This window comes from Phaenicophaeus curvirostris, chromosome 14 (genome assembly GCF_032191515.1).
Source record: "Phaenicophaeus curvirostris isolate KB17595 chromosome 14, BPBGC_Pcur_1.0, whole genome shotgun sequence".
Taxonomy (NCBI): domain Eukaryota; kingdom Metazoa; phylum Chordata; class Aves; order Cuculiformes; family Cuculidae; genus Phaenicophaeus; species Phaenicophaeus curvirostris.
The window spans coordinates 14,127,675-14,199,763 of NC_091405.1; the positions used below are offsets into that span (position 1 = coordinate 14,127,675).

General features: G+C 38.3%; 2 protein-coding genes across 3 annotated transcripts; one reads left to right on the top strand and one right to left on the bottom strand.

Moving 5' to 3' along the window:
- Positions 1–11,988: 11,988 nt before the first annotated feature.
- On the bottom strand, positions 11,989–20,216 carry SNX20 (sorting nexin 20). The gene is made up of 4 exons (XM_069868597.1): positions 20,097–20,216; positions 17,927–18,104; positions 16,843–16,994; positions 11,989–14,300 (listed from the first exon to the last, which is right to left on the bottom strand). Exons 2-4 carry the CDS (start codon positions 18,090–18,092, stop codon positions 13,632–13,634), a joined length of 987 nt encoding a protein of 328 aa, XP_069724698.1. The 5' UTR covers positions 18,093–18,104; positions 20,097–20,216; the 3' UTR covers positions 11,989–13,631.
- Positions 20,217–25,947: 5,731 nt separating this feature from the next.
- Positions 25,948–51,737, top strand: CYLD (CYLD lysine 63 deubiquitinase). 2 transcript variants are annotated; one of them, XM_069868782.1, is made up of 17 exons: positions 25,948–26,025; positions 29,673–30,333; positions 31,372–31,674; positions 32,530–32,635; positions 33,708–33,806; positions 34,960–35,076; positions 36,718–37,097; positions 38,578–38,743; positions 39,562–39,703; positions 40,227–40,349; positions 41,101–41,192; positions 42,263–42,329; positions 42,759–42,891; positions 43,511–43,619; positions 44,649–44,767; positions 45,409–45,625; positions 46,990–51,737. In XM_069868782.1, exons 2-17 carry the CDS (start codon positions 29,827–29,829, stop codon positions 47,172–47,174), a joined length of 2,865 nt encoding a protein of 954 aa, XP_069724883.1. In that variant the 5' UTR covers positions 25,948–26,025; positions 29,673–29,826; the 3' UTR covers positions 47,175–51,737. The 2 variants fall into 2 exon arrangements, with proteins under 2 accessions (XP_069724883.1, XP_069724884.1); XM_069868783.1 differs by having other exon boundaries at positions 31,372–31,539.
- Positions 51,738–72,089: the final 20,352 nt, after the last annotated feature.

The following is a 72,089-nucleotide window of genomic DNA, read 5'->3' on the forward strand; positions in this document are numbered from 1 at the left end:
TCTATAACTACCCTCTTATTCTTAACTACCTTATTCTAACTTATTCTATAACTACCCTCTTATCTCACTTAATGAGATTTGTGAAAACAGGACAAAAACGTGTCCTAGGAAATGGACAGTTCATATGAAAAGGTTCATATTTGGGCATGGTTTAGTGTTTGGGCATGGTTTAGTGTTTGATAGGAATGGTTGGACTCGATGATCCGGTGGGTCTCTTCCAACCTGGTGCTTCTATGATTCTATGAAAACAAAAGAAAATGAAAAGATCTATAGTTTTGAATACAAGAGGCAGTGTTTCTTTGTAGGTGTTTTGGTTGAGGGGAACACTAAGGATAGCATTTGTGAGCTTTAAATAATGAGCACAGAATTCTATATCTTCCCCAGCCAATGAATATTCCAGTGAAAACGATCATGAAGGTAATTAGATTAAAACATCAGCTCATTTTCATGCGAATTAGTGCACTCTCTGACTTTCTCACAAGATAACAGTAATCCAGACAGAACCAAAATCAAAGGCAACTTGTATTTTAGTGGTTAACTTTGTAATTGTATTTAGGTTATGTACAATTGTGACTTTGGAGGTGTGGACTGAATTCAGGGCTGGTGTTAATTGGTGGTTCAACCCAGTGAAATTAATAACAATAGAAGCTCCCCCAGGGTGTCTGTTTAGGTAGTTCCACTCTCTCCTACGCTACTTCCCTGGTTTAATCCTTCCCCTATCCAGCCTAGAAATACTTTTTTTTTTTAATTATTTAAGATTCCATAGAACCTTCATATTTAATATTAGTATAAAAGGGAAACAGAGCCCCATGAGAAAGATCAGAGTTTCTGTTCTATTGAGGCATCAGCATCATTCTTCCCTTAATGAAGAGGAACAGCAGGATGGATAAAAATCAATGACTAAAAAAATAAATTGGATTTTTAAATTAAGTTTAAAAAAAAATCTTTCTTGAGTAAAATTATTTAAAATTAAGTTTTAAGCCTATATAAAGTCCAATGTATTCTGATGTATTAAATAATTCAAAGTTTAAATAAAAAATCCAAACCCATGTGCTGCTGGCAAGGTTTTCACATTGGGACAGTGAGTCACTACTCATTAGCAGTGAAGAGAAAGTAGTTCTCTAGGTTCCAGTTACTCAGTTTCATTCAGTGACTAAAGTCAACAGAAAGAAAGTAGAGATACTTGTTTTCACTGTTTACATGTCAGTTATTTTCCTAAAAACATTATGACATTACATTTTTTCCTTGGAAGTGAATACATATATTTTGCCAGATCTGGCACTCAGCACTGGGTCACTGAAAAAGCAAGATGCCTATTTTCCTCTCCCGTCTATGGTTAAAAATGAAGCATAAGATGAGACCTAGTAGTTTTTAAATCTTTAATGACATGACAGTCAGAAACAACTATTGCAAGTCACTGTAATAAGCCTTCCTTTGTTGATTAAAATAGTTACTTTAAAAAGCAAAATATATTTTGATAACTTTACATTTTTCCCTTGAGAACGTGTGCTTTGATTTGTATTTATATTGTAAATATTGATTTATAATTGAAATTTTGGTAGGTTATTACCTTCTATGCTTGCTTTAATAAATGTGTATAGTTAGACATCTATGTACGCGGACATAGCAAAATGGGTATACTCAGCCATAAATCAATATGTTTTAAAATTTACCAGCCCAAGATAAACAGTCTCTCTCTAGGAAAATGACTGAGAATTATCAATGAAAAACAAAGACAAAAATAAACCCAAGTTTTCTCCTTGCTAACTTGAAGCTCATGATTCTCCATCAGATTGTTCTAACACTTCAAATAACTTTCTAAAAAGCCCACAGGCTTGGCTGATCAGGGTTTAATATGTAATTGACCAAGCACATGTGATAGTGCAGGTTATTCACAGGAAAAATCCCAGTGCTTTCACCTTTTGGCATATCTGTGTCTGTCTTGAAAGCCAAGACCACATTCGCTAGATGTCTGTCCCAAAGGAGGTGTTGAAGGGGGTGTGTGTGCTCTTATTAGGAGGAAGCTATGCAGGAAACGAGGCAGCTGTTTCATTTGCACGTTGCTTTGGTTTTGCCATGTTGTTCAAAAAACAGAGACTGCCTGTCCTACCTTAGCAAGCTACCTATCTATTTGTATTTGACCGTTATCTAAGTTAGGGAAAACACATAAAAGCATCCCCTGCGGTTGAGATATTGCTCAGCAAATCTGCAGAAGCAAATTGGAAAGAGGAATTGGAAGAGGAATTTGCTCAGAAGGCTGAGTAGGTTTTCGCACCACAAATTAAAATCTTGCCACTTGTTTGGGACTGGTCTCAATGCGCATGCATGTCATCTGATCCATGGGTTTTATTCCAGTCATTTTCAGTGTGAGTAAATGGAAACGTATTCATGATTTTGGGGCCTGAGGATTTGCTAACTTCGGTCCTCATAGGAATGACGGCCTTTGCACTCAGGCAAAATTCACTTTGAAGCTGAAGAGGGTTTTGTTCTGGCAGTTCCTGAAAAAAGTAATGTAAACTGTCATTCAGCACTGAAGGGTGAAGGCCTAACCTGGATTCAGATTCTGATTTTTCAATGCTTCTGTGTCATAGGGCAAGGGGAAGTTATGTTACCTTTTCAGCACGTGCAATGTTTGGGAGGGAAGCAAATACTAGTGCACAAAGAAATGAAGCTCCACACTTGCATGGGCAGTAGTGTCAGGATTTACCCCAATACAGGTTGTTGTTTGGATTAATATTTCTACTTACTCATCAATATCCTGTTTTGTTTCTTTCATAAAAGCATTTTTCCACTTCTTCTCCCTCTCCCATCCCCCTGTTGTCTTTGTGCCTTGTATTTTTCCACACTTTATTTCCTAAAAGACTAGCAGGTTTGACGATGCATTGTGATTTCTTTTCTACAGGGCTTTATGAAGGAAGCTGGAGGCAGTTCTCATTAGTCTCACTGACATCTTTTATCACTTATCAGAGGAACAAGCAAACGGAGAGCAATTCCTTTGATCATGGCAAAAGTAGAAAGAGTATTAAAAACCCTATGAAGATTCACTAAGTAGAAAGTGAAAAAGACAGTCTGTGGCATGTTTCAAAGAAGGAACATGATTTAAAGTTGCTAGATTTGCTTGTATATATTAAAGAATTGTTAATGATGCTACATTTTACATGCATCCTTAGTTTTTTGTATTAAAAAAAAAAACACAAAAAACTCAAACAGGCAAAGAAGTTCCTAGGTAGAATGAATAGATTAGATCAATTGGAAAATATGTCTAAAAGGTGAGCTGTGCCAGAGAGGAATTCTGTGATTCAATGAAAATTCTTGAAAATAAAAATAAGGTTGTAACAGTGGCACAATGGATTGAAAAAGAAACCTGCCGTCATGGGAATACTAGGAAATCTTAAGAATTCCTTTTCTTTTGGAGGCATTCTGTGGTAAATCAATGCATGTTTGTGAACACTGTGTATAGGAATTGCAATGCTTGCAATTACCCGTGTATACCTGACAACCTAACTCTGACCTCAGAGTGCTACTTTGTGTTCATTCTATGGAAAAAATAAGATTTTTCGTGGTGGTTCTGAGTACAGATTCAGCTGACATGATGCCCTTGTCATATGCCTTGCATTATTGTCAACAGTACAGGCAGAAAAGAGAAGCAAAGAAACCCTTCTACCCACAGCTATAGAGCGTTATGCAGCTGAGATCCACTAGTGCTTTTCTGTATGTCTGCAGCTTGGTTATCCACTGCCTATAAATCCCTTCTCAATTTCTGCATGTGATCAGCCTGTTATCTCAAAGCATTAGATTCAAATGGCCCTTGAAGGCCCTTGTTTTAACCTGTGAAAATACAGAGATGGCAATTACTTAGGTGTTTTCTTGCAGCATAGACCCTGCGTCAGTCTTGTCCCTGCAGTATTTTTTACTACTATAGTTGATTTTTAACCATGTTGAATTTGATTTGATTATGATGCAATGTTGTGTGGTTCTATAGCACCTTTTATGCAAGTATCCCCAGAGCCCTTTCTGATCAAGCTAAAATTAGCTCTGAACTACATACAAATTCCTAAAAGATTAATTTAGAAAAAAAAATTATAAAGAGCAGGTACAACTGCATGCACTCAGTTCAAAGTTAAAACAGGCAAAGGGGCAAGTTCTTCTCTGTTAAACCAGAGTAACAGAGGACAAACAAACTCAGCACTGTTGCTTTATAACAGGCTTGGAGTGTGATTCTCCAAGTAGTGCAATGCACTGCTCTAACAGTACTGACCAGAATGAACCGCATGAATGCTGTAAATGACCTGGAGGTGGCAGGTGAAGCAATATATGTGTAGGTTATCAGATCGCATTTATGTACATATTGTTCTAACATATGCTGATTCTGATAAAAAACAGGAAAGTCACACAATTCTTTGACACATGGCCTCAGTCATGCACAATGACGACAGTGGGAGGCAAAACCAAATAGCTTTGAGGCATGTGAATCATGGATCCAAAATGATACAAATCTTTTTGCCAGAGCAAGGGGCTTTAAGATAAATCAAACTCTAGTTGCTTTTCTCGTGATTAAAACAAGAAGATTGTTGCCATAAGCTGTCAGGAGGGGCAGGCTAATAGAGTGACATGCTGAGATAGGAGGCTAGGAGTGAGATCTTCTGCATGATGAAAATTAGACTAGGATAAGATGATTTTCATGGTTTTAAGACTTTCTTTTGATCATTTTCCTTTAAATAAATAAAAGTTTTCTTTAAGGCAGTAGTTTGATCACCACTATTGCTCCTTCTTGGAAGGGATCTGTAGTGCCTCAAGATGAATCAAACCTGCTGAGAAAATTAGAAGAGAGATTGCTGACTGAGACAGGTGATGACTGTCTGAACTAGCAAGAAGATAACTGCACCTTTGCAGCCAATCACTTACACTGTGGTGAACCAATTGTTAAATGTGGCAACAACAGGTGAGAGATGGTCTCTCAGGTACGTTGTTTCCAATTTGGAGACCTTTCCATAGCTAGTAAATTGGTCCAAATGTAATTGCAGTGACTGAGGCAAGAGAATAGGATGGGAGGAAGGAGCAGAGAGAAAGTCTGCAGAGGAGCCACGTAATGATGTTGTGAAACAAATGCAAAACAGTAGCTATAGATGCAAGCAGTGGAGAGACTGAACCACTGGACTGACACAAATAAACTGTCCAGCTCTATCATATTCTTCCTCTGACAGTGATTATCTGCATAATTGTCTTGGTGTTCTAGTTTTTTAGTTTATTGTGTTTACTGCTCTCTCATCCTCTCTATTGTGAGCATCAGTGGAATGCTAACCTGTGGCAGAAATAGGGAAAACATGTTGAGATCAGACCAAGCATCTCCATGGCTTTGCCTTCATGTTCTGCCTCTTAACTTAGGTATTGAAGGGTTTTGGGGTGGCAACAGCACAGGCTGTTTCAGAGTGCTCTCCCTTCCCAATGGGAAATGAATTCCTTTCTTATACAAGAGACATATGACAAACTAGGTCAGTTATCATTAAGCTACTGCACAGCAGGACAAATCATAATTTTAAATACATTTAAAATGTAAGTACATTTAAAATACATTCTGATGTAGTACAAATCAAGCCTCTTACAGTTATGTGGAGCAGTCAGATGAACATGGAGCATAATAATCAAGGAACAAGTTAGTTTGGCTTACTGCTGCTTGTGAAGACTATATAATTTATACAATTATTTATGTTTACGTACAAACAAGTGTCCTCACTGCTGTCTCCTCAGGATAAGAAAAATATCAGTGCATAAACCAAAACTAGTTATTCCTGTCAGTCCTTCTGAGTTACTGTTTTTACCTTAAAAATCTGCATGACTCTTTATTCTTCAGAGGAGATTAAATGAATAGATACTTATACCCTTCCTTTCCCAACATCAGCCCTAAAAATGCAACCATCTGTTACACAACTGACTGGCGATTTGTTTGCTTCTTCCCAGATTTCTTTTTTCTCTTCACGATTCCCAAATAACAACCTTTTTTTTCTTGCTGGCTGTCTGGGGTTTTTTTGAGTTTCCTTTTTTTGACCGTCACAATTTAGTTTCATGGCAGACTTAATAATCTCACGGGCACCAGAGCTCTCTGCCAAGGTTTATGCAGATTTAAAGCCTGGATTAATCTGGCCCAGTATTTATAAAATGTTCTGAACATGTGAAGCGCTATAAAAGCACTGTATGTTATTACTGAGTCATGGAAGTTCCCCCCTGGTAACTCAGTCCACATTTAGAGTGCTGTTCCTGGAGGTGAGGTGCAGTGACAGAAGCAACCAAATCTACATCTCATCCTCTGTCTCTCTGTCTCTCTTTTTTTTTTTTTTTCCCTTTTCCTTCCAGAATTTCTGGAAGAAACTGAATAGGAAGGAGGGAGGCCCCCTTCAAAGATTTCACCTCCTGAGAGTATTCTTTCAAAGACTTTGGCATAGTCTTCCTGTTTTTTGCTGCTGCTGGACTGCCCAGTTCCCTCATGCTGTTTCCTAAGCACTTTTAAAAGCTGGCAGTCTCTGCAGAAACCTTTTGGAAAATAAAATCTTGATGCTGGGGGAGGCCTTTTTCAAACTCTGGTCTGCAGCTGGCACTCTGGGGGAGAAGCCAGTCTCCAAATCCAGGCCACCCCAGCAACTTGATAAAAATCACTAGCACAGCTTGGGGAACTGCAGGCCTCTGTGAGCCAGATCTGCTGTGGTTTTCGGGGGCTGCTTCCCAAAATCTTTTTATGTTTTTTTACTTAAAAGACAGACGGAGATGCCTGGCAACTATAGTCCAGGTTTAGTCATCATGTCTCCCCTTTCTTTGTTGTCAACAAGGGGATGAAGCTCAAAATCAAATGTGCATACATATAGTGTTTGGGGCATATTTATGTCTTTATATAATTAAATTAATGGAGCATTAAAATATTTCATAGTAGTCAGACTCAAAATAGAACTACCTCTAATTTTCCTACTTGGGAATGTGGCTATCTAAAATGGATTTAATAAACTTTCCCCAGTCGAGTTCAGAAGGCATTATGGGTCCATTTATTTTTACCTCCCTCCCCCCATTATTTGATAGTTCTTTTAAGAGTTGTGAGTTTTACTTGGTTCCTTTTGATCAGAAGGAAAAGGTACTGTAGGAACTGAGGCACTGCAGTGACTCTGGCTTTGAACTCACCAGGTCTAAAAGCCTGCAAGAACATTTTCTCTTTCAGCTTTCCAGCCAGCTCACAGAGCTGGCTGATAAAGGGGTATGTTAAATTGTCCTGAAGGACAGCTAGAAAGCTAAGAACTACAGTCTGAACTCACAATGGAATTGATATATATTTTTTTAGTTAAATCATATTAAAATTTAAATGTTATACTTTAGAGAAGATTTTTTAAAAAAATATATTCAAGTCATTAAATCCTTTTTGTTAAAAAAACCCATAGTTTATTTTCCATTCCCTTCAGCTGTGGGGGCCCTCAGCTCCTGCAAATGCTGCAGCTCCATCTAGTGGCACTGCAGCCAGTTGTCAGGGTAGAGGCAAATCTTAGAAATGCTGGTAAAGAACACAAATATTGGGATTTAATTTACATATTTTCAGTAAAATTCTTTAAGATTTCCTTTCGGCTGTCAGAATTAGAGTCTACTCTAGCACTGTCTGGAAGGAAACAATACTTAAACTGCACTACTTTAGAGAGATTAGTATATGAATGTCTATCCCATCTATTTCTCTTCAGTATTTTTCTTGCCTGAATAGCCAGTCTTACAGATGTATTCCTATTTCTAACAGAAGAAGGTAGTTTGTTTAAAAATATGTATGTATATATAACCATGTGGCACTTGTAAAAGTAGCCTTGATTTGAATTTCTTAAAGCACTTGGCAAATATTTATTAAGAACCAAAATGTTCAGATTTGTTTGCTCTATCCACTCGTCAGTCCACCTGTTCATTTACCCATCCATCATGTATAAAACTGTGCACATGTTTATATAGACAGTAGACCTTATTCTGCTCTCAGTTACATTATAAACTAATTTATTTCAGTGCAGTGACTTGCAACTCTCACTGGTCTGACATGAAAATTAGCCTATTGTGTATCTGTATATAAAGCAAATATATACTCACAAAGTGTGATGAACATATGTTGTAATGTGATCTTAATGTAAATAAGCTGATTCTTTGGGGTTCTCACCTCATCCAGATGGGAATTAACATTCAGTATTTTACACCATTACAACTGTGTTTAGTTTTTTCAACACATCTCGCTCCCGCCTTTGATCTAATCAGAAAACAAACATTCTTGATTTGATTTGCTCAGCTGCTGTCTGAGCCACAAGACCTAGATTTCGTCTTGTGTCCTGAACTCTACTCCCATGCTGCTTGTACAAATCTGTTGAATTCAATAGAAGTATTTAGCCTTATTAAGATTCAGGAAAGCAAATATTATCCTCCAGTGATGCAGCAGATAACAGGAGTTAATAACAAGTATGTGATAAAGATCACAGGATTCCCTGTAAACAAGATGCTGCATTGCACAGAGCGCATCTTGTCTGCATATGTTTCATAAGTAACTAGGCATCCTCATGGGCTTCTTTAGTTATTTTAGAAAGTTATGTAAACAGCATTATCTTCTTAATGCCCCAAATGATATAATAATTGATATGGAAATGGAGCAAAGCTCAATAGATCATAATACAACTCTCCACGGACTCTTGGAGATGATCTACCCAGATTTTATTTAAATTTTCTTCTTGCTTGTATGTATGCAGCCTGTGGAATTTTAGACATGCTACGCAGATGGCCATTGGACAATATTTTCTTTTTTTGACCTTTTTTTTCTCGAAAAAAACCCACGTGAATTTATACTTGGCTTGTTTTAGGTATTCTTCAGGGGTGTCAATGACAATGTGAAGAGTAAGATCATAATGCAAAGCTCTGATGCATTGTGTGCTCTTGTTGAGAAAAGTCTTTAACAACAGATTGCTAGCATTTATGATACTCTCCAGTGGTTATGTGATTCTTATTGTTTCAAGAGCAGTGGAAATAAGTACCAGAGTTCTAAGAAATGCTTACACTGGAAAAAGGTATTTGAAAATATTTTTCTGTTGCTTCTTGTGGAAAACTATATTGAACCATGGAGATTTTTTTAATATATTCCAAAGAGACTTCTTGTGTTATTGTTTGTATAAAGTAGTGGTCAAAATAAATTCCCTATTCATCCACTTATCAGTTCTTCAAATATATTAATTAGTCAGACTTACTCAGCTGTTTTCTCTTCCATAGACATCACATGCAAGTGTTTCAGGTAGATGATATGAGGCAAAAATTAAGCTGCATGGCAGTTGTCCATGCAAGATGAATTTAAGAACATGCATATCGCTTTTTTGCAAAGCTGTGATTCCAGTTGCACTTAACTGTTTCTCCAGACAGTTAGTGTGGTCTCTAGGCCGCTGTATTAGACTTTGGGAAAAATCAATTCCTTTATTTGTACCACAATTCCCCAAGCTGTAAAATGGGGAAAATCATACATTGGCATGTACTGTTAGAATATAAATAAAAGACAGCTTTATAGAAGAGGGCAAAGCAATATTGGTGTACAAAAGAAATCTGAGATTTGATTAGACTTGATCAAGGTCACTTGGTGAGCTTGTGATGTTGCCAAAAGCAGAGCTTGGGTCTCCAGACATTGTTGACACCGGCTGCCTTCCAGGTATGCAGAATGGCTGATGAATGCTAATAATGCAAACAGGACAAATGCCAGCAACTGCTCATTTCCATTTACTCTATTAAACAAAAGAATTTTTTTGTAAAAAGCATACATTGTATTGAGAGGCAGGAAATGGATGAAATGGATGTATTTATAAAACAGGCTTTTATCACTCAAATATTGTACCACAATCAAGAGTGGAAGTAAAATGGCTGGCTGGAAGCAGGAATGACCTTCTTGCTTAATTTATGTTCCATTCCTGCATATGTGGTAGTGCTAGAGTTTTCTTCTTTCAAAATAGCTTCACTGATGCTTCACAGATTCAATTCACGAATGGGGGCTCTGCAGCCACTGCTGTATCCCTGCAGTGGGCAACATTAACGGGGAAAGTGACTGATCTTCTCTGACTCCCTGCAGGAAGCCTGCCCTACCTGGTTACGTGTTTTAACTGCGCAAGATTAAGTTGTGTGCACAGGCAGAGGGAACCCAGTCCTTGCAGACTGTCATTCCAAGTGGAAGGTAGTAGGGTCAGTATGGGAGCCCAAAGGCTACTACCTTTTAGTTTAGTAACGTGTAACTGCTGAATACTCACTTTGCTGTAAAAATCAAGCAAAAAAGAATATGCAGAAGTTAGCCGTTGAAATGTGAGTAAATGAAAGCAGATTTTTTTTTGGCAGGTTCACCCAGTCTCTAAGAGTACACAGCTAAAAAATTAGAACTGGCCAATTGCCTATGGAGCTGATGAGCCAGCACAGTCTCACTACAGTCCAGTGCAATAAATGGATAATTTTGTAACTTCTCTAGTGTATAAGGAAAGTAATGCCTGATTCTAAAATACGACTGCATTAGTAAGAAACTATGCAATCAACAGTAAGCACACAGGTTTTGGCAACTTCCATTTCAAGGTATATTCAAGAAATGAAATAGGCTTGCATGAATCAAAATTGCTTCCACGTCAATGCACATTTCTAAGTCAAATGTTGGAGTCGACAGACTTGGTCAAGTTTCACAGCTTTTCTGTTCGGTGAGTCCTGAAAACCTGAATGAGGAAACATTACTGGGGAAGTACTGGGTGAGGAAATACAGGCACAGAGGTTAAGTTATTTGTGCAAACAAGTCTGTGGCAGAGCTCCAGGTGAAATACAGGCCCTGTCATTCCCCATTCATTGCCATCATCATACGTGCTTTCTCTTTCAAAGGATTTTCAGTATCTTCTCTGAAGAGATTAATAAATCTGAAGGTCACAGTCTCTGCATTTGTAGGAAGGGAATTCATAGATTATTTGTTTGGGGGAGGTTGAACTGTTGGGGGAGATTTTAATTTTGTCATATTCTAATAGTAATGAAATCACAAGCTGATTTTATGAACACTACACCTGACCCTTTGATAACATATCAAGCGGGTTCTGCGGATTCATACGTGAAGTGGCTTGACTGGAAGTCTCAATGCAGTAAACCCTGAAATTAGCCCTTGGAGCAAGGCAGATGATAGGTTCTTCCTGCGTAACTCTGGAGATGTTGTGGCTGACTGGTTGCCACAGATGCCCCAATGAAAAGGCTCTCCATTAAAGAAGCTTGGTGTAGAGGAATTATTCGACAGACACATTGTTCTTTCTTCACATCATCCCTGTATTTATTTAGTTAATTTCTCCCTTTAATAGTAGGAGACTGAAATCTTCCTTCTGGTGGATATGGACAAAGTGACCTATTCCAGGACCATTTTGCTGACAAAACTCTGCAAGTACGTTGTATGGAAAAGCATTCTCAGGAAAAATTTGTCTCACACCAACAAAACGTGTGGGGGATGTAGGTGGCACTGTTTATTTTAGTGCTTTTTGAATTATGTAAATTTTCCTCTTGGCCAAATACCACCTCCTAATATTCCTAATGTGCACTGCCATGCCATCAAAAAAATTGGTTAGCTTTGGATCAGTTAATCCTTCAGAGATGGAAAGATACAGCATTATGACAAGATCTCTCTGATGTGTCGCTTTACTGGTACTTGTCCTTGCTCAACAGCACGTTCTTACAGACCCTCTAATCCTGTGGTTGGCTGTAGGGCAAGGAGGTCTGTGGACACAATCGGCTACTCGCACACAGTCCCTTAGGAACTTGAGGAGAATCTAAGGCAGCTGTGCCTGCAATGCTGCATGTGGTGAGGGAGCAAAAGTGGGGAAATTAATTTTCCTGATTTGTCTGGTCTTTCACTATAAACTGCTGTGGAAGCAGAGCAGCGTGATGGTCGTGCTTCCTTTCTGCCTTAACCCTAAGCCACCTGACTGTGATGCAGACCCCAGACATGACTTCTTCCTTGCCACTTCATTACTGCTTCAGAGCATTCCCTAAGAAATTGTTACCTTTGATCCATTCCAACTGTCCTGTAATATGTAATGTTGTGGGAAGATTAATCCTTAATTCTCTTAATTAATTACTCTTAATTCTCTTACTTCTGGTATAATAGGAAAAATAACAATTGTCAAATAACAAATAATCCACGTATTTTGAGTTTAATGCCTAGCTGTTAATAGCTACTTAAAATATTAACTTTCCACCCTAGACACTCCTATTATTCTGTATTTTTAGCATGTCACCCTTCTTGTAACCACACAGAACAATATTTTTTAAGGTTCAGTGCACTTTTCAATTGCCTGTTTCTTTAATGTGCCTGGGAGGTAAGTTATTACAGTTATTCCTTTATAGACAGCCTCACTGTGGTGCATGGAGTACCTACACCTGGAGTACAGGGCTGAAAGTACTCAGTGGTCTATGTTCAGCAGAGAATAATGACCCATGCTAGCATATGTTAATTACAATATATATGATAATTAATTTACCAGACTACTAAAATAAGTGTATGGGAGAGAGAACAGAGTTGAGGGGAAGTTAGGGAAATAGGTAAATAGAGACACTTTCAGCTCTTTGGAAGCTTTCACAGGAGTGTTAGGGCCAAGATAAATTGAGTATTTGTATAGATGGATCCCTGAAAGAATTAGCTGTTACATTGCAGGGCCACCAAGGTGATATTTGCATGGTATACCAGGCTGTAAAACTAAAGCAACGCCCAATTTACATAAACCTCTGAAAGGCAACAGGGAAGCACATGCTTAACACAGACTGTCTGTTAACCATGTGTCTTGCAACTTGATAAGCAGAATTAAATGCTAGCATTATATTAGCCAGATGTTCTCCTCAACAGCATCCTTCTCTAGTTCCTTTCTGTTGTGTATATAGTGCATATGGTATGAATTTTCTGCCCCCATCAGAGCTGTACTTAAGCATCGCGTCAAACAAGAATGTGCCTTCAATACAATTTACAAAACTGTACCAGATACAAAAGGGAAATGAAGCATATTCCCTCTTATCTCATGGAATGATAATCACTTGTATTTTTTGCTTCTACAAAAGAAAACCTTCCCCTAAGGTGTCTCCACCCACAGCAGTTGACTTCAGTGGGAACAGCACCAATCCCATCATTCTCAGAAATGGCAAGTGTTGTTTGACCAACTGGAGTAAAAAACTACATACTGTGTCTGAAGATGCATACTTTGGATTGCATTGACTGAGAAGAATTTGTTTTCTTTAAAGGAAGTAGATTCTTCACGAGTAAGCAAGCCCTCTGATTCTGTAGATTATTAAGTGCTTTATTCATTGTATTTTCCTAATATGACTTTTCACACAAAACAGTCTGTGTTCATAATAAGCAAATCATATATTTTTTTATTTGTTGCAAATTTCTTTCCAAAAACCTTAGCCTCACATCTGTAGAGTAAATATAATATTTTCCAACATAAATGTTAATGTCCCTTTTGAACATGAAAGTTATTTATTTTTTTTTCTATTACTACAAAGATATGTTAGCCAAACAGGTAATTTCCAGTTAATACTCTTTCAAGAGTTTGTGTTTGGGAAAATAAGCTCACAGCTTTCCTCCTTAATGAATTTTTTTCTTGTGTTCATTGCACATACTCTCGAACTGCAAGCTCTTTCAGGGTAAAAATCCGGACGGGATCTTTTTTTCTCTTCCATTCTTCCAGTTTTTCTTGCAAAGACAGGAAATCCTTGCCAAGTTCATATGCTAAAGAGATCATTGTTTCTAACAATGGAATGTAATATCTGTGGCTGGTATACATATGAAGGCGTGCTAGAGCTTTTTCTCCGTATTCAAAGGCAGTTGCTGGGTTTTCCAGGTCCTTATAGCACACGATGATAGCACAGAGAGTAGGAACAACTGAGACAGGGTTGCCTCTCGTCAGCCTCTCCTGCAGACCGATGACTTCTAAAAAGATTTCCAGAGCTTTGGTGTACTGGCCACCCCGCAGGCAACCATATGCTTCCCGAAGCTCTGGCCTTGTTAAAAAGTCAATGAATTTTTTTGATCTTCGTATACATTTCATAGAATATAGAAGTCTTAGGTAGTCCTTAAAGGCCAACTTTCTCTCATTGATTATTTCTTCAGTGAAGTTCCCTGTTAGAGTTTTTTTGGGAAAGGTCACATCTTCCATTTCTTCACTAAACTCCTCCAGCAGATTTCTGTGCAGTTTCTCAAAATCTGAATAACGCCGTTCAATTACAGACTTATTGCTGTCAAAACTCTCTGTTTGCAAAATTATGATTTTATACATCTAAAAACAATAAAATGGAAAAATAAGCAAGAGGACAATTCTAGCCCCAGCACAGTCAGATTTTGTCTGTTATTGCTTTGAAAAGACTTTGTGCTTGCATGTTCCATGAGCCAAAACCTTCCTGCACCAATTTTGTGTCTAGTCTTGTATGCTCCTATGGCTTATAGCACTGCTACTAAATTAGTTGCTGCCCGAGATTACGGTGCGTGCTCAGTGCAGACCTGATCCTTGAAACCTGCAGCATCGAATTAATAATTCCCGGCTCCTGCTGGTTTGTACTTTTTATCACTAGACTTAGCCTTAGCATGTAAATAACTTGTAGATAAACAGTGCACTAACAGACCCTATCCTGCAAGGTGCTGGGAATGGTGAATTAGCAGCAGACTGAAGCACGTGAAATCACTTACAAAGCATTTCTGTAGCTGTACTTTGTTTGTAACAGCCATAGCTGCTGTAATCAATCATCTTCAGTGAACTGAATGGATTTCCCAGACTTAATATTGAATGTAAGCTATTTTACATTGGTCGTAATACTCAGAAATGTTTTTTGTATCAGACATTTCTATGGATTTGGGGTTGTTATTAATGTTGTGAAAGAAGAAGGAATATTTGGCAGTAATAGTCGATGTGAGCAAAAATAAGATGGAGCAACTCCAAAGCCTTTTTCTCCCTCTAAATCATTGTCCTGTTATTCAAACTTACTTGGCATATAAATAACACAAAAAATATGACATTTCTACAAAATTCTGTTTGCTATCCAAAATCCTTCACTAACAGCAACGCTATTCCACATTAACAGCACTCAAGAGTATGTGTTCCTCAGCTTTTCACTGGCCTCAAAATGACTACAATAAATTTGATACTAGAAAAATAACTGCAAAATACAGTTGTGTGTTATGTGTTGTAGAAATAGATTCTCTTCTGATCCTGTTCCAAGCACAATGATGATGAGGAAGGGCCAAATCCCTAATGTGCATAAATCAGTGAAATTCCACTGAGGTCAGCTTAACTGTCATGGTACACCAGCTAAGGATGCAGACTGTTGACCTTGTTGGTTTCTGGATGATGACCGTGTTCACATTGAACTTCACCCTGTTCCCAATGAATTACACAGGAACTAAAGCAGTTTTACTCATGCTAGTTGTTTTCTTTGCTGCTGTTGAAGAGTGCAAACTGCTACTAGCACTAATGTCTGTCTGATTCTCTTCCTTGTTTTTCCTTAAAGAGAAATTATCTTTTAATCTTCATAAATTATCTTTACAGGCCCTCATTGAAAGGTTTCTAAATTTGAGCTGACTTCTCTGATCTCTTTTTGTTGGTAAGTACCATGACATTTTCCTATACTTTGTCTTGCTGAAAAGTTTATATATGCCTGATGCATATCTAAAACAATAGTAAGAACATTTTTTTAAGGCATTGTTCTGTCAAGGGCAGCTAAGTGAATAATTTACAAGTACTTGTTTTTATTTGTGGAGTGTGCATGAAAAAGGGAAGAAATATCATTTGGTTAGACTGTCATTCAAATTGGCTCATTTTTCTCGTAAATCTTTTTGCTGAGGTGTATAACTTATGACTAAGTTTAACTACTTGCATGTACACTGAAGGATACTCTTGTTCTTGTGCAGTTATATTAAAGTAATTTTTAACTTTTCAACAAACTGGATACAACTGAGCATATGCAAGAATGACAGCATCTAAGTAGGTGTGTACAGCATGGAACAAGGTCTTAGGACAGTTTCCAGAGCATTTATCTGCCTCAAATTCTACCAGGTTGCATCACTCAGTATCAGTAACACTAGTATGATTTTTAGCATTTTTAATCTACAGATCTCAGATATTGCATACAAGGAAAACATTCCTATCTGAATTTCAAGGAGCACTAAAAGAGACTTGCTCTAGATTAGTCCTCCTGAAGGCTAGGAGTCAAATCAGAAATAAAAACGAAGAGTCAGTACTGTGAGTAAAGATACAAAAATCTCACTTCTGTTGTGCCTGATCCTCATAGCCATGTGTCACCTTAAAAATATGACAGAAACATGCCATCTAACAGAGCTCTAGATAGGTAAGGGGAATGATCCCAAGTGATCTAGCTGGATTATGTCTTAGACTTTGCCAACATCAAAGAATTTTGCACTTGTGCTAATATAAATCTCTGATGTGGAAATTATACAAATGCAATGCAGCTGCTACAGCAGCCTAACTCAGTGGAAGTGCAACTATATTGATACTTCTATATTTGTGTGAATTTCCTTAATATTGACAAATGTCCGAATCTTAAGGATGCTCCAACTATGAATTTACTTGATATCGCTTTTCTACTGCTGCACATTTTGTGAACTGATTGTCAGAGGTTTTTTGGGGCAGTTTCCACCTGCTATGCCTATACAACCAGTGAGAAAAGGTTTTACTCGTTACGATCACAGCTTGCAAAAATTGGCCCTCGGTAAGGCTTTCATGTAGTGAGGCATGCTGTGTGCTGTGCAGACTCCTGTAGAGTGAATAAAAATTAATGATCTTCTTACATATTAATTTCTTAGCTTACCACATATTTAGATAAGTGATGCTCTACAATTCTGGTTGATGAGATTTCAAAAAGGAGTTTCCCTTGTCTGCACTGGCGTTTTTCATTCTTCCAATATTCCTGAAGCTCCTTAGTGGTCATTGAGGAGTTGGGATTTAGGAATGCACTGGAATCTAAAACCAATATATTTAGCATTTCAGATTATAACTTCTGCATTTGGAAAGAAAATCTATGCATTTATTGTGAAAGGAGAGAATTTCTGTTGCTGTAACAGTAAGACCTAAAGACTGATGAAATAGGTTATTTCACTGCTAATAAAAGCATGTCCAGATTCTTTGAGGAAAGCTATTGCGGTCTGAAACTTTGCAGGACGCCAAAACAGCTGCAGAATACAAAGTTACAGAAAAAATAGGGAAAAGAAGTATTGCATGTCTAGGTTGTAACCTTGGGCACAGTCTGAGCAGGGTGTTTGCATCACCATCCCAGAAGGAGCCCTAAGAAACATTGACTTGGTCTTATGAATCAGATGGGTCTCCAGGCTGCTTTGTTGCTAAAAGGAGGAGACAGTACAATAAAGCTGCAAATTCAGGCATATATTCAAATACTGGGTTTCTGCAGTAACAGGTAAAAGCTGAGAAAATATGAATATTCTAACCCTAGAGGAGAAACTTGGATAACCAGCTTAGCTGAAGGAGGGATTCTCACATCCTCTCTTTCTTTTGTAGCTGAACTGATGCCACATAGATTAGATTCAGTCTTGGTATTCTTGCTGATACAACCAAGAATTTCAGGTTTTCTGATGTACAGAAAGTGCACTGCATCTGACGATCACTGTTTAGGTACCTGATGTGGAAATTTAACTGCAATACATTTTAGGTGCAGGGGATGTAAAAGGAGACCTCTGTGTGTATTTATACACACCAGGATGTGCATCTATTTCACTACTGCTACTTCATTTTTACAAGTCTAATCAAGGCTTATTTTCAGTGGAATATAGCAGTGTAAATCTGGATTACTGTTGTAATAAATAAAGTGAGGTTTTTAATGGAAAAGATTAATAGCATAAGTTGCTACATGAAAAATAGAATTAAAAGATATCATCAACCTTGTGGGTCATCTTTTTCTGGATTTTCTTTTCTTGCTTGGCATGAAATTTCAGCTTTGGGTTGATTTTGTTCTTCATCAGATGTACTTTTAGTAGAAAATGTAGTCATCGTGCTTACAGTTTCAAATAGTTCCCTTTCTGCTGTGCAGTGTGAGTCTTGGTCCATCACAAGCTATCACTGAAAGATTACAAAAAACATGACATTTCTAAGTAGCGTCCCTTTAGATGATCCACTCTGGTAATCTTCTTTTTACTTGCTCATTGCTCTCTGTGAACGTGTATAACCATAGTTTCATAAAAACTAAAGTAATAAATAGAAATATCTACATAGCTACCAGTAAAGAACCATCCTATTACCATTACCATTGAAAGTGTTTGGTTATCTTTTTGACAAATTAAAATCAAACATGAAAAACATTAGAAGTTATGTTAAGTAAGATTAGGTGGAAAATTCCATTCTTATCTATGAGAGTTTTGTCATAAACTTCATTGGGGCAGATTTTTTCTGCTTGTATTTTGCCCTCAAGCTTGCAACTATGAGTTTAGATGAACTAAAATATTGGAGATAATTAGTATAACTAACAGCCTGGCTTTCTTATGTGGCTAGAATTTACTGCTCTCAAGACTCCAAAACTTGCTATCTGGTCTGAAACCTGTAGGGAAAAATAGGGTGATTATCTAAAATAGTAAACTACTTTTGTAATATTTAACAATTTGAAGTCCTCTCCAGAGAATCGTGTCTATGCTGTGAGAACAAAACAATGGAATCTGACAGTGGTTAAGTGGAAGGAGAACTGAATTTTCTAATTATTGCATAGAAGACTACTATTTTACCACATACTGATAAAATGCCTAATACAATATACTCCTACTCCATACACCAAACTGGCCATTCTGACACATAAACGTCTCCCCAGTATGTTGGATTTTTTTAGAAAAAAAAAACCCTACCTGTTACATCGTCGTTACACTAGCCCTTGAAAAAGTTCTAAAAGCATCCTAACAACTTTGCCAGGGTGCTGTGTTCTGTTTGTTAGCATGAGAGAAGTGTTGCTCACTATTCAGCCAACAGGTGAAATTCAAATAACGGAACAACCTACTTTAAAAATGCCCAGGTCTCCCTGCTACAAATGCAAAGTAGAGGTTATAAAGTAATGAGAGGGCTTAGGACAGGCATGTTACTACATATCATGCTGCCTTCACTTCCCTACACAGTTATGCAATGCTAGACACAGAGGTGAGGAAACTCCTTCAGCAGACCTATTAATTTCTGGTAGACTGGCTATAAAAAAAAAAAAATCCCCACTGGAAATAATCAAACTGCAAACCACTTTCCTCTAACAGAAACCCTTCCTTTGACTGGCTTGGATAAGCAAGTCCACACGTGTTTTCATCTTCCTTAATAAGAACATTATGGAAGCCCTTATTTGTTTACTTCAGACTAGCAGGTAAAAGTTGTCACTGTTCTTCTGGTCCTCCTTGAGATCTGCTTTTTGGACACAAAGAGTAGCCTCTTACTTATTGTCTAACTGCTCAGACTTTTGAAAACAATGCTGGTTTATCCCAAGAGCATAAACTTGCAAATTTTTGGCTTTTATGTAAAGATAATCTCAAATACAGTAGATCAAATGAGGAATGTGAAAATGGCCAAACTAATTTAAATGACAACTTTTTTTCTGGGTTGTGAGTTGGAATAATCCTATAAGCTGAACAGTATTCAGAGTGAAGATGCAGCTCTTTATATGTATTTATAACTTTATATACATAAAATACATGTATATATGTGTGTGTGTTTGTATATATGTAAAAATACCACTTTAGAACATGATTTACCAAAGAAACACAACACATTTGTAAATGGAAGAATGCAGAAGTTTAACATTCTGATATACGAGTCTTCTGCCCTGAATATATCTGGCTTGAAAACTATCTGTGTTTCATATAAATGGTTTCATTTTCACATCTGAAAATCATTGTAAGCTCTTTTAACTAAAATCCTATTTATTTTCACATAGTATAAAAGTCCAAAACAATACAATCCCCCCCACAACAAATGACACAATTTTACTTGGAACAGACACTCATCCTGTTCCGTTTTAGGGTAAATGACACTCCAGCTGCTTCACTGGTTTGTCATTTCACTCGAAACCAAAGTGCATAGAATACTCACCTAGGAACTGCTTTTAGTTCTGGTACACGTGTAGTTTGTCCGAAGTAATGAAAAACCTGCTTCACATTTTCAGAACACAGAAGAATATGTCCGTGTTTTCTTCTAACAACCGGCACATTCTGTATTTTGCAAAAAAGGAAGGAAGAAACCTTGATTAAATCAGACTTCCTCAACCAATTGGCTCACTGGTTCAGTGCTGACTGATTATGCGTGAAGTTTCCTATGTATCTGCCTCAAACAGCCTGTGTGCTGTCTGCAGACAAGGTACCACCCGTTGCCCACAGTCCAGCTCCATCAGCAAAGGCAGGTTTGCAAATCTGAGTGTCAGGATTACACGGGCAAACACAACGTCTCACAGACAGAAGAGTTCAACGATAAATACAATTAGAAAATCAATGGAAGCTTCTCTGCATGGATTTCAGAAACCAAAAATACACATTTAGCAGAAGAGAGATCAGGAAAATGTAGCCAAATATGTAAATGTACTTATGTGGAAAAATATGCCCCTTGGGACATCTTTAATATACAGCCTTAACATCCAGTTCAGAAAAGATAATGAAGATGGTACCACAATAAATAGCCTCATTCTATGTAAACCTGCACATCTGACATAAATCCCAATTCCACACAGTGCTGAAACATATGATTAATTTCAAATATCTGCTTAATTAAAGTTCAAAAAGGAGCATTATCATATCTGACATGACTACTAAACTTGAAATGGGCTTATGTGTGTGCCTAAAATTAATCCTGTGCTTAAATTCTTTGCTGAACTGAGGACAAAGTGAAGAAGAACGATGCAGTTCACTTAACTTTGGAAATTTGCTTTAAAGCAACAGGATAGCTATTTCTGGGGTAAATAATAAGGACGCTACCTTTTTTTTTTCTTGTAAGTAATATTAAGTTTCCCCATTGCCAAAGCTCATTCACTGAAAAACTGAGCAATTTTAGTGCAGCACAAGTGTGGGAAGCAAACATCCAAGGAACCACATGGATTCTGCCCCACACATTCCTTTAGAACAAACAATTTAAAATAATGTAAAACCAGGGCCATAAACTGGCAGTGCCTCCCTTCTGCTTTATTTGCAACATAAACCAATGCCAACTTCAACTTGGACTCAGTCTAAATGTAGTTATTTTGCCAAAATAGCTGACAGAAAGATGAAAAATCACTCCCGTGCAGCTACAGCCATGCTGGCAAAAGTCCTAGTATAGATGCGGTTATATTGGCAGTCCTTTAGCCAGTTTAGCGTGTTCCATGTAGAAAGTGATTTAAGTTATACCAGAAAAGAAAATTGTGCTTGCCAATAGAGCTCTAAGGTGTAGCTAGACCAGCCAGCCCTTTTATGTGTAGAAAAGGCATGGGTTTCTGGCTCAAGTCTCATTCCTTTAAAGTCAGATTTATGGGTTTGGTTACAATTGTAAGCAAAAACCAAGGGGGATTTCAGTGCATTTCACTCACACTGACAGTTCAGAGATGTATCTAAGCTTTGAATACCGAATCTGTTCGTTTATGTGTTGCCAAAAGGCAGTGTATTAGTTTGTGATTCTTAGTGCTATTGTCTTGTTCTTGATAAAGCTAAAAGAGGGAAGTATGTTTTTCAGAATATTAAGCATGACCTCTACTTTAAATTACTTCAGAATAAGTAAGTCCTAGTCACATTAACCTGGTTGAGCACAGCTGACTAATATGAAATACTTTACAAATTAAGCGTGTTGTGCATTAATTCTGCCTGCCTCAGTAGAGCCACAGTCGGTTCCTGAATGGGTTCCTCGTGCTCAGGAGCCATGACATCCACAGTGGGTTTAGCAGGCTGCTCCTCCTCATCCTTCTCCCCTGAGCTCAGGTTTGGTGCAGACAGCCCCTGGAACTCAGTCTTGTCAGTCTGGCAGCATTTTACTATGCTAAATGTCTGTTATTAGCACATTCACAGTATACAGCGATGTTTGCTAACAAAATGCATAACTAGTATCTTTCTTTTTATATTCTCAGTTCCACTTCCAATAGTCAAATATTGTGTAAAGGGTTAAGCAGTGGAAAATGGGAATTTTCCCAATGGCAGCGCACCATTCTGAGAGACAGGCAAGTACACTTACACCACCAATTTATCTGTCTATTCATAAAACGGCAGTAAATTATAATGGAAAAGGATGATGAGTGATGGAAAAGGGATCCTGACGCACTGCCTCATTCAGAGTTTGTATTCTGTGAAAGCACTGACTTTGTCTGGCATACATGAAGAGCACAGTGTTAAAATGCACCTACAAGGGATATGGAAAAGAGTGCTCTGCAATAATATAGGAGCACAGCAAGGTTAACATGGTGGCACTGCAGTGCATAAAAGTAGTTGTCATAGGAGGTAGGTCCTCCATACCAATTTAAGATGAAAGGACTCATTTTAGGAAGACTAACATGAAAGTTTATATCCAAAACTTGGTAACCAGCCACCAGATAAGCTAGCCTTGCAATGTCATGTTAAGGACGCCTGCACTGAAAGACTGTGTTTGTGTTTTTGATGGTTAAAGAACCAGAAGGGACTGTTGCCATAGTGTAAAACTTCCTGCCTTGATATGTGCCCCAATTTCAGCTGCTCACATTTTCCCAAACAGATTGATTACAGAAGCCCAGACAGACACTTAAACATAGAATACAAAGCTAGTATCAGCTTGAAAAATTGTGAGATAAAGCAACGCTATATACAAACTGCAGTTTGATGCCAGGTTTTATTGGCATTTTACTACTGGTGTAGGAAGGTCTTATTCTGGTAAAAGAATGTGGCTGTAGTATCCAAATTAAAAAATACTCTTCAGCTTCTGTCCCAGGAAATGGTTTCAGGTGACCTCCTAGAGTCTGTGCTGCTTTTCCCTCTCAGGCCCCAAACTACGTAACTAAACCTTATTTATTTCACCAAATCATTCATTGGGACTGTAGGTAATGAGAAAAAAACAAGAAGAGACGGAAATATCCAATATATTTATCCAAGTCTGGTTTTATCACATAGCTAATGGTTAAAAAGTGCTGTAATGTTTTCTTTGGTGCTTCTACAAGAACCTTTCCTCTCTTTTTTTTTAATGCAGCAGGATAAACACCTACCACCCCCAAATAGCAGAAAAATTTGGCTGTTTTGCATGAATATTCCACGCTTTTGGGGTGATGCTGTGGTAAATGAATGCCCATCCTGGCACAGCACAATATTCAGTTCCATGCAATTCATATAATGTTTAATTGTATAGTGTTGTTTTACTTGGAAGTAGAATTTGTTTACCATACTTTACTATTACAAAACATGTCTCTTTTAACAAGAGTGTGGTTTGAACAAATAATTCGCCATTTAACAGTAAATATCTCATGCTGTTGTTACTGACAGGCTTTTCAACATGAAAGAAATGGCCCATTTTACGCGGCCAAAGCCCTGTTATCGCTTTACAACTCCATTATACTTCTGAAGGAGTATGAAGGAGCTTTAGAGTAAATAATAGTCTTGGCCTGCCTTTCATCTGTGGTCTGTCAGTGACATGGGGCTGTAAGGCAAGCCCAGTGGGTCAATAGGATATTACCTTGGGTTAAATTTCACAAGCACTATTCTGTCTGCAGAATGACAGACTTTCTAAACAGCCCATGTTGGTCATTCTTCCTGCTGAAAATCGTATAGGGTTAAGGACATAATTACACGGACTGGAAAAATATTTTAAAATATTTGAGTTTTAGTTATTAGGAATGCTACATGTAGTCATTCCTATCTAATATTTTGATATTTTATCCTTATAATGTGTCTGTCCGCTTTTCTTCTCAAATATAGTGTACTTAGGCTAATACTTATAGTCCTGTTCCACGTGTAAGTTATTCCCAAAATATAAGCACAATGAAATTTGGGATAACAGGATTGATAGCAGATATGCTAACGTACTTTGTAGAAGGATGGAAGGCAGCTCTACAAACGGAGGAAAACACGGCTGCTGTGTATAGATAGCCACCTTGAGGATTAGCAGAGTATAACGGGTTTACTGTGTGCCCTTTGCACCATGAAGACGTAATATGTAAATCTTAATATCATCTCACCACTGTTTATCTTTAAAAATTAAGTATGAGTTTAAAATGGAATCTGCTTTTAAGAGACCAAACAAAACGATTGGTGTGAACATTCCTTACAAAGATGAAATCTTGCAATATCGTCGGGAGTTTCCAATAAACTCTGGCTTGTTCCTGACACTCAGGCCACATCCTTTCCACCTCGCACAAACCCACCCTAAGAAGAGTCTGTGCTGTGCCTTCCCATTATCCTACTGAAAGGCCTGGTAGTGACCCACATCGCTTCAGAGCTCAGAAGTGGACACTCCAGCCCCGATTCAGGGCTGCACTCGATTTGTTTGCTGTCTCTCTAGGTTCTGGAGGTCTAGAGGGAACAGGATTAACTGGAATAGCCTTTACTTTTGCTAATGTTGATCTGCATTTTTACTAAATTACATAAACACATATATTAAATGAATGTTAAAAGTGCTTAGAAACCAGGAAAGTGTTTATTTTCATGTCAACGTTATTGTAACTACCTTATTTACTACAATCATATGCTGATCTTTTTCAAAGATGGTGCTGAGGGGCATGGTTTAGTATTTGATAGGAATGGTTGTACTCAATGATCCAGTGGGTCTTTTCCAACCTGGTGATTCTACGATTCTATGATTGTTTGTAAGTCAGTAGGAAAACATGTAGTATTCTAAACTGATGCTTTAAATTTCATTTTAAAAACACTTAAGGAACTAGATGATCTTTAAGGTCCCTTCCAACCCAAACTAGTCTATGACTGAGACAGTATTCTCTAAAAATAACTGTTGTCTTCTGCAAACACTGAATGCACGAATTGAGCCTTTAAACGTAACCATCAGTTGATCAAGTCTTTTATGTTCTGGAGGTACTTCTCTCAGTCATTATTCAGGAAGAGTTGACTATGTAGAAGAAAAAATGATCATAGAATCACTAGGTTGGATGCTAAGGAGGTAAAATAAACCACTCAGACGGCAGTCCCATCAAAAGAAGGCCGGTTAAAGAGGAGCCACGTTTGGCTTTTATTACATCGAACATTCAGCAGCATCGCTTTCATTTCCTGAGAGCAAAACCGCTTCAGAACGGGCTGTGACACGAGCAAGGGGCACGAACGGCCTCTGGAATTCACCCGGTGCTTTTGAACCCGGGAGTTCCAACCGCGACGGAAGCTGCTGGGAAGCCCCGGGAACTCCCATCCCTTCCCGGCGCCAGGCGCTGCGCTCGCCGGGCTGCCCCGTCGGCGGCCTCCGCGGAGCCGGGCAACGCGTGCGGCCCTCCCGGCGAGCGCTGGAGCCGCCCGGCCCGGCCCGGCCAGGACCGGACCCTGAGGGACGGGGCCACCGGACCAGGCCGCCTACCGGGCCTCTCAGCCTCAGCCCCGCCGCCGGGGGACGCGCAGCGCCGCCCAATCCGCGCTGCCGTAGCTCCCGGCGTCCCGCCCTTGCGCTCCGAATAACCAATCAGCGCCGCCGTAGCTCCCGTTCTCCCGCCTTTTTTCTTCCGTCAACCAATCAGCGCCGCCGTAGCGCCCACGTCCCGCCTTTTCGCTCCCGTCAACCAATCAGCGCCGCCGTAGCTGCCGACGTCCCGCCCCTGCGCTCCGGCCGGCCAATCGACGCACACCGAGGTGGGGGCGTTCCGCCAATGGGCTTTCTCTGCCTCCCGCCGCCCCCGCAGCGGCGCGCGCCCCCTCGGCGGAGCGGAAAGCCCCGGCCGCCCGTCACGCGGCGGCGCCCTCGGCCTATGGCGGCGCGCGGCGATTGGCCGCGAGAGGGGCCGGCGGCCGCGGGGCGGGGCTGCGGGGACGGCGATGGGGCGGCGGGGAGCGCCGGGCGCCGCGGGGCCGTGAGCCGGAGCCGGGGAGGGCCCGCGGCTGGGGATGAGGAGGTGAGCGGGCGAGGGGCCGGCGGCAGCGGCCTGGCTCGGCCTCAGCGCCCGGGCCGCGCTCCCGGCCGTTCCCGAGGCCGCTGGCGCGCGTTTCCCAGCGTTAATCCCCGAGCGGCGGCCCGCTGCACCCACATAGCGGGTGTGCGGGGCTTTCCGCGCCCGGCCCGCTCGTATCCGCCCCCGGGGGCAGAGAGAAGCCTCAAAACTGTGTGTGTGAGAATGTGCGTATGTCTGTGTGTATCTAAGTTGCTCTCAACAACCTATCCCTGCACCCAGCCTCGTGGTTTGCAGGTAGATGGTGATACCGTGTCTTGCCTTGCCAGGCGCTGAACAGAGACACCACGCTTGCCGTTGGCCGCTCTGTTACTGACCAAAGTTAAATTTAATTTGGTTTTCGTTTCAAAATCTGAACGTACACATTCCGTTTTATCGGGAAGGCTTGCAAATCACATTGACAGAAGGGTTGTCTGCAGAGCAGCGGTGATGGTGTGGTGGTGTCTACTTGCTAAATCTACCTATGCCAGAGTGTTCTCGTAGTTGGTAATGATTTTGTTCTTCCTCTAAGGTAGAATATTAATATAAAATTTATAATGCCTAACAAAAGTTAGTGGAGTTTTTCAGCTGCATTTTCTTCTAGAAATCATGTTACCAGTAAGAGCCTCTTTGTATCAGGCAATAGTTTGGCTGTTACTTCGAAGAAACAATTTTTTTTTTCCTCTGGTGGTTTGTATTGCCCTCATGTAATTGTGTGTACGTTGAGCTACAGCTAAACTTACTAGTTTTAAGATTCCCTTGAAAATGGTGTTTGGACTGTTGAAGAACATAACTGCATTTCAGTTGTTTAAAACTTGGTATTTAAAGTGAAAGTTCTGTAAGAAACTGTACAATTTATTTTAGCCTCTTCATTTTATACTCTGAATTGGAGCTATAGACTTGTGTGTTCATGCTGAAACCCGATAGCTGGTTCAAGCATTTCTGTGCAGTTCATCCAAGGCTACTGCAGGGTAGAAACAAGGTTCTTATATTTCAGAGCAAACTCTTTATGATGAGATGACTCTACAGTGTCAGCGGTAACTCAAGACAGGGTGGAAAAGGAAGTTAGGGAAGCATTGAAGTTAGGTAGCTTGTTATGGCCTACCTCTGACATGTTTTTAAATGTTCTTTTTCTGAAGTGTGTAGTGTTGCAGTCATAACAGTGTTTTGCCTGTTGCTTCCCAAAATGATTCAGGTAGTAGGTGAATTTGAAGAATAGATTTGAACAGACTTTCACACTTAAAAGTCTGTGGTGATGAGTTCTGATAGTTAATTCTGGTCTTAGTCCATTACGAATGTGCTGTTTGTTCAGTGAGTGTACTTGCAGAACAATCAATTCCATAGTAAATGGCTGTTGAGAAAAAAGTATTACCATCAGTGACTTACATGCATGTATTTCTGATATATTGCCGGAACTTAACATCCTTTTTAGCAAGCTTTTCTGGGCTGTTCAAGTACTGATTTATAATTTTTATTCGAAAAGAGGATTTGGTTTTTAGAGCTGTATATTTTCTTTGGCAGGGACAATGGTGGTAGATAAGCTTTTAAAGGAAGGCATTTTGTATAGTGATAATGAACTTTTTCATAATGGAAAACCTTTTGGCACTGTATTTAGTGGCTCAGTAAAATCTCTGCAGGTGACTAGAACTTTGAAAGACCGACCATGCACTGCACAAAGTTATTACTATTTAATCTATATGCATCTGTTAACATGTTTTCACACTGAATATTACTAAACATGTGAAGATTATGTAATATTGCAGCAGTGGACTTGCAAGCAGGCTATACTTATTAAAAATAGATATGATAAGCAATATTTTTGATCAAAACTTAAAATTAACTTCTTTAAGTGCTTGAACAGACATTTCTGCTAATATATTGTTTCCATATATAATTAATTTTAATAAGTCTTTTTGAAAGTGAAAAAGGAAAGGTCCTGATATTTACAATGTCAGAGATGCTTGTTTGCAGTCTGTTGGGAGTTGGTTAAGTTGATGGAAAGGCTCATGAAAAGGAAAGTTAAGTAAGCACATCAGCCTGTGAAAGTCGAGAACATAAAATGGAACTGTGGACAACAACACGGTATCTATTTTTTCCCTGGTGTCTGGAAAAAGTAAGGGGAGGCAACTAGACAGAACTCAAGTGGAAATCTATTTTAAAATCCGAGTGGACTTATGAAAACTACTCTTTTAATTGTATATCCTTGGGGGCAGGGAGGAAGATCTTGCTGTCTTCTTCAGCAGTTCTCATATAAAACATTACTATTTCAATCTGAAACTGATACCAGGCTTTTTTTGTTACTCATCAACAAATATTAAAGCCTATTTAGGTGTATCAAATGTAAATGAAGAAGAATATTCTTTAGCTTAAAAACAAGTTGACAGTCTACCAGGCTTTGTCTCAGGTTTGAAACTCTCCAGCTTCTGTCCCTGAGATGTTAATTACTTTGCAAATAGAAACAATTTAAACCACATAATTCTGGTGAGCTGCTGCAGCACTGGTGTGATGGTGACATTGACACCCACGTACAACATCTGTGAAGACGAGAAGCATGCAGCGTTCAGTTTGAATGGCAGTGTGGTACAGGAGCCAGCAGCTCAGCACAGAAGTGTGCAAATTTCTAGTGGCTGAGAGATGCTACTTTGCATGAATTTCAGGTCATCTGTGATTCTTAACTTATATGCTGCTCTTTCGTGTCATCTTTAGAAGAACAAATCCTGTTAAGACACTGTAGATCTTTCTTCATGTATCTAATCTAATCTAAACTGTAGACATCCGTAAGTGTGTATGTATTTTACTTTTGTATCTGCTACCATGAAATATTTTCAAATTGTTCTTCTTTAGTTTATTGATTGTGAACTATAATTCTTGGAATGATGTTTAACTAAGGTGTTTGCTTTCAGGGTATTTTAATAATTGTAAGTGATGTACTTCCTACTTCATTGAATTGAATTATCTTTCTAAAGTGATAAAAGGAAATGTCTCTGAGCTTTTCTTCAGAATTGCATGCTGCATTGCTGGCAAAATTTGTTTTCCATTTTATTGCTTACTGGAACTATCTGCGTCCATTATTTAAAAAAATGGCTGTTATGAATTGCTGAAGTTTCCATTTTCTGTCACCGTATTACATTGACACAGTTTTCTGCTTCACTAAATCAAAACGCTGTGTGGGATGACAGATACAGTACACTTCATCAGAAATAAGTAGTCACTCGGCACAGGAGAAGATCTTCATAGTGGAAACCTTCTGTAAAATATCACTTGTAAACTTGAGCAGGGTATTTATTCCTGTTTGTCTGAAATTGAGATTTCTTTTTCCTTTCACTTGTGTATGTTTTCATTATTTCAGTACGCTTTTTTCCATAGCTCCTTGCTTCAAGGAACTAGAGAAAGAAATACACGGCAATAGCAAGTAGAAATGGGTATGTTCCTGATCAACAGTACCGTGGCTGTTTCGAGATGATGTTCACTCTCTCATATTTTGCTGAGCTATTTTTACCATGTAGGAGGAGTGAGGCTGATCACAGATTTAAATTATTTTCTGTTGTTTTACTTAAGACTAGCTGTAGTTCCCCAACTTAATTCTGATTTTTTTTCTTTTTTTTTTATTCTAGGCTTTCTGCTCTGGATTTGCTTCTTTGCAAGATGAGTATTGCAGAGTTTCACAAAGTTTGGACCCTTCAGTAGAATTTCTCAAGATCCGTGCACATAAATCAACAGCTTATTTTTATTGAAGACTTCTCTGCAGCTTTTAAAACATTTATCACAATGAATTCGGGCTTATGGAGTCAAGAAAAAGGAAGTTCATCTTATTGGGAAGAGCGGATCTTTTATTTACTTCTCCAGGAGTGCAGTGTCATAGACAAGCAGACTCAAAAACTTTTGAAAGTGCCCAAAGGTAGCATCGGGCAGTTTTTTCAAGACCGTTCTTCTGTGGGACACTCCAGAAATATTCCTTGTAAAGGCAAGAAACTTCAGATTGGATTAAAGATTCTGGAACAACCTCATGCAATCCTGTTTGTGGATGAGAAGGATGTTATAGAAATAAATGAAAAATTAGCTGAATTGCTTTTGGCCATTACTAACTGTGAGGAAAGATACAGTCTGTTTAAAAGCAAAAGCAGGTTAACTAAAGGCATCCAAATAGATATTGGTTCGCCTGTTAGAGTACAGCTGAGATCAGGAGATGATAAATTTCCTGGAGTTGTTCGCTTCAGAGGACCCTTATTGCAAGAAAGGTCCCTAACAGGGGTATACTTTGGAGTAGAGTTGCTGGTAAGTTTCTGGCTAAGGAGAAACATCTTATGTATTTTATAAGATGAGCTAAAAATCTTCTATTTAAAGAGGCAGTCATATTTTTTTCCTCTATGAACATTATTACCACTAAAAATTCTGTAACCTTCAGTCTTTTCATGATGTTATTAAATACCTGTGAACACGCCATATCACATCAGCCTTGTATTCTATATGTCAAGTGAAGCTTGATGAGGTGCATGGGCTGGCAAAAAGACTTGGAACATGCTCTGACTCTTCCAGCCTAGAAAAATTTAATTACTTGCATCCTTATCATGGCACATCTCTCACTCTCACGGTCTATGTTGAGTGCTCTTGTTTTTTCCTGCACGTGGTATAATAAAGTCCGTAAAAGCAGGCTTAATTTTTAGGGCTGTTTTGTAGAGCCCTCAAAGTCAAGTAGCAACTAGTTAACATAGAAAATGTTGCTATTGTTTGGTCCTAGTGAAATATTTGTGCAAAATTAATGCCTGTGATAAACCTTTGAAGGATTAGATTCAGGAGAATGCTGCCCTTGTGTTAGAAGTGTATTCTTCAAAGACCTCTTTAGACTTCTACCATATTCCTTACAATTCCCACTAAGAACCTCTGGGAATATCAGGCCCAAGTGCTACTGAAAATCAGCTCTCTTTATTTGGCATCTGAGTGGAATTTGAGAGCGCTTAGCGTACTGAATACGAAGTAGTGTTGTCTTGATAGGGCAAAAATTTGATGCTGCAAGCAAGATCCAAACCTAAAGAAAACACATTTCTCTAATTGAAAAGGCTTCTGCCTGCAGCTTCTCTGTAATCTAATGACATCTTACTGTTTATTCCCCTAAGACAGTGTGTGTGTTTGCCACAAAATCTGGCAACAGAATTTTATCAATTTGATAGTTCATTGGGCAAATTATTACTGGAGTTTCTCCAAAACATTGGATTATGTTACTTGTTTCGTAGTAGTCAGATTTTGCACAAAATGCATTGCTTTTTTTCCCATTTCATTTTTTTCCCCTCTTCTACTTCCTCCTCTGTCACTTAGGAAGAAGGTCGTGGTCAGGGCTTTACTGATGGACAGTACCAAGGGAAGCAGCTTTTCAGATGTGATGAGGACTGTGGAGTTTTTGTTGCTTTGGACAAATTGGAGCTGGTAGAAGATGATGACAATGAACTGGAAAGTGACTATGCAGCTCCTGTTGAAGCAATGCAGGTAGAACTTCCTCCTCTGGAGATCAACTCCAGGGTTTCTCTGAAGATAGGAGAGAGTATAGAGTATGGGACAGTTATATTCTGTGATGTCTTACCAGGCAACGAAAGTTTAGGATACGTTGTTGGAGTGGACATGGTAAGAGCACAATCTGACTTTAATTAAACTTTTGCATGTGTGTTAGCTAGTAAATTACATGCAATATAGAAGAAGAAACATTATCCACAAGGTACTTCAGCGGAGGCTGGCCGAAAATGGGAAATAAATACATGTGTTCAAAGAAGCCCTTTGGTGGTAATTATTTTTTGGCATCAGGTAAATGGTATCCTATTTGGTGCTAAACAGTTCAGGAGAAATACCCTGGTTACTCTGAGGAGCCTCCACTGAGCTACTTCCAATGTTGAATGTCAGTCTTGAAGTAATAAGAGTTGAGTGTTTGTCTTGTCAGACTAGCTTTATTCTGCCTTTTTTAAAAGTAGGCTGGATGCCTTTTTCTTTTTTAGCTATTTTTAAAAGCTTTTTCTCATGTAACTTTGGTTTCTTTGACTTTGTTGCCTTTTCAAAATACTCAGTTTTAAAGTACAGAAGTTGATCTTTCAAGAAAATGTGAAGCTTGTCATCAACATTATTTCTAGATTTTTGGTGATTTGATTTTGGTTTTGTAGATCAGATGCTTCCATTTTCTTGAGTGCAGTAGTTATTTCCTAACAAAGCAGTGGAATTGTTGTAACTTGTTTATAAACAATGAATTTTAATAGAGGAATTCTTGTTAAAATAGGAAATATTTCTCAAAAGAACAGTTTTTAAGTTTGTGTTTATCTTCAAAGACTGTAACGCTTGACTGTTACAAATACGAAGTCTCTTGCAGGAAAAAAAATAGATGTTAAACTTTTAATTTCTCTACTTTTTTGTGTTCCTAAAGACAGATGCTTTGTGTTCTGTATGATGTAAATCTTCTCTTGAGATACATGTAACATGTTTTTCTATTTTTAGGATAATCCTATTGGAAACTGGGATGGAAGATATAACGGAATACAGCTGTGCAGTTTTGCAAGTGTTGAAAGTACACTTCTTTTGCATATCAATGATGTTATTCCAGGTATGCTCTGCTTTCTTAACCAGAAGGCAGACTTTGATAACATCTCAGCCTAGGCACAGTTACATAATTAAAACAATGTTGTGGAATTAATATCCTAAGTTCACTTGAATTAATTTAACCTGCTGTGTCACAATTCTCTTCTGTTTCCTCCTCCTTTTGGTTATGATCTCACTAATGGAAAAGGTTTAATATTGAACAGAATTCATGTCAAATTGTATGGTATTCATGAGTAATGTACAGTTGTATAGCATTCATGATTTTGTGAGTGTCTGTATTGGGAATCTTTTTATTGAATGCCGTTCAGTTTACTCCATGAGATTAAATATCTTAAACCAGAAAACTGTTCTTTCTGTGCTTGAAATGTATTGATAGTATTTTTATGCATTTTGTGAGTAAATATGTGAAAATCCATGGCAAGACTGGAAAAATTCACTACCCACAGTAATTCACTGAATTGCGTTAACTCGTAACAACTACAGTTCAGATTACTTTTTTGAAGAAAGATAAAAGATTCATGTAGAACTTTTATTTATTTGTTCTCCATCTGAAAATAGATACTAATGAGTGTGCAGTCTTGTGCAGCCTGTAGTCTGTAAGCATCGCCCTCTTCAATTCGGCTAACTTTTCTTATGTTCAGCTCCTACTTGTTGGTTTAGTTGAGATGCATGTTTTCGCATGAATTGTCTCTTTTCTGGAGAATTCACGGGGACTTCTCGGTTTTTGGGGAAAGAGCATTTGTTGTAGATGTGTAGGTAGCAAACAAAGTTTAGAATTTCATACATCTGTTTCCCTAATGGAAGCATGCACGTACATTTGAAGAATGCGAAGTCAATCTGTTTGATGTGTTCAAGAAATAATGGTAGTCTTCAGAGTAAAGTAATTGCAGATGAGACAGAAGCAAATCCTATATACATCAAACACTGGTTATGTGCCAAACAAGGTTTTGCTACGCTTGGTTTTAAAATTTATGATGCTAGACTTTGGTTCAGTTAAGTTTGAAATTGAATTCTCTATGACATAGTAAAAGCGTAGAAAACGGAAGTTAATATTCTCTTCATATGTCATGTCTTAGAGACTGTGTCACAGGACAGGAGACCTCCCAAGCTTGCCTATACCTCAAGAGGTGTTGGTGACAAAAGTGTGTTCAATCATAGTAAGCCAAAGGCTACAGGTAAGTATTGGAAGTAATTTTCTTTACCTCTGTAATGGTACAGATTTCTGTTGCTTGAGGAAAAGTGTTGCCTTGCATTTACTATTACTTCATTTATTATGTATACAGCTACATATGCATTGAAATTTCTCTGAAGTAGATATCAGTATGAATTTAGTTAATCATATTAAAGGTGGCAGAGAATTTAAGTTAATACTGCTCAAAATACCTTCACTTTCCTGAACAACATTTTGAGGTCTAGCGGAAATTTAAGAGCTTGTTACCTAGCTGTCTAGTGTAAACAGTTCAGGGCTGCATTCTGTTTTTCTTAGTGTAGTCTGTGTTTGGATGTTTGCCTTTTTTTCGTTTGGTTTTGGGGTTTGATTTTTTTTTTTTATTTTCATAAATATAGTTTGCTGTTGTCTTCTTTCTGCAGGACTAGAAACTTCCAAATGTTTAGCCCAGAAGCAGATCTGCTGTAATGAATGTATGAATTTTGCTATGATTAAAACCCCCAAATTTAATTTCCTAAAGTATAGACTTCTTTTGAGTCTAGTTTTGGCCAGCTCTGAAAGTCCAGGGAAAAGACCTGGAATGGAAATAATTTTTTTTTTTTAATGACTGAAATAAAAGTTCAGCGTCTGAGTTTACTAGTGACTATTTTGAGTTGTAGAATACTAATGACAGTATATTCTGTAAGCTTTCGTTACCTGACATTGGATGCTGGCAGAGATGATCTTCACTGAAATAATTGTCATTGTATCTTGGCACAAGTTACAACTTTGTGAACTTGGATTGGTAATTTATTTGCCGACTCTGATTTTTTTTAATTTTAAAGGAAAGAAAAAATACCTGCTGTACACTGTATCTTAAATGCTTTCTTATATCCACAATTTTTAGTAATGAAAAATTTCCTCTTGAGGGGTATTTTATGCCTTCTTTCAGACTGGTGACTTAAAATTTCATCTTGGAGGATTCAGTTGGTTTGGTATAAACTGCTGTTTTCTTGCAAGCCTAGAACTGTGTCAACCTTGATGGGAGAGTTTGCTACTTTGTGGAAAGGCAGTTACTTCTTCTTCAAAGTGTAGTAACAAATTCATGCTATGAACTAGGAGCCTAGCTAACCTTTCCTAAGTAGAGATTAATCTCTTCAGTGAAACATGTTGTTTTCCAGGGTCTACCTCTGAACCTGGAAACAGAAACAGATCTGAAGTCTTCTATACCTTAAATGGCTCATCAGTTGACTCTCAGCCTCAAACAAAGACGAAACCCCCATGGTATATTGATGAAGGTAAAGATAGACTCTAGTCTTTCATGTAGGCAAGAACTTTATTTAAAAAACAAAACACAACCAGAGCGTATTGATGTTCTTCAAATAAAACAAGTATGACTAAATTTAAAACAGCTGGAATACATTGTTTTAGTGAAAGATGTACCGTATCATAAAAGTGTCTTGGAACCCCCATGAAAACATACTCTGTCTTAATTGACAGGCCCGTTTGATCCTGCATGTAGGAGATCACATTCCTGGCAGTGTATGCACAACGCTGTGGGAATGCTTATGTCTTGCAGACAAAGTAAAAGCTGAGGCTTGGAAGATATGAAGATACTCTTGTAGCCAAGTATATTGAGTAATTTTAGTTTGCCTGTCTTTTTGTAGCTAATGGTACACATCTAAGGGAACTGTAATATTCTGCTGTGCCAGCTAATCAGTCTAGAAGCAGGAAAGAGGGCAGATAAAAATCTTCACTAAGCATACATGCTTTTCCAGTATTTTTTGAAGTTATTTCTGTTAAAACTCTCTTGAATTCTTATAGGTATGGGTGACCATACTCAAAGAATCAATATAGCTTGATTTGCTTCCAGATCTAATAATTTTTTTTTTTCTTTTTTCTGGTCAGCTATTCTGAAGCGTGGCTGGCTTAGTGACTGAAGGGCTAAATAAATAGTAGACATTAATGATGTTAATTTACAGTGGAATTCTGCAGTAGTAGCCCTTGAATTCCATGAACTGTAAAAGGGAAGGGGTTAGAATTGTTCTTGGTTACCTGACAGTTGCTGTTGTAACAACTTGGAATTCTGTTCAAAAATTAGTTTATTATAACATTTAAAATAAGCACAGTAAATATCCTGTCTGGAAGGTACTATGGATAAATATTTTTCTTAAAGAAATCTTTGGACATCAACTTCAGTTAATAAAACAGTGTGGGGAGAAAAAGTGAGGAAGAGGCTTTTGCTCTGTGAATATCAATTGTGTATTAGAGACCAGAGATATGAGCAAACGTATGGAACACTTGTGTTGTTACACCTAGTTGTGATCTCATTTATCAAGCATTACATTAGCTGTGACTTATTTAAATCGTTTATTCTTTATAGACACTGATAGATTCCTTGTGTTAGAACCAGAGTATATTGTGATAGAGCTAAGGGAATAAACACTTCTCCATTTGCAAGTCATATCTGCAAGCAATTACTCATCTCTGTATAACTGAACCAAATCCTTTCTTCAATTACACGGACCAATAAATTCTTCCTAGTTTTGCCCGGTACAGTCATAACCATTGGGGCTGTTAACTTGTATTAAAAGGAAAAGTACAGAGTGGGGGTGAAAAAAAAAAAATTCAGTCTGAACTGTCCTGCAGGTTTTTGTCAATACCTCTTTTCTCAGTGGTATTCATTTCCGATGGTTGTGGTAAAAGTGATAGGGCTACAGCAGTGTCTCCTCAGCCAGTTCTGTCTTTCTAGTGTTGCCAAAGGACAAACATCTTCCTGCACGTCCTCAGCTGTTAGTGCTTCCTATGCAGAACACCCATTAAATCAGATGTGGTTGCTGATACACTTCATTGGTTTGATAGCTAAGCCTTACCTTTTGTAAGATGGGGTTAAAAAAACAACCCAACATTTACTAATATCTTGGTTTTGGTTTTAACAGTTGCTGAAGACCCAGCAAAATCACTTACTGATTCATCTCCTGGATTTGGGCATTCATCACCACCACTACAGCCACCTTTATCAAACTCTGTGTCTACAGAAAACAGATTTCACTCCCTCCCTTTTAGCTTGACAAAAACGTCAACTACTAATGGTACTATTGGACACAGTCCTCTCTCTTTATCTGTTCAATCAGTCATTGGTGATGTAAATACTACACCTAGCCAGGAGAGTCCATCAACAGCAGGCCCCGTCGGGAACTCACATGGTCTTGAAGCAGGTTCCTTGGCTGAAGTTAAAGAAAATCCTCCTTTCTATGGAGTAATCCGCTGGATTGGCCAGCCTCCTGGAGTAAATGAAGTGTTGGCTGGACTGGAATTGGTAAATATAAATTGTAATTCACAATAATATTAATTTTCATGTTACTAGTTTTGTTTCTGAGAGTTGGTGCTTGCATACTTTGTGAAAGCAGTCAGTCTCGAGGAATTTGTCCAAATAGGTTGCTACGTGATTTCCTTATAACATAGCTAAATTCTGAGATGAGCTCTGACTTTTGTGGCTGCTGCAGACTTTACTCTCTTGATAGGCTCTGTTATCTTTGTAACAGTGCGTTACTGCAAAGGAGCGCCCTTTGCTTACATCATGGAGATTTTAATTGAAAAAAGCTAACCGTATTTAAAAATGCTTTGAAATGCAGATTCACATAAAAAGCCCTGGCTGTAAGAGTCTATTGAATATTAGTTTTCTGTTTGTTTGTTTTGTGCATACCAGCAGTCAGTGTCAGAGTTATGACTGTCAGAGTTGTGATAATCTTTGATGATCAATGATAGTGATATTGTAGATTTGACAGCCATGTGCTTCATATGTTCCTGTGAGCCCTTTGTAAATTCACAGTTGCTGCAAATGTGGTTCACTGTAATCTACTGACACTTACTTTGTGGCAGCTGCTGCTGAGGTTGCAACTGGGCATCAGTTAAATTAATGGGTACACAATTATGGAGATGGAGTTCTTTTTTTGGGAGAATAGTCAATAAAATTTCAGATAAAGCAATGTACAATTATGTAAAACAACAAACATCTTTAGCAACGTAGGTGAGAATTCCAGGAAATTCCAGGAGTGCCTGGAATTTCAGCTGTTATAAAAAATCCTGATGCTTGTAGGTTTTTTGAGTGAAGCTCAATCTATAGTTTGCTGCAGGTGTTCTGAGACTGTATCTTAGGATGTAAGGCTTGGACTTGGCTGCCATGCATTTCTGCATTAAAACCTAGCAGTTGTTCCTAAGCAGGCAATATACCTTAAATCATGCTATCAGAGTTAAATAATAACCTGCTATTTTTCATACCTAGTTTGTGTTGTCTTTCCTTGATGTACATTTAGTGTGTTCTGAAGCAGGTGTTTTTCTTGTGCAGGCCAGAGTTGCACCGGAAGTATTCACACTACCCAGTGTTCAGTGATTTTAACTGAGTTTCAGAAGGTGCTTGGTAGTGCATGTGTGTTCTTTCTAATGACAGGAGGAATCTGGAGTGACTAGCTAGCTTAGTTGAATTCCTGATGTTGACTAGGTTTAATTCTTGCCCTTCTCCTCCACCTTCCCCAAGTTGCTTCTGGATTGAATTCTTTTTGATTTTGTATGGAGTGGAAGTTTAAGCATGAATCAAGAAAGAAAGTGCAACTCTTAATTTCCTCAATAAGCCCAATTAAAGAACACCTCAGATGAAGCTTCGTATACTGAAATGCAGGAACATTGTCTATCAAGCTTCTTAGTACCTGAAGGGTGACTTACGGATAGCTGTGTTATCAAATGTCTTGTGCAGAATTCTAGAAGTAAGAAAAATAGTGAATTCTCACTTGAATTTGCAGGAAGATGAATGTGCAGGTTGTACAGATGGAACGTTTAAAGGAACTCGATACTTCACTTGTGCTCCGAAGAAAGCTCTTTTTGTTAAACTCAAAAGCTGCAGGCCAGATTCGAGGTTTGCCTCACTACAGCCCGTTTCCAACCAGATTGAACGCTGCAACTCTCTAGGTACTGAGCTTCTGTTTATTACTTTACTGTCTGCTGGGAACTGACCTGGGTTTTGGCTTCATTCATTCTTGCAAAATGTTCTTTGTATTAAATATTCGAAAATCTATACAGATATTACTTAGATTAACGAATAGAAGATCAGTCTGTTTAGGACGTAATGCTTCTATTACCTTTTTTTTTTGCTTTAAACCAAGAAAATGTTCATATATTTAAAGAAATCTCATAAAATTAAAAAGGGACTTTTGTTATGCTATACATTTTTTACTTTAGAAGTTGTAAAGCTGTCTTGCTGAAAATAGTATTTGCAGCTCCAGCAACACGTGATAGCATTATGAGAAATAGTTATTTGTCTATATTGTCTAATTATTTTTTTCTAAATATTAATATAGAAAAGCACGAATTTTTATGCTGTAAGCTAGTGTTGAAAAACTCAATATTTTTTCTAACTTCAAATGTTTTAGATTTCTAGGGTCATGTTATATTGCCTGGGACAATATAACAAAGCAAAGCAAAGTGTCTGATACTTGCAAGGTAGTGTGAACAAGGCATTTATAGTGACGAGAACTTCATTCCTACTGGATAAAATTAATTCAGTGCTGCAGGCTTTCTGAAGCACTCTAATGTGCATTGTAAGTGGAATGTAAGGCCTTGTTCACTCTCTGGAAGACAAGGAGTCTCAACTGTAATAAAATGCTATTCTAGTCTAGAGAAGGAATGCTTACACTAAGGCAGCAACTTAGCTATAAGACGTTAATAGGAAAATTGCAAGGGGGATCAAATTTGAGGCTTTAAAGTGTCTTTTGAAAAAAAAATTTCAGCCTTTGGAGGTTACTTAAGTGAAGTGGTAGAAGAAAACACTCCTCCAAAAATGGAAAAAGAAGGTTTAGAGACAATGATTGGAAAGAAGAAAGGTATCCAGGGTCATTACAACTCCTGTTACTTAGACTCCACCTTATTCTGGTAAGTAAGTTCATAATTTGTACAGTGCCATCAAGCGCTAGAAATGTAGAACATGTGATCTTTGTTGTAACGATTGTCTGTCTGTGTTACCGTGCAGCTTAAAGCCATGCACTGCAGCCTTTGAACATTGCTGCGCTCTTTCAATTTGAACAAGTTTTGCAGAATTCACTGCATTATATGAAGTACTAATCGTGTCCAACTTGTACTGACCCTTATGTATCTATACTATTTGGCTGTAAATGGTTGAAGAATGAAAGAGTACGCAGGGGAATGGAGGGAGGGTAATATCTCTTACAACTTTGAAGAATCCTGCCTTGGCAGCTGATTTTGTACTCTGCTGCAGAAAGGATAGTGGGTTAGACTGGACTTCTAGTACAGCTGTGCTGTCCTCTGTCCAGAACTAGCTCCTTTTGAGTTTTAGTTCTTGAATTCTTCCTGTGGCTTTGCTTAGTTTGTCTTATGTTGCTCAGGAATGGTTGTATCTTCCAGAATCAAAACAACCTTCTTTATTTTTCCTTTGTAGCTTGTTTTCTTTTAGCTCTGTTTTGGACACTGTGTTACTCAGACCTAAAGAAAAGAACGATGTAGAGTATTACAGTGAGACACAAGACCTGCTGCGGACAGAGATTGTGAATCCTCTGAGAATGTAAGTAAAGACATGAACTTGTCTCTGGTATAATATAACTCTTATATTAGATTCTGCTGTGTGTGCATTCCTATTGCAAACCTGAAAAGTTTGGCTAGCTGCTGCTGCCAACCTGTTAAGTTTTTTGGAGTATTTTTACTTGTTCTTTGTAGTAAATTTAACCAGTGCTGACTGGAAGTAGTTACGCCGCCCAGAATACAGTTGACTTTCTGGGCTGCAAGCACATGCTGGTGGCTCATGTTGAGCTTCTCACCCACCAGCACCCCCAAGCTTAATGCTTTCTTTGCACTTCATGTGAAGTTTTAGAGGAAAAGATTGAAGGCTTAAAACTTCAGCTTCTTTGTTGAGCAATGTAGTTCCATATCTTTTTCTCAAACATTGAAATTTTTTTATTAACAACTCCCACAGTGCTGCTGTTGTGTGACATTCTGAAACTGATGTAGTAAGTGGTGCAGGTTAGAGTGAAAACAAATCAAAAGTAATTGACTGACAAATCAGAGAACAGTTACCTTGGTAAGTTAATGTTTAAAAAGAGCTCTTAAAGGTTATGCAATAACATTGAGCGCTGTACTAAATTTATACTGCATTAATAAAAACCCTGGTAGTCAGATTGAATATGAGGAGGCAATATATAGTTCTGAAGAAATGAAGGATCTGAGAACCTGTATTTCAGCATTCAAGAGGGTTTTTTTCGGCTTCTGTGATTTATCTAATAGTTTAAGCTAATAGTTTATTAAACCATTTGTCTTAGATATGGATATGTATGTGCTACAAAAATAATGAAATTGAGGAAGATACTTGAAAAAGTTGAGGCCGCATCAGGATTCACTTCAGAGGAAAAAGGTAACTGTGTGTGTTTGTGTGTAGGGGTCCTTTCTTTGAGATTTGTAAGAATCGTAATGTGAAGGAGCTGAAATACCTTGCTGTTTAATTATACGAGAAAAAGCAGGCAAATATTTCTCCGTAGCAGTAATATCTCTACCAGAGAGCTGAGTGACCATTGTGTGGTAAAAAGCTTCCTTGGGTCTGTAAGGAATCCTAGTTGAACAGTTTCTGTCGTAACAGTCTTTCATTGAGTGGATTTCTTTTCTTGCCTTCCTGTTCCCATGTAAATCCCTTCCTTAGAATTGAGGACTGTGAATAAGGCTGGGGTCTTCGTCACTTTTGTCCCTGAGGAATAATCTTTCATAATATTTAATTGTCACAATTGTTGTGTAGTAGTTTAAGAAATAAAATATGTAAATCATGTTGCAATAATCAGTTCCCAACCTTTTGGTCTTCTGCTGCATATAATGGTTATGTAGCATTCTACTGTGTAGTGTTTCATTTTTGTTTGGGCTAACACTACTTTCTTTGTAAATGCTAAATGCTGAAAACCAATATTTATTGCAGTTAGTGGCAGGAAGAGAAATATACCAGAAAACTCTCAGTGCTGGAGGAGAATAGAACTCTGGGAGGCTAGTGTTGGCTGCATTCTTAATTAGGGAATAAGTCTCTGGTTTAGATGAACTTTGTACTATTATGTGGTTTTATGTAAGTATTACTGTCACTACTTCTTACTGCTTCTCTGCAGTTTCACTGCTATCTTTTGAAAGCTTTTATTTCTCCTGAAAAAGTTGTGTGGCATCAAAAGATTCCTCTGAAATACAGAGCATCTTTTTGATCCTTACTGGAAAGCTTTTTTACCCTGTTGAGCCTGTGTCATTTATTAGGGCCATTTGACAGCAAAAGAGTAAGTAGAGGTTTGTGTTGTGCATATGTTCATAGTTTGTCATAATCTTATTGTGTTAATAAAGCTGTAAAAATGAACCTCCCCCCCCCATTAAAATTTGAAAACTTACATTTAAAATCAGTCTTGAATAATGTATCTGGTTTTGCATACTAACAAGGCCTTTTTCCCCCTCCCCTTGCAGATCCAGAAGAATTTTTGAATATTTTATTTCACCATATTTTAAGAGTTGACCCGCTATTGAAAATAAGGTGAATCTTTTTTTCTTTGTTGATATCATCTATTTCTAGAGGCTGATGGGGAGAGAATAGCTGCTGCCTTTCAAATTCAGATAGCTCTTAGAGCACCTTAGACTTGTGATTCATATTTCCTAATAGGATTCAATATTATTATGTTATGTAGACAAATTTGACACTATTTCATACTTTTTTGGTAGGTGGTTTTGCCCTGCTGGTCTCCTGTTGCAAAAACTCATGAACATACTTTCATGAGAACTGGACAAAGATCCTAACATCCAAGACATTTTGTTGTTGTTGCTTGATTTTTTTATTTTTTTTAAGTATAATATATTTAAATGCAGAGAGGATGTTGTGTAGACTGTGTTCTGTTAGTTTTCCTAGTAAAATACAGTCATCATTACAGTAAAGCTTCAGAATCTGTTTTTAAAAATCTGTTTTTAGATCAGCAGGTCAGAAAGTACAAGACTGTTACTTCTATCAGATTTTTATGGACAAAAATGAGAAAGTTGGAGTCCCAACAATTCAGCAGTTACTAGAATGGTCATTCATCAACAGTAACTTGAAGTTTGCAGAGGTTGGTGACAGCTGTTGCTTTGTTAGAAGCTTGATACCTAGATATTTGAGCATTCAACAATGGAACAAAAGTAAGATTTGGTGCCACAACAAAATGCAGGTGTATTGGAAATGGGCATATTGGGTCAGTGGTACAGGTTGCCTACATCACAAAAGTTTTAAGGTTGATGGTTGACTTAATGATGTATCTTTTGGCTGAATAGAATAAAGTAATTTAGGTAAAGAATTACTACAAGGAAACTTCTTAGTTACTGCCAGTATGTTGCCTTAAGGACTAATACTTTGAGATACCTCCTTTTGTAAAACGCTTTACAGAGGGAAGATCTGTGCCCCGCACCCCTGCCCTGATGATGGGGGAGTGTAATCCAGTATATTTAATATCATACTCGAGCATAACTGGACTTAAGACATGTGACAGTGATATAGATGCCATTGTCCTAGGTTTTTTAGCTGTAGTTTCTTTCAAAGACTTCATTTTGGTTTTCTTACCATCTTGTTAATTTTGAAATAAATGGGCTGCAAATTTAATAATGCGAATATGTTTCTAGAATCAAAAGTATATCCCTGAATTTCATTATCTATCTCAAGCTCACTACGTTATATTCTGGCATTTTACCTAGGCACCCTCTTGCCTGATTATCCAGATGCCTCGGTTTGGAAAAGACTTCAAAATGTTCAACAAAATTTTTCCATCCCTGGAATTAAATATAACAGACTTACTTGAAGACAGTAAGTATACAACAACCCATTGTGTAATAAAAGAGAGTTGTTGAGAGTGACTAACAGTGAAAGTAAGTACTCCTGGTAGTTCTGGAGTATTTTTGTTTGTTCTTATGAAATATTCAACATGATAGTGTAAGACCCTCAGGCTAAGGAGAAAGGAAATATATATATAACTTTATGTATATATATATATAAAATATCTTCTTTGATTATGTTTGTTTCATTCTTTTACAACTGAACTGCTTATTTCAAGCCAGTGCTGTTAAGTTATTAACAGCAAAATAATTCGTTGTTATGACAGGTAGGAAATCTTAAAAGGTAACCATAGCACAGAGATTGGGTAGCAGGTATTTACAAGGTTGACTGCGTTTCATTAGTCTTCCTCAGTTTGTGCTGCTTGTTTCTAAGCTGTTTGTCATTAGTTTATCAAACTAGAAGAAGAGATCTTGAGATAAGTATGTAAGCCTGCAGCATGTAGTGACTGTGCATTTTTCAACTACAAATCTATCGCTTTTTTTGTTACCTAAATTTCTCACATTTGTCATCGACTGAATTTTTTATTGCTTTACCTAAGAAAAGACACCTGGGTTTAAATTTGAGATAAGAATTAATAAAACTCCTAAGATTTATTAGAATAATAATCTCTGAAACTGTCATGGCCTTTTCTTTCACCATCATGGCCATGAGCTCTTCTTACGCTTTTTTGTTTGTTTTTTTCCCTGATGCTGACAGGCACAGGGGCTAAGCTGGCTGCACCAATGGGAAGAGAGAGTATTAAATCTATTTAAAAACCTGGTTTTACTTGTTCATTCTGTTTATAAAACAGTTTTTATCATCTTCTGCTTTTGGGACTTACCGTTCTAAATCTTTTTTTCCCTTGTTCCACATTATGTCAAAGGAAGAAGTTAGTTAAACACAATGGTACATTCTGCTTTGATTGGCAGTTTGATTTTAGCATTTTTAATGTAGTATAATCCTCCCTCATTTCCATACCCCTCATCTTAAAGAAAGCTAATATCTTGCTTATAAATGCAGCTCCCAGGCAGTGTCGTATATGTGGAGGGCTTGCTATGTATGAGTGCAGAGAATGTTATGAAGATACTGATATTTCTGCTGGGAAAATCAAGCAGTTCTGCAAAACCTGCAATACGCAAGTGAGTTATCTGTTATTCTACATGGGTTTGACGCAAACGGTGTATGGTGTAATAATTGACAGAAGGGCTAAGAGTGTGATGAGGTTTTCTCACCAGCACTGGTGTAACTGCACCCACCAAGTAAAGTGTAGACTTTGGTGACAGATCAGGAACTCCACTTGGCCTTGCAAAGTATTCATCAACAACTTCTTATTAAAAACATGGCAGCTGCCAAATCCAGGACTGAATACAGTGCAGTGGTAGTAATTGTAGGCAACTTGGAATATGTTTCCTGTCACCTGCTTTAAATCCTAATCTTACATACATACACACAACATTGTCTGAATTGATAAATTCATGAGACAGAACCAGCTGTTCGTTAATTTACATGAAGCTGTCATAGTCATAGCTTGTTTTTAAGTCTGAGCATAGTAGAAAATCTTTGCAATAAATCTGACTTCCCTTCTAACCTTAGATTTGAGTTTTCTGGGCAATGTTGAACTACAGTGGTGGGGAAAAAACATCTAGTCTGCTACTGTTATTGCTGTTCCTTCTCTAATGTCATTATCTTAAGTTTGGCAGTGATTTTCTTTGTAGTCTGCCACTAAAAAAATAATCTTAGAGGGCATTTTTTCTCTTCTGAACTATCACTTCAATTGTAGGTTCATCTTCATCCCAAGAGACAGAGTCATAAATTCAATCCATTGTCACTACCTAAAGATCTTCCAGACTGGGACTGGCGACACGGCTGCATCCCGCACCAGAAGATGGAGTTGTTTGCTGTTCTCTGCATAGAAACAAGCCACTATGTAGCTTTTGTTAAATATGGCAGGGATGACTCTGCCTGGCTTTTCTTTGACAGCATGGCAGATCGGGATGGTACATCTTTTATTTATTCTTATCAATTTCCTCTTAGTTTTTTTACATTTATTACTACATGTACTAAATTTTGGTGCCTATTTCTTAATGTTTTGGAGATACTAATACCATTCAACTTTAATTACTTGATGCTGGGACATTATTCTTGACCCAGCCTTACCTCAGTGTGTTGCTTTCATATTAACTGCTGATTTGCATGACTGGCATTGCATCTTGGTTGGACGTCTTAGTAAGCAGGTGGTACAGAAGTAACTGCAGAGGTTTTCTAGCAGGACTCTACATATTTTTCTGTAGTTTGCAAGTTTGACAGAGTATTACTTTTAAGTAAGTAATCAACTGCAGGAATGTGTTCTTTCTGTCTACATTTAAGTGATTGTACATGATTATCAGACAGTATGCACATATTTTTATTGCCTTTGCTTAAATGACCTAGTGTAGGTATCTTCAGAATAAAAGAAATAGTCACATATTACAACATCTATACCATTCCATTGAATCTCCAGAGGTATCAGTGGAAAACTGTTACCCTGTAATAATACAAGTGTCAGTAAACACGTGTTCCCTTAGATACTGCTGCATTAAATAGTGTCTAAAAAAATACTCTGTTCAATGCTGATGCCTGAGAAAAACAGTAATAAATGCAAGGGTGAGGCTCATAGTAACAGTTCTTTGCATGAAGAATTCTTAAAACCTCCTTTTACAATATTATTTGGGGTGTGTGGGGGAAATAATCTTGCCCTCTCTTGAAAATGAAACTGCTGCAAGGTTAGTCTCTGTCTTGTAACAATCAGAAGGCAATGAAGTATTTTATTTTCCAAGTGCTTGAAATATGTGTGACTGAAGTCTGTAAAGAACCGCTTTATTTCAGGAATGTAGATTACATGAGATACTCACTGGGTGTAGCTCCTGCTGATCTTAGGGATTTTGTATCACAAAGATGGTGCTGCAAGCTAAAAACATCTGCTATTGCCATGGATGCCCAGAGAAAATGGCCAGGAGCAAGCTCTGCTTAAGTCTTGCAAGTCAGGTGTAGATGCTTATGGTTTAGAAATTCATCACCTGTTAACAGTTGTCATGTTATTAACAAATGCAATAGCATTTGCCATGGAGGATGCATTTGGGGCAGTTAACAAACCCCTAAAGTCCTTTCTGGTGGGGATTTTGTGTGGGTGTGTGCTTGTTAGCAATACTACAAGATATTCTGACACCAATTGTGATTTTTCTTGAATACATTTCTTGAAAATGCCTTCTTTTTTCAAAGGCATTTTCAAGAACTGATGACGCTGTCATAATTACATTATAAAGAGTATATATATGTAGATGCTATCCTAATCTGTTTCTCTTCCTTTCCCTATGGTGAAAAGGAGGTCAGAATGGCTTTAACATTCCACAAGTTAGCCCATGTCCAGAAGTTGGTGAATACCTGAAGATGTCTCTAGAAGAATTACACTCACTGGATTCCAGAAAAATTCAAGGTTGTGCACGAAGATTACTTTGTGATGCTTACATGTGCATGTATCAAAGTCCTACGATGAGTTTATACAAGTGAACAATGGTCCTCTGGAAAACTGAAGAGACAGTATAGAGTTACCGACTGTTGCATTTGCTGCATTTTTTGTTTAGTTTTAATGCAACCGTTGCTGGCAATGGATGCGATGACAAGGAAAAAGTTGACTCCGAGAGCAGAAGGATTACTGTTCCAAAAACTACATGTGGAGTTCTCTAATTGAAATATTTAAGCATTTTGCACTCTGGGAAGTGTGCTTGTGTGTGTTTGTTTTATAAACAAAGTCTAAGTGAAGTTACTAAAACTTAAAGCTTTAAGTGCATTGATTATATGCAGGCTTTTTTGAAATGTTAAAGGTAGAACTATATCAGGAGCAACCTCCTTAGTCCATTGAGAATGTAAAGATAGTGTTCCTGGTAAGTGCATATTTGTGGACCAAGGATGATGGTTCTCTTGTGTTTCTCTACCCCTCACTCCCACCATTTCTCCATGCCCTTGATCTTTTTAGCACCATGGGTTCTCTTTTTTTGAAGAGGCAGTAACTTCAGTTTCAATAAGAAATTTTGGACTGTTCATTGCATATTAGTTCTGTTCCATTATCTGTCTACCACAGTCCTTTCAGTTCAGGCATTTTCATCTTCAGAAGTTAAAGTTCATTTAAAGATCTGAATTCCTATCTTGTGAAAATCAACCACACAGATTTGCTATCTGTTAACTTGTGATTTTTGGAGGCGAAGAATAGGCAGAGGAGGGTATTAAGGGAAAGCGTAATTGCTGAAATATAAAATTAGCAATGAAAGTTAACAGATGTCTTTTTCAAGTGTCTATTTTTAAAGAAACAAAGCAGTCTGGAACAGAACAGCAACTATATACAAAAGATTTGAGGACAAAACAATAAAATAGTCGATTGCCTCTGGGAATGTTACGTAAGTGGTTTCTGGTCCTTAGTAAAACAAAACTGACTTTTCTGCACATTAAGCATCGACCTGGGACTATGTTATACATCTGACTCTTCCTTTCAGGATTAGTAATGAATACTAAAAATCAAAACTGTAAATAAAAGTAGATCAGGGATTTACTGTACACCAAGAACCTAATGGAAACTAACTTGAAAAGCTGCAAAACCTGTGTTGATTAAGTATGTTCGTTCCTGTTTGCAAGGAAATACTGTTGTTTTAGTTGCTTTTTACCTACTTCTGTCTACACTGACTAGCAAACATGCATCTAAATATAGACAGTAAAATCTGGTTGTACAAATTACATATATAGAGCTGTACATTTTCAATTCTGTTTTATATGGACAGCTTCCTTTTTGGGGTCATCTGTAGAAGGAGAGGTCACAAAATACAAAATGAGGAAAAGCCCCATTGAAAAGGCCACTGTTGTGAAGACAATGGAAACTGATCCCATACTGTAGAAAACGTAGTCACTTTGTTTTTCTTGGCAGAACACTCTAGTACTGATCTGTGGTAGAGAGAGGTTTGAAAATTCTGCTTGAGGGGCTAATCTGTCTAAAGCGAGGGGTGGGGAGAGAGCCGATCTCTTCCATTAGCTGCTGCATGAAGTGCGCTCTAATTTTTCATTCTCGAGCAAGAAAGTTATTAGAAGTGTCACTGTTGCTTTTGCCTCTAATAGCCTCTTGGCTTCTATGTTCCATTGCCTTATTTATCTAGTCTGTGGTTCTTCAGTTTCTGTACTACTGTGAGCTCTTGAACGCTCTCTCTTGAAAAATTTCAACAAGGCTTTAGGTGATGCTATAACCATCTGTCGGTGGATGGAGTTTCGTCCGTTAGCTCTTCCTTGGTTCTGTACTATCCTGCTAGGGGACAGCAGACGCTCAGATGTGTCCACGAAGATGCCATAGAAACATCTTATAGGCAATATACAAGGTTTGACACAAAAAACTCCAAGAAAGTGTCTGTAAATCTCTTCCTTTAACAAATTAAGAAAATTGTCTGCAATCATCTTCAAAATAATTCCCTTCTGAGCTGACACACAGCTGCATGTGATGCTGCCAACATTTAAAGCAATTCCACAGATGACTTTCTGAAAGGCTGTTGAGGATCTCCATTGTTTTTGCTTTCAAATCTGCTGACACAAAATGGGTTCCTCTAGGCACTGATGTGATCACCATGTAACCCTCTGTCAATAACAGAAAAGTTTGTGTCGTGGATTTCTTCAGTTTCACAAGAAACTTTGCTAACTCGCTGTTCACCCTTGCGCACTGATATTTTCTGACAGAGCACAAGAAAATGTCTATATTTGAGCATGTGTCCGTGCATACTGAGTGAAGCAATTGAGTTGAGCCTAGTCTCACTGTGACAGATTAGAACAAGTTCTATAACCATCTCTTTCTTCCCCATTCGTGGTTCCTGAGCTATAAGGTTAGTCTTGGGTTTTTTTTGTGCCAGACCTCATAAGGAAAAAAAGACTAGTTTTAGGTCTTGGCTAGGCAGCTTGTGTGGGTTCAAGAATATCCATGATCTGAGCAGAAGGCATGGTAACTCACTCATGGATGCATATTAAAGAGCAGGTCCAGGCTCAAGTGATGTTTTTAGGGAGCTGTTGGCAAGACAAAGGCAAGAGGACCAACAGACTCTCAACTTGCTCTCTACAACGTCTGATACCTTTGTTGCCCTAGCACCATCATGACTGAACCTGAAAAGCAGTTAGAGGTGGTGCCCCCTCCTGAACCCTGAGCAAACATAAAGGCTTTACAAATGAACAAGCACAAACCTTTGTAGCAATGAGCCCAATCTGATGTCTAGTCTATTCCCTATTCCTTGATTTATTTTCTAGATTTCCTAATGCATTGATTTTCAAATGTCTTTCTTCCCTCCACCTCCCCCTCCATTGCATTATACCTAAAGATACCCTTACCTCTTCTTGCCTGAACTTGAGCTGTGGAGCTGCTGTGGACTTAGCACCCATATTACAATTTTCTGGATGAATAATCTTGTAGCAAAATATCCATATATCCCATTTTTTTTCCAAGATGTGTATTTTATTAGCAGAAGTGAATAAAAATATGTGGGTGTAAATGAAATGCATGGCTTCTTGCCTCCAATCTTCTAGCCTTTGGCAGGAAATTTTGCTTTTGTTCACCTAGAGAATGCACAGAGGAAAAAAAAAAAAAACAGGGACTTTAAATGTATTGTGCACGCTTGGTGACAAATGCTGTGTTTGGCAATGCAGGTGATAGTTTACAGCCTAGGTTTTGTGTGGTTTTGATAATTGAGCCTTCTTTTAATCCAAAAAATATTGCTTTATGGTGTACTGCATTCCATTGGAGATAATCTGGCAATGTACATGAAATCTTATGGAAGCTAACTCCAATTTTAATTTCCTTTCTCAGAAAGGAGTATACAGACATAAAAGTGGTTTCACTGTGAAGGGAAAATTGTAAAATAACTTGTATATGGGGGAGGAAACTGGTTTTAGCCTTCAGCATATATTATAGGGAAACCGGCTAAGTTGTTTTGTAGAAACAGCCTGCGTTTTGAAGCATCTGCTGCTGTTAAAATATAATGCCCAAAGATTGCAGTGATTAAGCACCCAACTTTTTTGTATCTAATGCTTTTGGGAACCTTCCCATCATCTCTCTTTTTTTTAATACAGTGAATGTGCCCGTAAATTAATAGCACTTAGATGATTGTTTCATGGTTCAGCTCTTAAGTACAGCTAGCAATGGCCTTAATCTGTGAGTGGGAAAAACAGAGAATATAGTTTCTGACAGCCTGTAAAAACTTTCATGAAGTTTCATAAACTTTTCAAAAAGTTTCATAATGCATAAAGTTTCATAACTGGGGAGGAATACTGCACACGTCTACAACTTTCAGCCTCTACTGCGCTAATAATTTTTAGAACTGGAGGCTCAAATCAGTAGAAAATGAAACAAATGTTTTGCACATAGAGGTATCAGTTAAAGGAGATGTCTTACACGTTACTGAAAAAAAGAAAAAAACCAAACCCCCACTCCTTTGGTGTGGGAGATAACCAGAAGAAAATATACACAAATACATATGTTCAATAAGGGTTGTTCTAATATCTGTGCTACTGATTCTGTATTCTTAAAAAATGTAGTACTGTGTTTTATTAAACAGCCTGTGAGATCTCCGTTATAAGTAAGTACTATGTGTAACGAGTTACTCGTAATCATAAATGGTTCATTTCAATGCACTTAGTTTTCTTGTGCGCTTTATATTCCACTGATGAACGTGGTCACCACAATCCCCAACGATAGCCTGTTTAATACAATAGGAAGGCACAACATGCTGCAAACTGGAATTTTATGGTTTCGGAACTGAGTTGGTGTAAAAAAAAAAAGGTTTGAAAGCTTTGTGTATTTTTACCACTGTTACAAAGCATGTTTTTATCTGTTCTTAATGTTTTGCTAAATAAACATCCCATGTTTTGTGCACAAATAGTGTCTTAAACTCACAAAGGCTGTCTTCTAGAATGAGTTAGGGAAACAAACCATTATATCAGATTGCCCTCAACTAGCCTTAACTTCCCCCACAACGGTAGAGTGGAATTAGCTGCTGCTGGAAAGGAATGTACCGTGTGCTCTTTCTGTATTAATGTTAATTAAATATATTATTCTTATGGCTCTATTCATTTCTTTGGGGGCTTGGAGTTTTGGGGTGTCACAAACAATAATGAATGTAGTGTTGAGCTAGGTTGTTTTGTGTACTTACAGAAGGATTTCTTTTTATATATTTTTGATAGTCTCTCAGCTTCAATATTTCTAGGAAACACAGGAGTTGCTGTACTATATCAAATCAGGTCTAAGCATGCTCCTTGTGTTTTACCAATTAGTACCTGATATTATGATGGAAAACCAATGAAAAGCTGCTCTAGGTAACTGTAGTTTGCCTGTGAGGAAAAATTAATTTATTTTTAAATGCTTGGTGCACTACCTCACTGACCTTTGATGATCGGCTCCTTCTGGGCTCAGGCTGTACCTTCACTGCTGCTTCTGTAGCTGCTGTTTTGAAGGCCAGCACGCCAAGTTTCCATGCATCCTCTATCTAGAAAAACATTGCTGGCCAGTGTTTCTAGTTTGTTTTTGTTTTTTTTTTGTTTTTTTTTTTTTAAATTTCCTGAGCATTGTAACAACTACAAACACATACAACAGCCACCACCAACGACTATGTCCTACCTGTAGAAGGAATGCTGTCAATTTAAGTATTTTTAAAATCTTTATCTTATTGCAAATACTTAAACGCTTGTAAAAATACTGTTAAGTGCCATTTTCAGGACATAATTTATTACCTACATCTGCAGTGTAAAAGTTTGGGGAGTTTATTTGTTTCTTTTAAATGGAGTTTATCCATTTACAATAAGATGAGTATTCATCTTTTTTTTAAAAGCTGAAGCTGAACCCTCCTCTGACTCACTGGGGGAAAGGTGCTCGAGGTTTTTAAAGCAATAATGTCAATCTTCAGCAGAGCCAGCGTTCCCCTGTATTTCGAGTATTCAGTCACAAGAGGGCACTGCCTGTACCAGCTGGAAACTTCTTGTCTGTTCTGAGCCCATGGCTTTTTAAAAATGAAGATTTATATTCATATGTGTCTATACGGCTATTGCAATCCCATTTTTATAGCGCTCCTTTTAAAACTACTTTTGGGCTAACACGATTAGGTACATATAAAACTTTCACAGGTTTATAAATTTCAAATGTAGACTAAATCCATCGCGAGGGGCCCCGGCTCAGCACCAGCCACGTGTGCGGTTCCCGGGATGGCGAGGCCCATGGAAAACCCATAGGCAAAGCGCTGCCTGCAGCGCGTGGAACCTGCCCGGGAGCTGGACTGGTGGCTTGCACAACGTGTCAGGGCACGGTGGCCTCAGGTCAGAGGATTATTAAGGCTGGAAAAGACCTCTAAGATCACCCAGTGCAACCATTTGGTCCTTATCGCACCAAAACTGCCCATGGCTCCAGTGCAGCTGGTGTAGGAATTCAGTGGCTTGGGGTAGAAGGAAGCCAGGGTAAGCAGAGCATGTTTTTTTCTGCTGTAGCACCACTGATGCTTGGGGCAGAGATCATCCTCTGATCACTGGCATTGGTTTGTTAACGTGCAGTGGGTCAGTGCTGCAATGCACTCAAAGTCCCGAGACTGCCTGGGGCAGCGTGGAAGCAATGAGGGAAGACCTAAAAAACCTCTGAACCACAATAAGGTTATGATCAGAAAGGATGCTGGCTGCCTCTCCCATGCCAGCCACAGCCAGCACTGCAGGCACTCATGAGCAGTGATATATGTATTTGATGCATTTTATAACTGAGCAAGTAGTGCAATAAAAACATTTACAAAAAGGATAAGAAATATCCCAACTCCAAAACACTGTATCTTGTGGCCTAATGGTCAAGATTTGCAGCTGATAGGCTTGTGTATCTGATGGTGGTTATTTATCAATCAATTCTATAAATGTTTTCAATTAATTGAAGAAAAATTTTGAGGGTTTTTGAGGGTGCCCAGCTATTCTCTATATACATTAATAAATGAAAACTGAGATAATTCTGGAATATGGCCTTAAGTCATCTAGAATTTTGCCACTCTGTGCTCAGCCCAGCTCTGCGAAACACACTGTCACATTGGAGCGAGCAGCCAGGCAGCTCCCTTAGCCTGGGCTCTGTCTGCAAGGCAGTGACAGCCGGTACCTCCTGAAGACAAGAGCTACATAAATAGAGCTTTTCTAAGCGTGACACCCGTACTAATAGAAGGGCCGTCCTACCTTCTCAAGCTTCCCACCTTGAAGCTTCTAATTTTTGAGGAGTCTTCTCTTCCCATCCTATTTATCCTTCATTTTCCAGTTTCCCTGTTCCATGAAGAGACACCTGAGAATGTAAGGATAATGGCATACATGTTACATAGTATTTTATTTCTAAACAGTCTATAAATTGTCTGGATTCACCTCCACTTTCTAATGAGACCAGTTTGTCGATGCTAGTGCTCACATGTTAAGATGCTGTTCACTAGGTAACATCTCACATTTCACACTGCATGTTTTCTTTTTTTCAACCATGCGAATTTCCCACCTATCAAAGTAGTTTGCAAAGGTAATTTTGTTTCTACTCATCTATTACAATAAATCAATGAATAAATAAATTATAATGCAGCAATTAAATGTATAGTGAGATGGGCAACAACTATTAATAAATGCAGAGCTAGTTGCCCAAAGGTGAACACACTTCCCCCTCTCTTCTTACAAGTCAATGATCTTTCTATGATTGAGAAACAAGCAGCTGTTAATCATGTAAATGAAACCAAGGGATATATGAGTTCACACTGTAATGCTGTTCTTCAGCCTCATTATTACTGTCACATTATCAGTTCTTCCGTGACTTTTCCTCTGAATATTTAAAGATAGGGAGGGGATATGCAATTACTTTTAAACATCCTCCTACCAAATGAGTATCTGGATGAACCCAATCAGGTTGCTGAGGTGTTGGCTCGCTCCAGTAACCTAACTGGTGCAGCACAACTGAGTTTTATCCCAACAGGGCTATTATGAAACCAGTGCTGTTCTGCAGGAAAAGTAAAAAAAAAATGCTGAAATTCCATAATCAAATTCCTTTAAAAAAACCCACCAATTCACCATTATTAAATATCAAATCTGAACAAACTAATATAAGCAGGGTATAAACTAGTGTATCTTCTAATTTTATATATGACTATGAATTATAATATTACTGTTGCTCTCAGTAGCTTGGTATTGCCATAAGGAAAAAGCAGAATGATCTTCATACCTTTTTGCCCTGAAATCTTCCTGCTGTGGTAAGCATGCTTCACGTTTCTTCAATTCCTGTCTGTCTTCGATATTTTTTTGCTGTTCAAAATTAAGTGCTAGAGTGTTACTATTTCTTAGGAACATGCTTATTTCTTTCTTAAATAGCTACAACAGTGGATCCCTTGATCATTTTACTCCCACTCTTTCCTGAAAGTGTGCTCTCTCTATCTCACCCCTCCACATTTCCATTCACTCACGTTTGCTTCACCACCTGAGATCACATTATTCAGAGAATTTGTTTTTAAAAGAATGATTGATGCATTTACTAGTTTTGCCCCAGTCTGAGCTGAGTCTGGCAAGAATGATCCATTAGTATGAGGCTGAAGAGATACAGCATTGCGCAGAACATCAACTTGTTTATCTAAAACTTTCTTGTGTTTAGAAGAATAAGGGTTTTCTTCCCCTCTCTCCCCCCCTTGCATACAGTTTGAGAATTTCAAGGACAGCTCATTAGTTAGCAGAGACTTCAATGAAGCTACAGTAGTTGATTTATTGTAATAGATGGCAGGAAACAGAATTATCTTAGCAAATTAGTTTGGCTGATAGGAAAGCTGGCCAGCAGATAAGACACAGTGCTGACGTCTGACCTGACCTGCACATGCTTCTGATGGAGTTACGCAGATTCACAGCTGAGGATGAGTCGCTTAACAGAAAGTGCTCAGGAAGAACAAACAACCCAGCCATGAATGTGGCCAGGAACTATATGCTGTAGGCTGCCTGGAAGCACTGTCCTTGAGACTGTCCGGCTGCCTTGCAGTTTCTGCCTGAGGTGGGAAATATTAGCTGAACCGTTCAGTTTTTATACAATTCAAACACTCAGCGGGAGGCTGTTTCACATAGGAAGCTGGACAAGTTTTTCTTCAACTCACATACTACAGTCACAGAAGTTCAACTGTATTTATCAACCCTAATGAAGCAATTTCTTTGGCTTTCCATTGCTGCACCTGTGAGGGTCTTTAAAACCCAGCAGCAGTTCGCATGAAGGGGACCTATGGCGATCAGTTGACCTACGGAACTTTTACTAAAGATACACAGTTTTATATGGGATCCTCCACGCAGATAAAACCAAAAGCATCTAACCTTCCCCCAACATTTGACTGACTACTTCCACTATTTCTATTTAGATGAGAAAATAAAAGAAATCCCAGAATCTTTAATAAGTTTGCAGTATATGTTATTTAGCGCTGAGTGCAGCTGGCTCTGCAGTAGTGCACAGAAGCTGTTTAAAACCAGGCAGAAAAAAGATACATGTAGATATAAAAAGCTCATCTTTGAGAGGAATTTAGTTTGAGGATTGCCATTCACCACATTGCATGTCGTTGTAGAGAGGGCATAGAAGTCATAAAATGAAGCAAGGTCTTTCCTGCCCTACTTCCCCTTGCCATTGCTCCCCAGGGCACAGCGGCCACGGCGAGGGGCTGCAGGACAAAAGCCTTCAGGTGACATTGTTTGTTCGTTGCCGTACAAGGTGCTCAGAAGACGTTAAATGAATATAACGCTTTCTAAGCAGGCGTTAGATGTGCCTGCAAATCCATGTTGGGTTGCTGAGGATGGCATGAAGAATTTCCCAGCACTAACCAGCTTTTTAAGCAGGCCCAAAAGGATTCCCCTCCGGACGACTGACAGTTTTAATATAATTCCTCCTTTAGAAGCAATCACTCCTATGCCCTGGGACATCCACAATTTGGTCAGGGATGCTGACTCTCACCTCACAGACAAAAATTTTGGAGCTTAGTGAAGCAATTGCTTTTATGAACTAAGTCAAATCCTCCATAAGCTTATAACTGCAGAGTTGTGAAAGACCTCATCATAAGAGCAAGCTGAGAACATACACAGAAATCTTGATCCCCACAGATATTAGTACCAGCGGGTGGTCAAAGCTTTGCCATTTGTGAGACACCTGGATTAACATATTTAACAACAGTGCAGAGAAATGAGTGAATAACAGGAGTTTTGCACTGTGGTAAGTAGCACTCCTCCTGTCTGCAGAGGCTGGGAAACCTGCTAGACCTTCTGCAGCCACAACCAGCCCTTTTAGTTCTTACGACAAGTGTGGGGAAATTAAACGATAAACATGAAGAGAAATACAACGATAAACATGGAGAGAAGGGGAGAAAAAATGAACCGTTCCTGCAAGGTAAGAACTCAGTGATAAATAGATCTGTGCATATTTCCCAGCCTCATTCCTCACTTGCCAAGTCTGATGCTATTTTCATTAGGTCATGTTACCATACATGTCATTTTATACAAAGGTGCAGTATATCACAACTGGAGGTTGAGGTGCTTGTAGTGAACACAAATGAGCTTGTAATGGTCCATCTGCTTTGATTTTATTTAGTGATCCCTCAAGGGCTGGGAGCTAGAGTGAGAATAACAATGCTTCAACCCATCTGCTATTGTAGTACCAGCTCCAGTTGAATTATCACATGTTCTGAGTGGCTGGCATATGCTGTGACATAAAGCTACAAGAAAGTGTTGCTCTCCAGCTGTTGTGTTGACAAATACTTTTCAGCCAGTCATTAAGTTCAGCTCAATAACCAGGGGGAAACTGCAACTAAAATTTGATTATTATTTTATTTTATTTTAAGCATTAGAAGCGACTACTACAATACATTTTATTTAAAAGCGTGTCACTAAGGGCACACATTGTATATAAGCTCTAACAATAAATATTTCTCTGCTACGCCCATACATTTTTGTGTTCTGGGACTGGGTGGGCATCTCTGTAACTGACAATGTAAAACTTACTAATGAAACTACGGCTAACCATAGCAGCTCATCTGAAGCTGTTGTGTGTAAACTTGCTGGCTTAGTGGTGCTATGGGCCATGAGCGTGCCTAACCACAGAAGGAATGAATCAGAAAGAGATTGTGATGTGAGGCCACATGCAATGATGGATAACTATATTGTCTTTATATTCAAGAGGAAAGCATGTAGAGACATTTACCTGATGGATGCAACAGGTTTGGCTGGCTCGTCTGGCACTGCACCTCATCTGGACTGCAAGGTGTGATTGCTAAAAGTGGCCACAAATTTTGCCTTTACTCCCTCTTCCACTGTTGGTGGCCTGGTGGAGAGCTCAGGACACTCTGGAGATGCATTAATTTGTATTCATCCAGGACACTTGCGTCAGAGCAAGTCTTGGAAGAGTATTTGAGAATCTCTGCATACAATGGTCAGATTCTTCTCTTTCCTCTCTTGGAGCTGCTTTGGGAACCCCACCCGTGCGTCTGGGAATAAAATAAAAGGAATTTCCCACAGGTTAAAAGGCTGATATAAACTCATACGTATATAGGAAATTCGATGTCCCTTGCACTGCCTAATTTTCCTTTCCTTCTGCAGGTAACATAACCAGAGAGGTCATGTGCCTTTTGGACATAGACAATTGTTCAGCAGAAGCACGTTCAATGAGAACAAAGCAAATAAAACCTATTCCTGACATTCAAATTCCCTCTGCAGAACTCTAGTCCCTAATATGAGGCAGCCCTGCTGTGGATGGAGAAGGGATTGGTGAGGGGTTACAACCAGAAGACACTAAACAGTGGTATTGAACCCTCATTGCTGCCGCTACCCCAGGAAGAAGGTCTAGCTGGCTGAAATGTGGCTCTTGTGCATTTCTATTAACCATTGCATCAGGGATTCAGTTCTTAAATACGACTTATGCTTGTATTTTGTCTCAGAAAAACAATAGGGACTGTTCATACTGAAGCATTTCAGTTCTAGAGGTTTATATTTCCTATTGTATCCAAAGACCTGTGGGTGCCAGCTGTCACTGGTGCTGCCGTTGTATTATGATCTCCTGGCTAGTGCAGGAATTGTTGATTACGTTGCCTTTTGAATCACTTGATTACCATGAATAACAGGCCAAAAAGGCTGTCAGCATTTTGACTTTAACTATAACTGTTACAATTAATTATGGGTTTAATTAGCATATATGCCTAGCAGTAGAGAATATAATACTTCATGGGTAACAGATGATCCTGCAGCTGTAACATAAAGCGTGATACAGGTTGGCATACAGATAGTTATTAATAAATGGCTTCCATTGTTTGAGGTCTTTATTTATACAAATTAGCAGGCATGACATAATCAACCCAAACTGTATAATTTATAATAATTGATTTAATTTTGACTGACCACCAGTTGGCCTACTATATGCCCTCAGAAGAAAAATAGCCCTATTAGGATAAGTTTAATCCTAAACATACCTAATGAATCCTATTACTTTAAGGTCATATTTGAAGCTTTTGTTAATTGTCAGAACCATTTTAAATTGATTAGAGTTAAATTAAATCAATGTAATGTTTAGAAAAACAATATTTCTAATGGATGAGGCCAAGCTGACCTCAAATAAACATATTTATCAACTGATTTCAGTGAATGAGAAGGCTAGCAGCTGGGCTCATAATTCACGATTGTCTATAATATGGGAAATGTCACTATCTAGGCAATTAATTATGTCAGGTAATAAATCTGTTGCTCACAGTTCAGCATTTGCCAGTTGGGGTGACAATCCCCTCAGCAAGGTTATGATGTTTAGAGACTTTCTCCTCCCCCAAACTCAAGCTTTACGGGAGCAGAACAACTACGTACAACTTTAGGGGGAATGAATGGGTTGTTTTCAGAACCGCCGATTACCTGACAACGTGCCAGACTTCAATAAGTTAGCATGGAATCACCTCTCTATTAGGTTATTTCAAATAACAAGGATGTTCTAAGAGGAAAAAGTTTCGCTGAACTGTATAACAACAACTCCCAGGCTGGCGAGGTCAAAAGCTATCAATATTCCCTTAAAGACCACTGTAAAGTGATTTTTTTTTCAGTGCACATATTGAGTAACAAAATGTATAGTGACTAAAGAAATAATTGTTTTACACAAGCTTCAGAGTGTGAGAAATTCAGAATGGGTTAACATGAACTAGGCTACACGATATTTCACGGGTAATGATAGGTACAGTTTAATACAACAGAACACAGGAAAAATGATACACAGAAGCAGGATCAGTTTAAGGTTAATCATGCATTCAGCAGCTTAGGAAATGTCTGGCATTATTGCAGACAAATGACACAAAACATCTGTTCTCTGTTCAATATTTTGTCAAAAAAAGAGCAAAGGTAAAATAAATTTTCATAAACAAAGGGTGAGAAAGTAGTAGGAAAATGGCACAGTAGTAATCAGAGACAGATAAATTCTCATTTGTATAGTATTGTATGTGCAGCAGGAATTGTCTTACGTTGAGCAGATCACAGAAGAATAAGACTGCGTGTAATAAAATATTTCTATTGAAAGAGAACAGGGTAAGTGATGATAAATTCACTAAATTAAATAGAATCTGGAGAAGTTAAAAAAAGATCCCTTCCATTTTGGGAGGTAATTTACTTATTCTTTAGAACTAGACTTTCCATTTTGGATGTTGATACAAGTTGATGTGTTCTGGTCAGCACTATGTTTGCAATGGTGAATCATCCTCTTACTGGAAGCTATCCTGCTTTCAGAGCATCAGCTGTTTTTTATATTTCAGCCATAAGCTTTAATGCTGACTTTGACCATTAGCCCTGAACTGTACTAATGAATGGTCATATCCTAACAAGCATCATCAAAAGATAATATAGCCTCTGCAGGCTTAGATTTTGCACATAGAAGGTACAACACACTAGCAGGTACACGCTGCACTTACCTGTACATGATTGAAATTTGGAACCAAAGTGTTGGCTTCACTAATTGGATACGCAAACCACATCACATGGCTCGTAACAGCCACAAATATGTTCCAAATTGACCTTTTTTACCTGAACAGTATCGACAGCTTTGTAAAAAGTAGCTGTGAAAATAAGTACTCAAATGCAAGTTGTAAGCTTACATATGTTCTGAACTACAGATTCTTTTATGTCATAGTATAAAACCAGCCTCCTATAAAAAGAAAAGATAAATGCTTTCTAGGTGGCCAAACAAGGCAAAGCACGTTCACTAAAAGGTCCTGCCCGCAGGTTTTTTTCCATTGTTCCACGGACAGACATTTACGTCATAGGAAATAAGAAATAAGAAATGTAAATAGAGGCCATCAGGAAAGATCAGACCCTTCATATGAAGCACCTAGAACTCCACCCCATGGACAAGGTGCTGCTCCTTTTACAGGGGCTACAAACAACAATGTCCCATCCCACACTCACACTCCCATGATATGAAATGCTTTGGTTCACACAGTTCAGCTTCCCTCATGCTTTGGTATGACTCTGCTTTGAGGGCTGGCCTGCCCTGCGAAATACAGCTGCTCAGCCACCACTTCTGATATGGCTGAGCACAGCTCACCATACAGGGCAAAATCCACCTTGCGTTGAGCTATTTGTGTTACTAGGGCAAGCCACAGTAAAAGAGAACTTTCCCCTAATACACAGAGACTTCATTTAGAGTGGGCTGAAGCTGTAACTTGACTTCAAATCTCTGGTAGATACTTTGCGGGTACCACTTGCAATTAAACGTTTAAATAGAAATTGGTTATATTTGTATATAACTTATCAGCAGGTTTGGAAGAATATGAGAAAACCATCAGTTGTGAAACAATATACCAGAGGGCTGCTTTACAATATTAAGACAATTTGTGAGTGTGTCTATGTAATTGTGGGAGAGAATGAGACACTGTGTTTGTATGTGTGTATATAATTACTATTCCATTTCTTAGGTATAAGTCCCTGCACACACTCCCCTCCCACCCCCCTCCATGACACCCCTCCTCCCCATCCCCGCATCTGCTTTCCTTTATAGCAAGGAAAATTGCTCTTCTAACCTGTCTTCAAAATGTAATAACTTTACTTGCAACCAACCACTGTAGAGCCTGACTGGACTCTGAATTATTACTGTGAGATGAAACATTTCTTTAACAAAACTGAGTCCTTTAATATCCCCCATCTCTGTTATTAGATGGACAAATGAATTTTACTTTGAACATAACATGTGGCATTGTCTGAAAATTGCTGGTATGAACTGAAGTTGGCAGGTATTTTCTTGCTCTCCTCGTCAGTGATTGCCATTTATTATATGTTGCACCTTTATCTGTCAAATACTGCAGAGCGCTATATTGATTTGTGTCTGCCGCAAAGCAAAGGTCACTTTGATCAACATACTACAAAACCAGAAAAAGTAGGGTTCTGACATTTCATTACCTGGGAAAAAAAGGACTAAAATAAATAAGAATATGTTTGAGAACAGAGCACTTCAATATCACATTGTGCAGTAACTGTAATTAACAAAAGAACTGCTCTATTGAGGTTAAGAGAAAAAAGAGAAGGCAGGTTTCCTTGCAGGGACTATTCTTTACATGACTGGTTCTGTAACATTACAGCTGTGATCTTACTGAAGGGTTACATTCACTACAAATCAAATACATTGGCTTCTCAGATTCAGACTTTTAATGAGCAATAAAACTCAGGAAGTTTTTAGGAATTGAGGAAGATTTTATAAAACTTTTAATTTTGTCTAAGAAATCCTAATGAGACTGGGGACTTCCTGTGCTGCACCCAGATGAAGAGATAGCCACTACCTTAGGAATGTGCAGTCCGAAGAGATAAAACAAAGCATGGGAGAAAGAACTGGACCCACTGATACAGGCAGCTTGCCCAGGGTTCACAAGGAGCGGAAGCAGAAACAAAAATTAAACCCAGATAATCATTTTCTAATTCTAGTTCCCAACAACTTGGTTGTCTTTGAGAACTAGCACACAATTTAAAGATTTGTAAGGAAAGCGGTATCCCAGGTCTTGCTATTTTCTTTCACGACCAACATCTTTCATGGAACCCCTACTTCTTGCTTCAGTGCACACACCTCTTTGCTTTGTGAAAATAAAATAGGCCAAACATTTCTGTGGAAATTTTTCATTTTTGCAGAAATTTCTGATTTACATATTGGGAATTTGCTTTTAAATTCAGGGTAGTTCTTTATCCCCTTCCCAGTAGTTTCTTGGTTGCTTCTGCAAAAAAATCTGGCATTTTTCATAAAGCATCAGTAACCATGTTAATTTTGCAGGTCTTTTTTTCATGCGGCACCCAAATGCCCTCAGTCAGGAACTGAATGCTAAGCGAGGCTTTTGCATGAGCTAGATCTGGTAATTCACACCCCTGGTAGAAAAATGAATCTGCGATCCTACAAGTGTTACTGCTCTACCCGAACAGAGGCAACAAATCTGCAGAATTGCTTTCCCGTTACTACTGCTGCAAAGTTTCTTTTTTTCTGGTTTTATATATAATGTTTAGTTCTGCACCTGAAAAGTCACATTTGCATTGAAATACACCAAGCAGTTATACCTAAGATCTTTTGTTACACCTACGATCACTAGGGTGCATCTCACAGCTTGCGTGGCATATGGCAGTGCTTATCATGTCAATAACAAAGTCTGAATAATGCAATTCTTGGTTGTAATTATCTTTTATTATTATCAAGGGTCATTCCTGGGCTCTTCATCCTTTCATCTCATGTGGAATTTTGGGCTTCCTTATTAATTAAATAGCCAGTGCAACTGAATTAGCCAATTAGCTGTGCCTGATGGGACGAGCATTGATCCAAACAAGGAGCCTGATTCTGCAAACTTGTTGCTGTGAGGGAGTCTCGCAGGGAGCTGTCTGGCAAGAGTGGGCTCCTAGGACTTGGCAAACTATTGTTTGCCTGTGCCAGCTAATTTGTGAACGTTAGACCAGGTAATTTTTTTAATTGGATGTTTTCCTATTAGGAAAATACAGCTCATCAAACATGAAAACTTCCACAGGGATGTTGGATTTTATTAAAAATAACATGTTTGAAAAAACGCCTAAAACTTTACTATATAGTGTTATGATGCTGTTATGTTTTTTTTTTTTTGCAGTGACTTTAAATAGTTTTCTTGTTATTTATAATTTAAGCTGAAAATGGAAACAAAACTTTTTCACATTAAATAAAGAGTCCTGACTGCTTAAATGTATTGGAACAGCTTTACTGTAAAATATTGCATTGCAGAAAATATCCCATTAAGCAAAACATTAGGACTCTGCATTCAACAGTGTCTTTAACAAGACAAGGTATAGCCCCTAATCTTAGAGCACAGATTAAAATCCCACACGGCCACAGGGCTATGCTTTTCTTAAGTATCTGTGCCTAAAAGGCACATTGGATATGTATGCAAATGCAGCTCATCTCTCTCATGCTCCACCATTCTCACTCCCTTTTTTCCTCCCTTTATCTTGACATGTTTACTATTCCTCCTACATTGTGCTTCACTGAATAGCAGATCAAACTTCAAAGCAACTTTTAGTTTGAAATTTGTTTCCAAGCTCCTAAGCTATTCTTTTTCTGACAGCAGTGGATAAGAAATTGTCACTACCACTGGTGACATGTCATCGGGAGATACAGGAATAACAGATGGGCAGCAGTGAGATAGCAGGAAGTAACTTCTTTAAAAGACTCTGTTGACATCACCAACTATAAGAGCAGAGGTAGAATGACCCCCAGAAGGCAATCCAATCTGCTCAGCTCTTTCTGAATCACAGGTGTTTCGTCTTACTTATTTTTTTTTCTACATAGATCATATTGGATGTAAGATTGTTTGAAGTTTTAGAACAGCTATGTTAAAATTAATGGAAACTATTAATAAGGATTAGGAAAAGGATGAGTGGATTTAGCTGCTAACTTCATTGTTTTAAATGATACCACTAAAGTGATAACTAGGATTGCTGATGTAACTGGTGCAGCTGAATGTCATTAATAGGAGTCCAGAATCCTTGACTGCAATGTGAGATCAATGGTTTATGACATTTTGATGTCAGGCTGATGGATCTGACTTTCTAAATGGAGAATGATTGATTATGACTCTTCAAAAGTATGGCTCATTATCAGCATATTTAGGCAACTCTTGACACCAACCATACATAACACCCACTATGGTATGTCAAAAGTCATCTCTTTGGGTGGGTGGCCACGATTTCTGAGAAAATTAATTGTTCTGATTACTGCAAGATATTACAGCATATTCCATAAAAAAACCCAGCGCATAGCATCTACAAAGAAAGCACCTAGAGACGAAGAAGACAGTGGGTTTTCACTCTAAGTGCATTTTTTTATGTAACAGATGGCTCACGCAGCCTATAAGAAACCTGTTCTTTCTGATGGCAGTAGGAAAATGACATAAAGCACAACATGGGCTTCATTTGCTGCGTTTTATAAGACTATGAATTTGTCTTCCAAACCAGGAATTACACAGACCCATAGGAAAACATCTCTTCATTTCAAAGAGAGCTGAGTTAGTGCTAATTACTTTTGAAAATCTCCTGGTATGCTGCACTTCTTATATGTTAAATTTTAAAAAGATGTGGTAGTGTATTATATATGGTTCATTACAATCCAGTCCAAAGTGTTGCTCCAGAGTGTAAACTCCATTGTTCAAAATTGTTCTACAACAGATAACATGGATACTGACATTGACAGTATATTAAATGCAGGGCATAGCAATATTAATGGTAATAAAATAATGCAGACCAATATCCCATTCTGTACAGAGCAATACTTTTGAATGAAGTTAATATCACGAAAAAATTGCTAAATATAATTTTTAAAAGGTGTGTTAAATGTGGTCTGTTCACCAATACATTATGTTGTATTGTCAAAATCCTTCAGAATTCTTGGAAAAGTTCAGGGCCACTGAAGAAAAAACAGTTGCAGCAGAAATTTTTGCCACATGGTCTAATAGAGTGAAAACAGAAAATAGCCAGGAAGAGACACACTTATCTCAGGAGAAAAAGCATCCAACTACCCTCCAGTACTAGCTTCTGAATCACTACATGTAGAATATGAAGGATTTCAAAGAGGCATTTCAAACAGTTTCAAGTCACCATGTTTAACATCATACTAATTTGGCTTGGGGGACATCATAGTGTATTGACTTTCCATCTAGGACACTAAGACATTAGACAATTACAAGTTCAATAATATCACTAATTGTACCAAGTCTTGCCAATTATTCTGTATCCTGAAGGACAAAGAATACTGAAATGCTTCATACAGAGTAAACTACCTTGTTTTACAAAAATATAAAAGAAAAACTACTGTGAAGAAACACTCTTTTAAAACAGGGAAAGATCAGTTGAAAGAGATTTTTTCTCCCCCTTCTGGAAAAAAATTGGTCTCTGGCTGAAATAAAGTGGCAGTTATTCAAGTGGAAATTCACTTTAAAGTGCTTCTAGTAGGAGTTGGACTGTAACCTGTCGATCCATTTTGGAAAAGTCACGTCTTAAAAATAGCTAACAATGAGTAAGCAATCATTTTACAACTTCCTTTGTGTTTTGGAAGGTCAGCAGATTCTTAAGTGAATTGTGGTTTAGGCGTACCATTTTATTTTTGCGGCTGGAGTATGTGTGTCAGAACGGCACTTGAGAAGCAGCAATTTCCAACACTTGCTGTGCTTGTTGACCTGCTCTTTCAGAAGACTAAACAGGAGGTCTCTGATGATTATATGAGGTCATATTCACATACATGGGATTGACTAATACTTACGTAAGATAATTTACTACTCCTCTGAACTAGGGCTGAGCATGCGTGAAGAGCTCTGCTCCGTTTTGATCTATTGTCTACGCTGATTGAGGCAAACGATTCCACAGATCATAGGACAGTGGAGTTCTGTCCTGGATCTCTGTTGCTGGAGCATCACTAGTCAGACACATCCTGAGCTTTAGGTCTTGCAACTCAGAAAAATTATGAGTTAGTGTTTTCAAGACAGCAATTGCTCGGTGCTTTATCAGATCTTCAGAAATTCTACTAACATTACATCACCACATCATTGCAGAGAAAACCTAGTAAGCAAACACTGGATCAGGGCCTAAATGCCAATCAGAGCCATAGCACTGTAAGCTGCTTTTTAAATTCAGTTTCTTTTCTGGTGTGGGGGGTAGAGAAATTGCAACATCTGCCCAAATCTGGTAGATTTGATGTGATGAACAGCTCATAATCTACTAACAGAAACCTAAGCAGTTCATCAATTACTGAATTTAATTCAAATTTTTTCTACATTCTTAATGGAGAAGTCTCTTACAATGTAAAGGTGAAGCTACAGAATATTAATTGTGGGGCTGTAGAAATTACAGACTTCACTTTAAATCATACTTTACCAATCTGATAGCCTTCTATGATGTCATAACTCGCTGGGTAGACGAGGAGAGAGAGGTGGATGTTGTCTACCTCAACTTTAGCAAGGCTTTTGAAACTGTCTCCCACAACAACCTCATGAAGTGTGTGAACATGAGGAAAAGCTTTACTGTGAAGTTGACGGAGCACCGGGGCAGTCTGCCCAAAGAAGCAGCAAACAGAAAGCAAAAAATAAGGCATGAAACACCATCTGTTGTGCACAAAAATGCACATAAAAGGTTTTTTACCATGACATGTCTGTTTAATAATTACAGAACTAATATTTCAACAATGTGGTTCTCAAACTGTGTTCCACAGACCACTGCTGGTCCATTTTATTACTTACTAGGGATAACAAGGAATATATCTGTTACAAGTCTGCTGGCATATATGTACAGAGGCCAGCAATACTGAAAGATGAAGAGTGAGGTGCATCTGTAGACCCTGGACATATTCATAGCAGTTCACAAGATAGACTCACAAATATCCAAATACAGGACTAAGTCTAAGTTTGACAACAAGTAAAGGTTGGCTTAGTACTGTATTCCAAGTACCTTTTAGCCTTGATCACCTGTGAGCACTCTCTTTATGGAGCCATTTCATTGTACCTTCCAATACAAAACATCTCCATATATGCCAGTAACTCTTAGTAGAGGCAGACTTAGAAAAGCCCCAAGCTCTCAACTTACTAACTGAAGTTGCTCATCCCTAGACTCTCAGTTTCCAATTTTAGGCAGTATTTGACTCTCAAACTTCCAGAAAAACATGATCTCAGAGTGACCAAAGCAGCTACTTCGATCTGCAGAGCACTTGGGTCAATTACCTTATTGCCTTATTCATTTCCGTGAGGTGTTAACCCAGGCCCCCAGGAATGGTAATTTAGATGTCACAAGGAGATATTGAACTCCTCATGTGAGAAAGATCTGTACAATTTGCTGTGAGTGACATCTCATCTTAGTGTCACAAGGGGGTGATAGCTGGATGATAATGCCACTTGTTTCTTCCCCCATCAAAAAGAAGAAAAGCCTAGAAAACAGGGAAGTCCCTAGCAAAGCATGGTATTCATTTGTTATATTGATGATTATTTTTTATTTTTCAGACTGTAAGAATAACTTAGCTTTGTTCTTGGTGCTGTGGAACTGAGGAACTAAAGATGGCCCTTTCCACAAAAAGCTTTTAAAGAAAAACAGTGCTAGCCATAGAAAGATAGACTAATACAGTCGTGGTCAATATAGCAGTCTGTGAAAATTTTTCCTCATTTGCATAGTGTAAAATGAGTGTCAGTTCTGATTAGCTGAGCTTAATTTGAAAGCTGGAAGTGTAGCACTGCCAACGCAAGCTGGAGATCAAGTCAAAGACAGGATAGACACACGTAATAATCACAAGAGTTCGAAATAAATACGAGATTTGCCTATGGAGTATAGTAGTTCCTGCTCTCTCCCCATCCTGATTCCCATTTTTTGTTATGATGAGGGTATTTAGGACTAGATTTTGGGATGAAGTATAGCAGTAGCTTAAATATAAACACAAAACTCCCGCGAATGTAACTGGAAAAGTCTTTAGCCACTACGTTGATGAAGAAATTTGAAAGGACTGTTGTTTCTAACAGGTACAAAGTTAAGCGTAAAATTCAGAGAAGGAGAACAATTTCAGTTTTAGGACATCATTAGCTCTTGTTCCATGAAAATTCTTTCTAACTAATTATTCAGACCAAAAAAAAGTAATCCATGGACTGTTACTGAGACCATCACTTGAGTGTTTCAAGACTATAACTTATAGATGTGATTTTCCCCACCCCCCATCCCATCCCACCCCACAGAAAACTTGTGATTTTATGTGCTTTTTTATGCATGTATTAAACAAATGGCACAGCTGAATAGCTTTTCTTAAAAACTGGACATTCACCAAAAAGAAGTTTGCCAGCACAGACAATTAGGCTTTCTTCTTTTAACAATAGATTGACTGACTGGCACATTTGAAATGCGAGCGTATTTTTTATTCCTCTGTTCACCCTTTGAGCTGATAAACATGAACAATAGGAAACAGCTGGGACAGGAAAACATTTTAGTTTGTATTTTCAAAGCAAGCAAGAAATAAACCCATCAGTGGAAGCCAGATCACATCTTCTGCCTTAGGGATAGTCAGCAATTGGGGGGAAAAATACGATCCATATTTTTAATCAAACATTACATATTTATTAATGTGCAGCTGGCCTATTGTGTGCATGATTTTTTTTCTTTAACGCTGTGCTGCGTCCGTCAGCCTGACATTGTTCTGTAACTGACATTACTCTATAAGGATCTGGAAATGCACGGATTTAATAGGAATCATTGAGACAATTGCTTTCTGTATTATTAGGTCTGTGTGACGTAGGTACCATCTGAAATTCAATTTTAGAAGAAAAATAAGATATTGTTCTATCAAGGCAATTTTGTGCACCTGTGATACAGTAAGAATATACACCCCCACCCTATTTTCCTCCTCACACATCTAACTTTGTGGTCATTTAATGATATTTGCCACTATTTTGTTAAAAATGTTTGGGCAAATATATTTTGATGCTTATTGAGATTAAACTTTTAGTATATCTCCCAGGTAGCAAAGGTTGGGCTGTTCATTAGTTGGAGGTTTGGCCTTGTCAGGTTCCATTGACTGTTGGCTAAAAGGATCACTTTATCATCATTTGTCTGCAATGGAGACAGTCTTTATTCAGCCTTGATTCCTCTGGGGTCACAGCTGTCATAACTTCACTCGCCTTATAACGCAGACCCCAGTTTTCTGGTCCCCTTAGGTAACTGTCAAATAGATTCATTTTACCTTACTATAGGCAATATGTTACTTATAAAGACATACAGGACAAAGGAAGGGATGCTATTTCTTAAAACAACCCCCACCTAAACTACTGCTTAGTATTAATCATTTGGAAATTCTGGAAAGCTCAGTTCTAATTTTGAAGCCAAAAGGGAAGCAGAACCCTCAGGCCTGGCTTTCCACTAGTGAAAGTTGACATAACTTCACAGATTTTGACAAGGCCAAGGTGTTTTGGAGAAAAAGGCCTTCATCTGGTCTTATTTTGAAGATCCTGCATCTAAAAGAAGTCTGTGGTAGTTTGGGTTTGTCTTAATTTATTTTGGGGGATTACTTTGGTTTTGAGATTTGTTGCAACACACTAAAAATTTGCAACACATACTGTATGAAGATCTGTCACCATATTTAATACTTTTTGATTCTCTTCATTAGCTGTGTGAAAGTGCTGCCACCAATCTTTTCATTAAATAACAGGATTTTGCTCAAAAACATACCACTTCAGTGCATAATGCAGAGCATTCTCTTCCTAGGATTCAATGGGAGCCAACACAAACATCGGAATACTGCAATTCCTTCCTAGTACCATACTGACAACACAGTGTGCTCCACTTTCAGACCAGGCTTCTAGTTCATTACTGGGGCAAGCTCTAGGTACTGGCCTGCTGCTCTGCCTGTGGGAGAAGCAGGACTGACAGCCAGCGGATACGGACTGACAGGCAGACAACATTCAAGCTCTTTGGATGGCTGTTAGAAAGGTGATGACTCCTGCAGCATCCAGGAATATCAGCTCTGGAGAGAAGCACATGTTCTGGACTAACAATTTATTTGCTGAAAACTATAGTTTAATTCAACCTTAAAGAAGAAGCTTGACCTAAGGTCAAAGTGCTAATATTTTGAGCCAGAAATCAGCAAGGAGAATTTTCTTTCAAATTCCACTCAGTTGTATCTGTGTGAGCATTTGTGCACTAGCATGTGTTGAATTGCCCAGTCAATATCTTAACTAGAAGTTGAATTTAATTTAAACTTCCAATCCAACGCCCAAACTCATTGCACTGTAATATCTTAATTATAGTTGGAGGTTGATAATCAAACAAGGAAATAGAGCCATAATGCTGTGGAAAGTTTCCCTATAAATATTAGCAATCATTTCTTTTTTAATTTTTCAGAAGTATCTTGTTTATAAGAAAATAATTCTAAACAGTTACATAGCAAATAAACATGGCATAGGGGAAAACCAACACAAACAACCCCCTCATGCAGTCTTTTAAAGGGTTGCATAAAAAATGGAGATAAATGCCTGTTTCAATGTGTACTGCTGTACCATCCATGAAAAGAGCCTTTAAGACAACTCATCTTACAATGGAAAATGTCACTAGATATAGTGTTGATCATTAGGTGTACTACAGTGCATTCGTCTGCTTGTACCCCACTTTGATTAGTATACAGCAAAGATGGCCACAAGCACTCAGAAAGTTTTATTGAGGTTTAAATCTTCATTCAAATGATGTAAAGGGGCATTGAATGAAGATTTAGAACTCTATAAAGCTGCTTGGCAGTGTCTGTGGCAATCTATGCCACATAAAAACTGAAATGCTTCTACTTTGTTATTGAAACATGCCTACTGTAATTCTTTAATATTAGGTAGCAGCCACAGTGTTGGGACATTACCACATCTGGGAGTATTTCTGCTACTGAGGAGCTTGCCTGCTATCAATTGAGCAGGGTATTATAGGACGTACACACTGTTGATGTCTAGGAGATAATGGAAGAGGAATTGTTACTGCAATTACATATTATTATGCTTTTCAGAAGATAATGTGGGTTCATTCATGTGAGTATTTTGAACTAGCAAATACCCTAATTGCTTACATGTCTGTTATAATCCTAAATCCAGTTGACATATCTGATGTACTGTTGCATTTTAATCTGGCTGTTTGCACTTGTAGTCTTTATGATTTTCCTTTGACCTGCATGAACTGTGCAAACAAGCACACAAGCGTCTTGCATGTTTCCTTTGCAGTTTTGGTCTAAGTAAACACCCAGGAAAATAGAGAGATAGACCACTGTAACCAACAGCACTTTTTTTCAGGAACATAGAATTAGCCTGTACAAGAGCAGGATAAGCGCAAATGATCTGATTATGCTGTAATGACAAATTTATGAAATGAAGAACATGGTTATTGTTTCAACTGTCCTTTCACAACATATTGGATTGATAG

Excerpts from the sequence above, each read along its gene's own strand:
- SNX20 (XM_069868597.1), bottom strand. The coding sequence starts at position 18,092 with ATGGACCAAGACTCACACTGCACAGCAGAAAGGGAACTATTTGAAACT. Across the intron at positions 16,995-17,926 it reads AGAAAAAGATGACCCACAAG|ATTCCAGTGCATTCCTAAAT; the intron begins GTTGATGATATC and ends TATTGGTTTTAG. Across the intron at positions 14,301-16,842 it reads ATCACTTATCTAAATATGTG|ATGTATAAAATCATAATTTT; the intron begins GTAAGCTAAGAA and ends TATTGTTTTTAG.
- CYLD (XM_069868782.1), top strand. The coding sequence starts at position 29,827 with ATGAATTCGGGCTTATGGAGTCAAGAAAAAGGAAGTTCATCTTATTGG. Across the intron at positions 33,807-34,959 it reads TAGTAAGCCAAAGGCTACAG|GGTCTACCTCTGAACCTGGA; the intron begins GTAAGTATTGGA and ends GTTGTTTTCCAG. Across the intron at positions 45,626-46,989 it reads CAGCATGGCAGATCGGGATG|GAGGTCAGAATGGCTTTAAC; the intron begins GTACATCTTTTA and ends TATGGTGAAAAG.